Source organism: Rousettus aegyptiacus, unplaced genomic scaffold (genome assembly GCF_014176215.1).
Source record: "Rousettus aegyptiacus isolate mRouAeg1 unplaced genomic scaffold, mRouAeg1.p scaffold_m13_p_7, whole genome shotgun sequence".
In the NCBI taxonomy this organism is placed as follows: domain Eukaryota; kingdom Metazoa; phylum Chordata; class Mammalia; order Chiroptera; family Pteropodidae; genus Rousettus; species Rousettus aegyptiacus.
The window spans coordinates 67,116,403-67,185,898 of record NW_023416310.1 but is presented as its reverse complement, the minus strand read 5'-3'; the positions used below and the strand labels follow the sequence as shown (position 1 = coordinate 67,185,898).

At 48.9% G+C, this 69,496-nt stretch overlaps 3 protein-coding genes and 1 pseudogene across 5 annotated transcripts; 1 reads left to right on the top strand and 3 right to left on the bottom strand.

Moving 5' to 3' along the window:
• Positions 1 to 1,343: 1,343 nt before the first annotated feature.
• Positions 1,344 to 13,163, bottom strand: ZNF2 (zinc finger protein 2). 2 transcript variants are annotated; one of them, XM_016142895.2, is made up of 5 exons: positions 13,112 to 13,163; positions 8,020 to 8,091; positions 6,726 to 6,852; positions 4,751 to 4,864; positions 1,344 to 4,261 (listed from the first exon to the last, which is right to left on the bottom strand). In XM_016142895.2, exons 2-5 carry the CDS (start codon positions 8,050 to 8,052, stop codon positions 3,171 to 3,173), a joined length of 1,365 nt encoding a protein of 454 aa, XP_015998381.1. In that variant the 5' UTR covers positions 8,053 to 8,091; positions 13,112 to 13,163; the 3' UTR covers positions 1,344 to 3,170. The 2 variants fall into 2 exon arrangements, with proteins under 2 accessions (XP_015998381.1, XP_036080512.1); XM_036224619.1 differs by lacking the exon at positions 13,112 to 13,163 and adding an exon at positions 11,643 to 13,105.
• A 7,269-nt stretch (positions 13,164 to 20,432) lies between these two features.
• On the top strand, positions 20,433 to 37,996 carry MRPS5 (mitochondrial ribosomal protein S5). Of its 2 annotated transcripts, XM_016142884.2 has the most exons (13): positions 20,433 to 20,660; positions 22,493 to 22,573; positions 25,951 to 26,088; positions 26,500 to 26,625; positions 27,966 to 28,199; positions 29,717 to 29,751; positions 30,054 to 30,215; positions 30,921 to 31,011; positions 33,265 to 33,311; positions 34,049 to 34,106; positions 34,405 to 34,467; positions 35,148 to 35,284; positions 37,211 to 37,996. In XM_016142884.2, exons 1-13 carry the CDS (start codon positions 20,603 to 20,605, stop codon positions 37,433 to 37,435), a joined length of 1,455 nt encoding a protein of 484 aa, XP_015998370.1. In that variant the 5' UTR covers positions 20,433 to 20,602; the 3' UTR covers positions 37,436 to 37,996. The 2 variants fall into 2 exon arrangements, with proteins under 2 accessions (XP_015998370.1, XP_015998371.1); XM_016142885.2 differs by lacking the exon at positions 30,054 to 30,215 and having other exon boundaries at positions 20,441 to 20,660.
• LOC118605965 lies at positions 33,596 to 33,713 on the bottom strand (annotated as a pseudogene).
• An 8,574-nt stretch (positions 37,997 to 46,570) lies between the features above and the next one.
• MAL (mal, T cell differentiation protein) lies at positions 46,571 to 65,101 on the bottom strand. Its single transcript, XM_016142883.2, has 4 exons — positions 64,933 to 65,101; positions 51,642 to 51,809; positions 50,524 to 50,649; positions 46,571 to 46,783 (listed from the first exon to the last, which is right to left on the bottom strand). The coding sequence occupies exons 1-4, from the start codon at positions 65,023 to 65,025 to the stop codon at positions 46,709 to 46,711; spliced, it is 462 nt and encodes a 153-aa protein (XP_015998369.1). The 5' UTR covers positions 65,026 to 65,101; the 3' UTR covers positions 46,571 to 46,708.
• Between the last annotated feature and the right edge of the window lie 4,395 nt (positions 65,102 to 69,496).

Below are 69,496 nucleotides of genomic sequence, written 5' to 3'. Positions count from 1 at the left end.
TGTCTACTATGTAGTGTGGATAGGACAGTCAGCATTTTGGTTCCACAGGTACTGATGTCGAAGGCAAGAAGGTGGTCATGTCTAATAGGGCGTGGTGGCCTGACTTTTGGTCGCATCCTCATGTCTGCTGCTTGTACTAAAGGGTGACCACACGTGGATGAGCCAAGTCTGAGTTAGTCTTGCTTGGCGTTATCCTTCGAGATTAGACATAGCCCCGTCTCCCAGTTCATTGTGGCTGGCTTACTCAGCCTGGGCTCCTGCCCAGCGGCCATGGCTACAGCTGGCTGTTGCAACTGGAGTTCGAATGTTTTAGTATGAGTATTTTTCCCTTCGGCAGCTATGAGTGAATATGTGATAAGAAAAGGAAGGCAGTTTGGGGTATGCATGGAATGGCAGGGCCAGGCTAAGGAATCTGTCATTGATGAGATTAAAACAAACAAAAACCACCACCACCCTAGAAACAAGAATATCTGGGTGATAGGTTGGTCCACCAAAGCCCAGAGGTCAGGTTAGAAGGCAGAAGAGCCTCAGGTCAGGGAGCCCAGATCAGAGCTCTATGGAGCAGCAGGAAAAGTAGACGAAGAATAGCACAACAGTGAAGGAATTTGCAGTCTTCATTGAAGATTAGCTTGACGTTTATTTTCGTTGCTGAAGTTTCTAGTTCAGAAAGTGCATGTGATTTGGGACTCAAGTTCTCATTCATTCAGTGTGCAGATTTTCTCTACCACATTCATTTCAAAGCTCTCTAGCATTATAGATCTTTTCCTTTGAGAAGGTGATTTAGGTGTTTGTTAATTTCTGCAGTAAGTAGTATTCTTTTAAAATTTAGATAGGGCTTATTAAGTATCAGAGAGATTATTTCATTTCTTCGAAACTAATTTTAAAGTCTTAGACTAAATCACTATGAACACTACCAAGTCTTTCCACCTTCTGTCTCAATGCTAGTATACTTTCAACTTGATTAGTTTCTGATTCCAAGATTGGATCCCACTAAGGGCCATCAGACAAAGCTAAAACCTCACAATTTAAGGCCTCCACTACTGCATGCCCTATTGTGAGATGCCAAGCAAAAGGTAAAGGCCCTTTTTTTCCCTCAGAATTTTTAGCAGGATATGGAACAATATTTCACATTAAAAAAATATATTCTGGAGAATGCCAAATTTAAAACAAAGTTAGAACTATTTAATGTGTTTCCACTTTTTCAGTTATCTCTGTACTCAAGTCTGTTACGATTCTGAGTTTGTTCTAGTCTCATCTTGCTGACAATGCCAGAATATTTTAGGCAAATACTTGATCCTTGTTTTACAATTAACAAGGCAGTAATGAAAGATTCAGAACTCAGAGATGGTCTTCAGCCAAAAGGCTGCCAATAGTCTCTTTTATTTTCTACTTAACATTATTAAATGTCAGGTATTACCCACTCCAATAGATCCCGTACTGTTTTTCTTCAAGCTTCTTCAGAAGTCTACACATGAAGTCTTCCCTGCTGCTCATCTGCATAAAGGTGGGCCGAGATCAAAAGGGATGTTGGTAGGATGGGGAGGGTTGTTTGGCAATGCAGCTTCTTGAATCTGACCATAACTCCCAGAAGTAATGCATCTTGGCCCCCTGGGATCCATGCAGTGCTATCTGGGTAGCAGACAGCCTATCAGAATCAAGTCTTCTCTGGATTTCATCTTAAGCAGATTCCTGGAGTCAAAGTTGCCTGATGCCTGACCTTTAATAAAATAAAAATATTGGGCTGGGCCCAGAGAATAAGAGTTTAGAGAGTAAGGATTTAAAAATTCAGCAATGTGGGATAACATCAAGGCAAACCTAAGTATTCAGAGCTTTCACTAAATGAGGAGCAGTTTGGGGTTCTGAGGAAAATAAGGATGGACAGGGATGGGGTCATTTGGAAAGATGGGCCTAACAGTAATATGTAAAATGAAACCATGACAGAAGCTGTTGATGTTGACCAAATATTGAGGTGCTTTGTTTACTTTCCTAGCTTCTTGGTGCTGGGTTCTGGCTTGTGAGATGTGGACAGAAGTGATGGCCCTTAAAAATACCCCCACAGAATCTTCTAGCTTTCTCTCCCATGATGACCTTGCAGGGAATGTGTTCTGGATCATGAAGGAGTAAGGCAGGCAAACTCACCTCAGAGTTTCCCTGAAACGAACCTTTATTTGGGGGGTTTACATATTATGGAAGCATAGTTGAGCATATCGCTCTTCGATGACAAAGAGGGGAGAATTTGAATCAGAAAGTGACAACTGTAGCAGTGGGAGCCTGAGATGATTGAGGTATAGGCTAAACTGAGAATTCAGAAAAAAGGATTATTCTAAGAGGTGCTTTAAATAAAACGGTAAGAAGAAAAATCATTATTCTGATATTTATTGAGCTCCTATTATTTGTAAGGCACTGTGTGACATATAAAGACATAAGTCATGCCTCCCAAGTGCTTACGATCTAGTTGAGGAGATAATACATGTACATAAATTATAAAACAAACCTTACAGGATAATGGTAAAAGGAATAGATTTTGAAGGTAGACCTTTATTGAAGATCTGGCTTCATCTTGGGCAAGTTATTTAACCGCTCTAAACTCCACTTGCTCATCTATAAAGTGCAGGTATTAGCCATACCCACTTCACAGGGTCATCGAGGGGACGGACCAAGTCACCCTCTGCAGAACTCCGACTGAGTGCTTACCCTGTAATAAGCACTGAGTAAGTGCTAGCTATTTGTAGTAGCATATTAAGAGATCTAAAAGCTGGGACACAAATGAACAAAGTCAGTGCCCAAAAGTGCTCCTAGAGAGAAACTATTCTGGAAACACCAGTCCTGCTCTGATATCATTTCACCTTTCCCCTCCTGCTGTGGCCTCCAGTTATGTAAAGTGCAGTGAGACCTAGCGCCCCAGATAAGAAGTGTCTGAGGATCGCCTCTAACATTTATCCTGTCACCTGACAAACTTCTGCAAGAGTCGCACCCTGATTTTTGGCAACTCATTTCAATTCTAGAACACAGTAGGTAAAGAGAGTTTTTATTCAAGCACTATGGTAGCAGAGGCAGGAAAGGACAGTAGTAGCCAGAATAGGTAGAATGACTGAATAACAGGATTTGTTTAAGATAAGGAAGACCTATTTTAAGTTTTCACAAAGGTCTTTTGACTAATTTAACCCAACTCAGTCTATTCCCTGTTTGGCATACCGCCGTTGATGTTGAATAACTGATGACTTAGAACTAAAAACTTTCCCACACACACTGCATTCAAAGGGTTTCTCCCCTGTGTGAACCCTTTGATGCCGCGTGAGCCGGCTTCTCTGGCTAAAGGCTTTCCCACACTCACTGCACTCATAGGGCTTGTCTCCAGTGTGAATCTTCTGATGCTGCGTAAGCGATGAGCGGTCAAAAAACGCTTTCCCACACTCGCTGCACTGGTAGCGAGGCTCTCCAGCATGAGCTTTTTGATGTCTGTTTAGTGATGAGACACCATAAAAAGCTTTCCCACACTCGTTACATTCGTAAGGCTTCCTACCAGTGTGGATTAGCTGGTGTCGTGTAAGAATGCTTTTCTGGCTGAAGGCTTTCCCACACTGACTGCATTCATAAGGGCTTTCTCCAGTATGAATTCTCTGATGCCGAGTGAGGGATGAACGGTCGAAGAAGGCTTTCCCACACTCGCTGCATTTAAACGGCTTCTCCCCAGTGTGAATTCGCTGATGAACAGTCAGGGATGAACGGTCGAAAAAGGCTTTTCCACATGCACTGCACTCGTACGGGCTTTCCCCTGTGTGTGACATCAGATGTCTGCTGAGACTGCATCTGTGACTGAAGACTTTCCCACACTCGCCACACTTAAAGGGCTTCTCTCCAGTGTGAATTCGCTGATGTACAGTTAGGGACGAACGATTGAAAAAGGCTTTCCCACACTCATGACAGTCATAGGGCTTCTCTCCTGTGTGAGTCCTCTGATGGCGGATAAGGGATGAGTGGTCAAAAAAGGTCTTGCCACAGTTGCTGCATTCCTGGCCTCTGTCCTTAGCGAGAATTTTCTTAGGAGGGGTCAACCCTTGCCACAAGCTGTCCTCCTGGGAAAAGGGTTTCTTGCAAATCTTCACTCCACAGCCTTCCTTCTCTGTTTCCAGCCCACCTTCCAGGGCACAAACTTTAAATTTAGAACACAGAGGACTTATTCTTCCGAGCTTTTCTCTTGATGTGCCTTCTGATTTTTCATCTTCTGAAGTACCTTGAATTTCAGGCTTAGTCTCCCAGTCTGAAATAGACAGAAAACATAGATGCAGTGTCTTTCTTGCACTAGGCAATATTGCAGCAGAAAGCAGAAATACCATGATAAATCTGACGACTAATATAGTCACTGCATTGCTTGGTCCCACAAAGAGTCATATACTTTAATGGAAAGACCTAATTTTGAGAACGAAGAAGGCAGAGAACAGAACTGACAGTGGACATCTCAGGAAAGAGAATTCCCACTGGGAACATGGCAGGACAATTAGCAGAGTGTGTAAAGTGTCCAGCTGTGAATGCACAACATGCCAGGTTTGAGAAAATAGCCTTTGGTGAGTAAAGATGAATAATACTTTCAGGTGTGGAGAAAAAATGAAAGCTGGTGGGTGATATAGAACAGCGCTACAGCAGAAGATCTACATTTGTGTAAAAGGTGAGAGCTAACACTCTCACACACCCCCAAATAACAACCACAGAACAAAACAAACTCTGCTTTGCCCTGCTCATATGCAGTTACCTAGAGAAGCACCCCCTGGACAGCCTCTCTCCTCAGATCCACAAAGTTCAATAATCCAAGGTTTATCCGCTCTGTTCAACTGGAAAATCACATCAGGCTGAGGAACGGGAAGTCCTGCTCACGGAGAGAGAAACAAGCCAGACATGTGATGAAAATACATGACCACTCCAAAGCTTAATCTCAGCCTCTAGGACTTCTGGAGAGAAATGCACAAGCAGACCGTGGACGCGAGAATGCAGAGGACAAAGTAACAGAAGATTCAGGGACATCTGGGTGGAGGTCAACACTGAGGGTCTAACACAAAAAAAGGGGCACTTGGTCAAGATGCTGATAAAATCCCCTCAGGTGAAAGTGTCTGATTCCTCCTGGAGACAAATGGGACATTCCTGGCATTAGCGCTGATAGGATGGGGGGAATGGGTCCTTGGCTCAGGGAAGATAACAATGAAAAAAGCCCATCTTGAGTAAAAATGTATAATGAAAGTGCCTGTTTTTGTTCATCTGTTGACCCTTTCTTATTATGCTTTTATTTAAAGTGGGTCACGTCCATTGTAGAAAAATTAGAAGTATGTATAAGTCAAAAGAAAAATCACCTTTTGTACTTCATATCCATTTCTTTCTTTCTATTCATTTGGATACCAAAAGATACCTGTAGATACATTCTGTTAAAAACCAGGTAATGATATAATGTTTATTTGTAAACTTGTTTTTTCACATAATTAATTAAAAATATTTTATTTCAGTTATCACAGATCTACCTCACCATTTTAACGGCTACATATCTTTCTTTATGGGATAATTAATTTATTTACTCTTCTGCTGAGACATTTCAAGCTGTTTTTAATGTTTTGCTGTCAACAAACAATGACATGAGCTTGTGTACCACATGGGCAGCTAATCCTATTATTTCTTTGGGAAAAATTTTCGGGAGTGAACTTGTCCTTTTTTGATTACAGAAATAAACAGATCCCCCTCCTAGAAACAGTCTTGAGGTCTAAACTTCCCTTGTAGTGGACCCTACTTGGGAAGGAAAGGTAATTTCTTACTGGGCCCAGGGATCACCTATTTGGTGGCATGCTGATTCTCTGCTGACAAAGCAGCCACATCCATCGGCTCCCCTCGCCTGCCTGTCCCTGACCTGAGGACTTCTTTATTCTGGCCAAAGCTGGTGACAAAGGCCCGGCAGTCTCCCTCATACTCCGTAAACACTGTTTTCCAGAACTGGCCCATTTAAGCTAATCGGGGAGTGTTACACTTGATATTCTGACTTGTCTTGCATGAAAACTGCAATGTGATTCCTTTTACTGCCATGTGCTGCTTACTTTAAGCCTGTTTCTGAATCTATGCTCTCGTAGCCTCTTATTCTGGAAGCTCTTGAGAAGTCCTCAGTCCCACTCTATCTCTCATAAACACCTGACATTGGTAGTGGTTCTTGACTCTCCTTGGCGTGCAGGTCTCTAACTAAAAAGTGCCTTCTGTGGGCATCTAGGTGGCACTTAAGACTGATATTCAAAATCAGACACACGTCTGGTGACTCACTCTGAGGCACCACCTTGTAGCCCCCTCACAGCCCCTCTGTCAGAGGAGACACTCCTCCTTCCTCTGCTCCTCTGAGGAGGGATGTTCCCCGAGCAAGCTGGATCCCTGCCCACTGCTGTACTTGGGATGGAGCTGTGTTGGTCACTGGGCTGGTGAGTTGGGGGAAGAGCTGGACACATACAACTCAGCCTCTGGTGGCCCTGAGGGGGCCAACTCCCTAGCAGGCCTAGGCTGCTGAACAAGGGAGCCTGTGGCCATTGCCCCATGTACGGTTTGGGAGTAGGTAGACGGCTGTCACTCAAACCAAGGCTGCACCCTCCTGCTCTTCCCTCTGCTTCCCAGGGGTTCAAGGTCAGAAAGGAGGAGCGGTATCTGCTTACCAGCCCCTAACCCCACATCAGCCCAGCAGAGGCCACCTCAGAGGGTACTCTCCTTACCCAGGAACATGATGCTCTCATAGGTCTCCAGCATCACCTCCTTGTAGAGGTCCCTCTGAATGGGGACCAGATGCCTCCACTCTTCATCTGTGAAGATCACGGCCACATCCGCGAATGTCACTATGCTCTGGAAACAATAACACTCTCCCTTATTCATAACCCTTCTTTTTTACATGGACCAGACAAAACTGTCATAAAGATGATAGCCCTGGAGGATGTGTGTGTGTATGGGGAATGGTTCTGACAAGTGGGGCTCTGACACACTTGGGGAAAACAGCACAATGTCCTTAGTCCTAACCTCAGCGTCATGGCTGAGCCTCTGAGGACCAGGCTCTTTCTTCAGCCTTACAGAAAACTTGCATGAAAAGAACAGAGAGTCCCCATGGACCCATCACCCAGCCTCCCCCAACATTAACATTTTCCACATTTGCTTTACCTTCCTGTCTCTCTTCAGTACATAGCCATTCTCCTGTCTTCTTCCTGAACTTGAGAGTAACTTGCAAATATGATGTTCCTCTACTCATAAACATTTTAGTGTATATTTTGTAAAAACAAGATATTCTCTCGTATAATCACAGAATTATAAAAATCAAGAAAATAGCATTGATATTTTATTATTATCTAACCTACAACTTTATTTAAATTTCACCGATTGTCTTTGTTCACAAATCCTTAAAGTAAGGACGTTTATTAGACAGTCGCTGGGATCCCTCTCAATCCATTCTATGCTTTGAGATTTGGTAAGATTGCATCTCTCCCACCCTAAAACCCCAGATGAGTCTCCAGGGTGCCTGTGGAAGTTCTAAGCCAGAGCATGGCATTCCAGACTCTCTGCCTTGGGCGGGAATGGGCAGGAACCTGTCTGCCCACACCAAACTGTTCTCAGGACTTACGAAGTCCTGGAGGCACCGCCCAGCATGTGTCCTGCCCTGCAGCCTATACCTTGCTGGGGTATTAGGGCCCTGCCCTGAGTCTGTATGTGGATATACTAAGGGAGTCGGGATGAGAACCAGCCAACGGTCCCCAAACCTTCCAATCAGACCCATACCATCATGTTGAAGGCAAAATCACACAGTGAAGGCCACTGGGGCTATTGCCTAGTGACAGGCTAGTGAGCACATGTTCAAGAGAAGAAAAGGTCACTGAAGGACACCAGAAGCCAAAGGGGAAGGACACACTCCCTATGAACCTTTCATCTACCTGGCTGAGTCTGATCAAAGATGCTCCAGGACAGAGAAAGAAAAGTGTCATATCCTGGAGGTTAACAAGGTGCTTCAGAAACAGAGTGCCTCACCTGGTGCCCGGAGGTTGGGGCCACAGCAGCCATCCCCTCCTGTGTGCTCTCCTGGTAGCAAAGGGCAGAGTCCTGATGAGGCAAAGGTGTGGGATGAAAAAGGTCAGTAGTGTTTTGTAGTTTCCTGACCCAGGAAGCAAGAAATCTCCACATACCAGCAAGTTATATGCCTATCCTTAACTTGATAACTTACACAAAAGGGAGGGCAGTGGAGTACAGCAGGGGGCAAGCCCACCCCACCTCAGAACTAGGGTGGGAGGCACCTATTCCAAACACAACAAACACAATGTGTTGCTTGTGTTACCATGATCCCAGGTGCAGAACTCTGCCCCTGAGAGTCAAAAACATAGTGAGGCTCATTATGTATTTACGAATTCACATTCAGCATTGCTCTAAATGTTCCTGGGTAAAAAGTGTAAGAAGTTTTATGAATGACTACATGGATAACACATGGCATGTAAATACCCACAACCTCTTCAAAGGACAAGTGCCTCCCTCAAAGCCCCGTGTTAAAAGGAGCAGCCTGTGGGCAGCATGGTCTGTTCACTCCTGGAGCTGCAGGTGGGCAACGCACAGCTGAGTGGCAGACAGGTGTGGTCTGCCATGAAGAGGTGACATCCTTCCTCAGAAAGGTGAACTAAGAAATGTCAGGCCAAGTGGGTGATGAACTGAAAGGACATCATGAGGGATGAAAGTAGCCACAAGGACTGGGGGCGGGGGAGGGGGCAGAGATACCAAGAAGCAGAACCCATGAGCATGTGGGAGGTGGGACCAGACACTGGCAGGGGAAAACAACCTGGTCACACTGGTGGTGAAGCACTGAAGTGATGACTCTGGATTCCTGGCCCTGAAGTCCCTCAATTCACCTAGTCTCATCCCTGGGCTCCGATGTGCACAGAGACCAGCCTTCTTTAGTCTTATTTATTCTTGGATTTCCATGACTCTAACCCTCTTAGGCCAGGTGTAAATCCTTATCCCTGATCTCTCTTTGAGTTAGGGGACTATGTCTCAGTTTCTTGCAGTCAAGAGTCTAATTAAAACACAGTTAATCCAGCACTGCCAGGCTTCATGAGTGGACCAGGAGTGCTCCCGTGAGGAAGGAGAAAGGGGTGTCGCTCCTGGACTGCTCTCCTGTAGTTGAGGGAACACATTCATTGGTCATTATGTGTTCATGCATGTTCCAACCAACATTAATTCAGCACCAACTACTGTTCAGCGTAGAAAATTTTCAAATGGCCAACTTCTGCTTCTGTAAACCTGCTTGCTTGTTTAATGTGGCTTTAGGCTTTATAAGCTACCTCCTCTGGAAGCTCAGGACTGATCTCCTCTAACCCTGCGTGGCAGACAGTCAGTCACCAGCCAGGTAATAAAGGCTCACAATTCATCTCAGTTGGCTCTGTGGGTCTTAGATTGGATTGCACCACAACACTATATCAAGCCCTGAAATTGTATGACACTGTTCTTGTCCTCCAAAAGCTTCTAGCCTAGCACACAGGACAAACAAGTGACCGAAATATTTCACTGCAGGACAGGTAAGTGCCACAAAGGGAGATGTACAGCAAACTACGAGAGCACATTGGGAGCTCACCTAACCCAGTCAGGAGGGAGGAGGAACAGGGTAGGTTTCTGGGCAGAAGTGGGATCTAAAATAAGTTGTGATTTGGGGGAAGTGATGGAACATTCTAAGGAAAAACAAGTTTTCAAAAACAAGGAGGCAGGTCTTTATGTGGGAAGGATTAACTGCCATGACTGGTTTAGACTGGCAGATGTCTGGGCTGTGAGCAGGGCTGTGGGAGATGGCAAGGCTGGACAGGTAGGCAGAGCCAGCTAGATCCAGGGGAACTTGGTCCCTTTTCCATACATGGCATGGGGCTCACTGAAGGATTTAAGCATGGAAGTGTCACCATCGAATTTAGAAAGATCATAGCAATTTGTACCAGGGGCCTTGAAATGCACGTGTTCCTTGGCCCAGCAATTACCCCTAGGAGTTTATCCTAAGGAAATAAGTAAGAACATATACAAAGCTTTTTCTTAACCATGATTAACACTAACCTTTACTGGCGGCTATATGTGGAAGCCTCCTAAGCAGTTTGCATGTGTAATCTCATTTAATCTGTACACGAATATAGGAAAAATCTGAAGTATCCTAAGTTCCTAAATAGGAGACTTGATTAGCTTAGGACCCAGCCCATCCATACAATGGATCACTACTGAACATCGTAATAATAAGCATTTATCGAGCATTTGCATTTGTTATTGACCAGGCACTGTGCTATCTTTTCATGAAAATAAAGCATTATAGCATAGCAGTTAAAAACTGCTGGACAGACCTGGGTTTAAATTCTTTCTCAGCTCTCACTAAGCCTAAATTTCCTAAGATATAACACAGTATCCACCTTACTGATTTATGAGGATGGAATTAAACTATCCTTATGAAGAGTGCTTGGCACAGCACTACCCCTGGATCTCAGAGTGTTTCTGGAGAAAATACTCTTCAAATTCTTATTCTACCTTCAAATGAGCATGTGGCTAGAAAGCTTATACTGTTTCTGTCTTAGCTCTGTTGCTACTCAAATCTCAGGCTCCCATTCAATTTTACAGAACCCTGACTTTTCCTATACTGAGCCTCACAGTAGTGAGTTCCAAGGGCAGCAGGGTCCTGGGGTAGAAAGCATTCCATGCCTGGATTTAGCAGCCTGGGCAGATTGCTGAAGCTGCCAGTTGACCCCCAGATGTTTAACACCGACTTCACAGAGCAGTTGTACATAGTGAAACGATTAACGTAAAGCATTTCTCTTACAGCCTGTTCAATAAACAAAGCTCCTCTCCTTTCTTCTGCCCATCCCAAACCCATTAATCCTACCATTCAAATATTTCCGAATACCTGCTTCGCTAGGCAGCAGGGGATATGATATCAACAAATGTCTGTGTCCTCAGGGCTTTACCTTAGTGTCAGATCTGTGTTCTACTTTCTTCTCCACTACTGTTCCCTCATCCAAAACCTGCTCCCTGTATCACCCAGTCTTTGTCCAGCATTTCCCATCTCTCCAAAACCTTCTTCCCATACATTTTAACAGATACATCCTCCTCTATCTGAAACTACTTCACTGAATCCCAAAGCCTCTCTCTAACAAAATAGTTCTCATTTAGGTTCTCCTTTCATGACCAAACTACTAGGATGAGTAATATATACCTATCCAATCCATGTCCTCACCACTTACTCTTCTTGAATCTGTCATGCTGCTCTTGCCACTGCTCACACACCCTGAAACTACACACTTGAAAATTACCAATGCATTTCTGATGTCTAATTCCAATAGTCCTTTTCTCTCTACCTTTATGTCTCTGCAGCTTTTGACTGTTCTGACAAGTTTCTGCTTCTTCAAGTAGTTGCTGTGGCCGCTATGACACTGCATTAGCCTGACTTCCTTCCTCCCACCAACACTGTCACCTCCTATGACTGTTTTTCTCAGACTTGCCCTAGGAACAGATGTCGCCCAAGGTTCAGTCCTTGTACAATGTTCTTGCTATCCCTCTGAAAGTCCGCTCACACTTGGCACTCCATTTTCCAACTCTACAGAGATGGTTCCCTAGCCTAGTCCCAATTCCTCCTGTAAACTCACCTTGCATTCCCAAGTGACTGCAATTTGGAACGAGGCATTCTTCCAGCATCTCAAAACCATGTTCCCCTCTGCAACTTGCCACATCGACTCATCTCTCTGGTTTTTCATTTCTATCAGATGTTCTAGTGTTCTCTCAGGTGTGCCAAATTCGAAGTCCTACCTTGCTCACTTCCCCCCAAACCTACTTAGTCACCAGGTCCTTTTGACTCTTCTTTTGCAGTGTCACTTGTATCTTACCCTACCACTGACACCATAATAATGGAGGTCCATAACCTGCTTCAGGACTACTACCACTGCCAACCAACCTAACTGGTTCCCTACCACTAGTTCCTCCCTTTCTCTAGTCCTGGATGTGACCTCTAGAATAACTGTCCCCAAATAGTTTTATTCTGGTCAGTCCCCAGATTGGACCCATACAATCCATCCTGTCCGTGTCTTGTCCTGATCCTCTGTGCAACCTCTTCCATGAAGAACCCCTCCCCCCCCCCGCCATCATTTATGCTGAGGCCCAAGTCAAGGAGCTAAAGGAGACAACCTGAAGTAGTTTCTGAGAAAGGGGGTGAGACTGGAGAGGGCAGCGCCCTAGATTTAGCGTCGATTCCACTCACGCTTATTAAGCATCCATTATGGGAAGAAGGGACTGGAGGAGCAAAGTTAATATCATATCTTTGTGGCCAATTATCTGGACCTTCTTACAGTTTTAGTCTCTGGCTCTGCTTGAGTAACTAAGCAAGCAGCTTTGCAGTTTGAATTCTGTCTACATGACAAACTGCACACTCAGTTTTGTCTGTTAAATGATTACTTGTTTTACAAGTTTGTTTTACGAGCTCCAAGGGAAACCAAGGTAATGGTCCCTGTCTTGTGACATGCCCTGCTATCCATGTGGCATGACTCCTGACCCTACCTGTTGACCATGAATTAATGGAAGCTAGAAAGCTCGGTTGTTCTAAGTAACAGGAAAATGTATAACGTATACTTGTGGCTTTGCTTCCTGTACAGCCAATCTCCTCAAAGGTCCACTTCTTGTGGATTATGCCTTTTAGAGCTCTGCTCCAACTTCTCCGCGGTTTATCTCGGAGGCTCGGTCTCCTTGGCCTGCAAACCATTGCTGAACAACAAACGCTTTTCGTCTTTCAGAAAGCTCTCCTGGAATTTTTGTTGACAGGAGGGAGGCTCCAAACTTCCGACCTGAAAGCTGGGGTCTGACACACTAGCAGGTGCATCTGAAAGACCACTTGGAACAGTGCCCGCACCCACGGGACACACGCACACGCGGGGGTCGGGAGGGGGGTACAACTTTGCGTCTGCACCTCTCGGAGCAGGGACGTTGCCACATACACACACTGAGGCCGGCACCACCGCGTCACCCCGTTCTACTACAACAGCACCTCCCCCAAGTTCTCAGGGTCCCTTTCTCACAGCCGCTGCTCTCGCTCTGCATCTCGAAGACACAAACCCACAGCCCTCACCTCTGGCACAGTGAGCCCAGGACCCAGGAAGACGGCGCCTCTGCAGGTCAAGAAAGCTACGCGCCTGCGCAAAGGTATCTGACGCTTGTGCGTCCAATCAATGCTCGGCCTTCTCACGGACTGCATTTCCCAGAAGTCTCGACGGCCGTCGCGCTTTAATGATGTATAAAATCTGGGCAGGCGTGAACTTCTGAGAAGGGGCTACTGACCCTGAAGCCGGTGGGACCTGGATGGAGGTGCAGTCATCGCAGCCGGGAGATGGGACGGATGCGGGTACCTGGGAGGCTTTTGATCACCCTAGAAATACTGTCCACGTGTGATGTCACGTCCCTCCAGTCCTCCGGTGGGAGACGTGCCTTTCTGATCCTTAGGGCTGTCCCTACCGGGAAGACCGAGAACCACGAGTTTTCTGGAGCTGGAAAGGGGCGTGTTTCTGCTTTAGCTTCTCCACATTCAGGAATTTGGTTCTGAAATTCGGGCTAGAGAGACACAGGACTTGGTTCTGAGGATGAGGCTGAGCCTGAGGCAGCATATGTACACATTTTTGCCCCGGAAGAGAAGAGCCCAGGATGTATGTGTATTATAACCCGGTAGCTTCCCAGTTCCCATCAGCTTGAGCACACACCACCTTGCCTGCGGAGGTCTGCTGCAAGGGCCCTGGTTGGAGACATCGCAGGGGTTCTGAACTTTGGCTGCGTAGGAAGTCACCTGAGGAGCGGTGGACATATATATTGATGCCTGGGGCCCACCCAGGAGTGAGTCTGAAAAGATCCGCAGATGATTCTATGTGCAGCCAAAGCTGAGAATCACTGAGCCAGAGCTTTGGGGAAGGCTGGCGATCACACAAAGAATATATAATTTTCCTTCAGGAACAAGCCTACATTTTTTCTCAAATTCAAATAGAGATTAGCATAGTTCCATCTTTGGGGTGGGTTGGCGAGTGTGTACGTAAAAATAATCGCCGTTTTATTCTGTAGTGTGACCATGGCTTCTCATGCCAACTGCTCAAAGTCAGGCCAGATTCCACAGATTAAGGACACGTATCTAACCAGGCTGCTTTCATTTCAGAACAAGCCATAATTTGGGGTTTCTAGGCCACCTGACCAGCTGGCTACAAATGTGGGAGTACCCGCTACTCTCTCAGGTCTTTAGAACAGCTCTCAGAACTCAGGAAAACACTATAATTTTATTATAGCAAAAAGATAAAAATCAAACCAGCCTAAGGAAGAGACACACAGGGTAAGGGCTGGGAGCATCCCAAACATGAGGCTTCCATATTCCCTAGTAACACACAACTCTGCTGGCACACTGACATGTGGCACTGAAGAACTGACTGCTGTACTTGCTGTTGACAGTACCTGATAAGGTCTCATAACAATGAGGTTCAAGAGCAGTTTTTCTCTGATGTCTCTTCTAATAGACAAAACCTCATAGTTGAAGATCGCAGAGAGGTTGTGTAGGAGACGCTGTGGAAGGTGGCCTTGACCTGCTGATGACAGCTCTGGTTAAGGTACATGAATCTCTGGCAATATTTTGCATGTCTCCATGCAGTGGGGTAGAGTCCAGTCTCAAAAGTGAAATCAACCTCTAAATAAATGGGCCTTCCACTATTGGTTCTTAGGGAGATGACTGATTTATTAAGGGAGCGAACCATATGGCCATAAGGGCTTCTGGGAGTTAAAGTGTTTCATAAAGTTTTGCTAATTTTAAGTTAAGGATGCCATTGGTTCTTTCAACCTTTCCAGAATATCATGGGCAGTAGGGGCAACATAGTTTTTGAATAAGGGAAACTTGCCATATGTAGTTGTTATAATGGTTCCTAGGATGTGTGTGCTCAGGTTAGAAACACAAGTCAGGCAGCTTCTAGTGACTGCAAGGACTAGAGATTTCCACCAGTGAAATGCTTCCACCCTGCTTGAAAATAGACATGTAGTAACTGAAACATGCTCAAACCTCAGGAAAGGTGGAAACCAGACAAGATCCATCTGAAGGTGTCCAAGAACCCTTGAGCCTTTGGTTCCTGGCCATGTCTTACCTTTCCATTTTTTTCCAGGACTATGTTTACAGGAGAACATGACCTAGAAATAACCTGTTAAAAATCTGTCTTTTTAGTTTGTTTAGCAACGTTAGTTTAAAATAGGAACGGATTTGGAACATGATAGGTAGTTGCTGGAAAATTTAGCCAATATCCATTTGCAATCATCTGGCGCCACCCAGCGGCCACCTTGGGAGCACCAGCAATGACCTGAGTGAAAGGTCCGATGACTCGCATTTTTGTTTCAGAATTGAGGGCTAACCGCTGACACCTTATGATGGCCTCTTTGAATCCTTCCAGTTGAGGACCTCGCCTTGGTTAAGGCTGCTTGCTTGGCATAAGGATATACCAGGGCATTGCCTTCACTCCCTTCTTGCCTCTTTTGCGCGAGCCTCTGCCCTTATAACACCTCCCTCACAAGCAGAGTGAGTCTGTGAGTTCCTTAGCTTGTAGTTCGTTTTACAGTCTGTGTGCATCCCTGGTCTCTGGCTAGTTGACAAACTATATATAGTAAGAGCAGTAAGCTCTGCCATCTGGGCTGATTTTATCTCAGCTAGAGGACTATATTCTAAAGAGAACTTAAATTAGTAATAGCAGATCCTGCTTGATGGCCTTCAGTTTCATTCTGAGATATGATTCATTGACAAAAAAAAAAAAATTAGTTCAGAGTTTCTAATTGGAGCCTCTAATAAACCTGAGCTTGGTATGGAAAGTTCCCTGATGGAGGTGAGACAGCCATGAGGTCCTTCTGCTGGGATCAGGTGCGCGGCAGGGTTTGGGATGCAGAAGCAGAAATGAGAGTGGGAGAAAGTTAACAGAGTATCATTAGATGTTAATTAGCCGGGTGAAAGTGTACAGCCATCTCTATTCACAGATTACATGATCTTGTATGCAGAAAATCCTAAAGATACAATGAAAATCTATAAGAACAAGTGAGTTCAGCAAAGTTTTTGGATACAATCAGGTCAATATGCAAATATCAGTAACATTTCTATACATAAAAAATAATCAACAAATTTGACTTCATTGAAGTTAAAAACTTTTGTTTGGTGAAAGACCCTATTAAAACAATGAAAAAATAAGTTACAGACTGGGAGGAAATATCTGCACACAACCTACCTGAAAATGTACTCACATCTTTAATATATAAAGAACTCTCAAAACAGTGAAAGAAAGCAACAAATTAGCTAGAGTCTGAGCAACTGTTTCATCAAAGAGGATACGCAGGCGGTAAACAGGCACATGAAAAGAAGTGCAACATCATCAGCTTTTAAGGAAAGGCGAATTGCAACCATGATGAGATAGCATTACACTACTATTAGAATAGCTAGAAAAATTTTAAGTGACAACACCAAGTGCTGGTGAGGATAGAGAGGAAACAACCTCTCACACATAGCTGGTGGGAATATAAAACAGTATGGTCACTTTAAAAAAGACTTTGGCAGTTTCTTAACATACTAAACATACACTTACCATACAGCCTAGCAATCTCACTTCCTGGCTTTCATCCCAGAGAAATTAGAGCATTTGCACATGCAAAACATGTACACAATGGGTGTGTACCCTGAAGTATTGAAAGCAGGGACTCAAAAAGATGTTTGTATCCCCACATTCATAGCAGCATCATTCATAATTGCCAAAAGGTCTATTGGCAGATGAATAGACAATAATGTGTATACAGATATGACAGAACATCAGCCAGCCTTAGAAAAGGACATTCTGACATAGGCTATGACATTGATGAAGCTTGAGGACATGATGCTGAAATAAGCCAGACACAACAGATAAACACTGCACTGGAACCTTGAGTCGTCAAATTCACAGAAAGAGAGGGGAGGGTGGTGGATGCAAGAACAGAGAAAGGAAGGGGAGCTGCTGTTTAACAGGTGCAGATCTGCAGTTCTGCCAGATGAAAAGAGGTCTGCAGGTGGGTGATGGTGATGGATGCAGAATGACATGAAGGTTCATAACACCTCTCTGTGCTGTAGACCTAAAAGTGGTAAAGATGCTAAATGTTATGTGCACTTGATCACAACTGAAAAAAATTTAAATGTCAAAAAATGTACATTTGTTCATAATGGCTTTGTTTGAAATAGCCAAAACTTGGAAATGAAGTAAATATCTTCCAGTGGTGAAACAAATAGGAAGAAACAACTGATGTTCACAACCTTGGGATGGACACCAGGCATTAGATGAGTGAAGAAGCCAGTCTCCAAAGGTCACGCACTGTGCAATCCCACTTATATGACATTCTCAAAATGGCAGAATTAGAGATGGAGAACAGATCAGTGGTTGTCAAAGGTTAAGGACGGAGGGGAAGAGAGAGAAGACGGACAAATGTGATGATAAAGGCAAAGCAGGAGGGGTGTTTGTGGTGACAGAGCAGCTCTGTATCTTGGTGGTTACAGAATCTACACGTGATAAAATTGTTGAGAACTACATGCACACACACAAATGCATGTGAAACAGACAAAATCTAAATAAACTGTGGACTGTACCAATGTCCACGCCCTGGTTTTGGTATCGTCCCATGGTTATATGTTACCATTGGGACAACTGGGTGAAGGGTGCATGGGACCCTTCTGTACTATTTCTGTAACGTGCTAGGAATCTCTTTCGAAATAAAAAAAGTTAAAAACAAATAACAAAACCAACTAAAACCTAAGGCTTGAACGTCGTCGGCCGGCAAGCTCTCATGTGAGCTGGGCTGTCTGTCCATCGTGAACCAGCTGCTGCCTGCCCACCAGGCCATGAGGCTGGGTGCGCAGCAGTACCCCACCATCAAGTGGAAGCGGTATATATGGGGTTGGATGCAAGCAGACCCTGAAAGCACAGGTGACTGTGTGACTTCCTCATGACTGTGACCGCCACTCCTGCTACACTATCTTCCCCCACCCACAGCTCCATGGGAAGTTCCTGTGACCAGGTGCCTGAAGAAGAAAACACTTGGGCTCTGCTTGATATGCAAGTGCCCCTGAAAGTAGACAGCTGTTCCCTCTTAGTGGAACAGCTTTTTGAAGACTGGGTCATGGTGCTGGGTCGATAGCGACATCTTGTGTGCTGGGGGAGTATCCTCCAGGATATGGTGTTATCTCCATTCCAAATCAGCATCCTGTATGGGCTGTTTTCCCCATAGCTAGGATTTATGGGGTGTTATCAACACCTTGAGACGGGAGCAGCTCCTCTCAGTTACCTCTAGTGATCAGCTGGCAAAATTTTTGCTTCCTGTCCCTGTGACTTTAGACTGTGCTTATCTAGAGATCTAAGTTCCAGTAGGAAGAATGCTTCTGTCAGGTGACACAACAATGACTCCATTCAATTGGAAGTTGATACTGCCACTTGGCCACTTTTGACTCCTCATGCCACAGAAACAATAAAGGAAGAGTTTCTGGTTGGGGCGATTGGTCCTATCCAGGGGAAATTGGGTTGCTGCAATAGTGAGGAAGAAGTGTGTGGGGGGCGCAAGAGGTCCCCAGGACATTGCTCAGTACTCCCAAGTCCTGTGACCGGAGTTGCGGGGAAACTACAACCCAGTTCAGGCATGACTTACAATGATCCATACCCTTCAGGAAGGACAGTTTGAGTCAACCCACCAGTAAGGAGCCATTACCAGTTGAGGTGCTTACTGAAGGCAAGGGGAACATGCAATGGATAGAAGAGATGGGAACTAGCTGTGATCACGTGACCAGTCATAGAACTGAGACTGATAGTTATAAGTATTTCCTCCTTATTTTGATGTTTCCATAAAATCAACAAAATATTTTACTTTCCCTCTCTTATCCCCTTAACATACAATATACTGTTGATAGTTAATTTTGTCTCGGTATTTAAATTATAGCATCTAATAGGGGAGTATGAATCAACTAGGGTAAGAATCATCACGCAAGAACAAAAAAGTCCTTGTATCCTCTTTTTGGGAAAAGGTTTTTGTTTTTGACTGGCCGCAGGATAGTTTTATCGGGTTTAGCAGAAGCATGACTCTTCTTTACTTGGAGACTAAGTACAGTTTAAGGAAGTGTATATGGGTGCTAAATTGACATAAGGTAAACTGTGATGGCTGAAATACGTCAATTTGGCTAGGTGAACTACATGCCTTTACACGGGGGCTAGATACCAAGAAATGAAAGTGGAAGCTGCTAGTCGTCTTTAAGCCTTGGCCAGATGTCCCCAAACACCACTTCTTTCCAATGCAGTCTTCATTTTTTTGCCCCCTTTCCCTCCCTCTTCACCTTCTGAAACTCTCTTTACTTGTATGTTGGAATGCCTGACATCATTGTCCCACAGGCCTTTGAGGCTCTTAAGTCTTTCTTCAACATTTTTTCTCTGTTCTTTGGGTAATTTATCTTCAAAGTAACTGGTTTTCTCTTCTAACTCCTCATGTGATGAGGCCTTCCACCACTTTCAGTGATCAAAGCAGATGACAGGCCAGCCCATAATCATGGGAAGGGAAATAAGTAATACTAGATGGAAGGAGTGACATGCAAGTACAGGAAGAGAAGGAACCGTTGAGGGTCATCTTTGCAGGCGCCCTACCACACATGAAACATTTAATTATGCAGCAATCCTCCCTCCCCAACCACCGTGTGAGTGCCTGTTACTTAGACCCCAGCCAGCACTGGGTGTGATCAATCTCTTTCCTTTTAACCGAAACCGTTTAATATATGAAGTCTATTTTAAATGAGATGCATCATGAAACAGACAAGAATGAAACGGGTTTACTTCAGCAAGGAAAAAGAGGGACAGAGGAAGCAACTATATCAATCTTGATCATCTTTGATTCGTTTGTCACTATTTTTGCTTTTCTGTACGTTTGAACATTTTTATACGAAGTTTGAAAACTGGAGGTGTGTCTGAGAAGGATTCCTAGCTCCCCTACTAGACGTCCGCTTCTGTGCCCCCCTGTGCGTACTTGGGTCGCCCCGGCAGGCCCAGATGAAACCAAGCTCGGGTGAGTAAAAATGTAACATGGGGCACAGGTGTGCAGCCAAAGGACCCTCAGAGCGCTACCGGAGAGGGTGTGAACTCCTCCCATACTCCCTGTCTGCCTTACTCACTCCATGAACCTTCACTCACACCCTCCCCGCGGCGACTGTACCTCGCCCACCTGGACCGAGGGACCCCGGACACAGCACCGAAAGGCACCAGAAGATACCAGGCCTGCGCCCACCGCTCAGGAGGCCCAACTAGTTCCGACCGCTCTCGCGACAGGAAGCCTTGCGCGAGCCCTAGCCCCGCCTTCGGGTCCTCACGCGAGGACCCCGCGGGGTTGTCCGCAGCTGCACCGATCTTATTCCGCTCTGTTGCTTGTCCGCGCAATCTCCCACCTCCGGCTGCGCTGCGGCGCGGTCGTGTGGCCTTGGGAATCCAGCTGCGGGGCGAGGCTTTCGTGCGACGAAGGGCAATCGCTGCAGGCGGTGGGGAGGGCTGCCCAGACGAGAGGCTCTAGGGGCTCCACCATGGCGGTGGCGGTGCGCGCGGCGGGTTACCTACCTGCGCTGTGTGGCGCGCCCTCTGGTGAGAGCCGGGACGCGGGGCGGGGGTTGAGAGTGGGGTCGGGGCGGAGACAGGGGGTTCGGCCGGGCAGAGTGAAGCGGGGCCCCTCGCGCCGGCCTCCATCCCGCCCAGACCCTCCGTGTGACCTTGCTCGCTTCCGCGCTCTCTCTGGGTCGCAAGCTAGCGTCGCCCTCCTGTCGGGTCGCTCACAGTTCATTCGGTGATATTCAGGCGAGGTTCGAGGTGGAGGGCGGCCAGCGAAGCTTAAGGGAGAGAGGTCGTCCAGCAGCTCGAGTACATAGGGTTAGCAGTCGTGTTAGTCTGGGCTGGTCAGTGCCATTACGAAAAAGAGGGATGGTTCGAATGTCGATTTTGCTATCATGATCCTCGCTTGGCTGTTTGCAGCTGGAGGAAGCAGTCTGCTCTGATCCAGCAGTGAGTACATGAGGGTTCTTATTTCTCTCCACATAGTCTCCAGGGTTTGTTGTCTGTCCTTTTGATCTTAGTCATCCTAGTGGGTGTGAAGTGGCATCACTCTGCGGTTTTAATTTGCGTTTCTCTGATGGCTCATGAGCATCTTATTCCTTATCGGTCACTTGTATATGTCCTCTGGAGAAGTGTCTGTTTAAATCTTTGCCCATTTTTAAATCGGGCTGCCTTTTTATTAATGAATTGTAGGAGTTCTTTATATTTTCTAGATGTGAGTTCCTGGTCAGATACATGATTTGCAAAACATTTTTCCCATTGTGTTGTCTTTTCACATCATAGAGCCCTTTGAAGCACAAGTTTTAAATTTTGATGAAGTCTGATTTACCTACTTTTTGTTTTTGTTGCTTACGCTATTAAGTGTCATATCTAAGAAACCATAGCCAAATCCAAAGTCGGAAAGATTTACCCTTACGTTTTTTTCCTAAGAGTTTTGTAATTTTTGCTGTTACTTTTAGGTTTCCGATCCATTTTGAGTTAATTTTTATGTATGACGTGAAGTAGGGCTGCGACTTCATTCTTTTGCATGTAGATATTCTGTTGTCCCAGCACTGTTTGTTGGAAAGATTCTCTCTGCATTGATTTGTCTTGGTACTCTTTTCAGAGGTCACATGCCGGCAAGTGCTGTCAGCTTGTTGTGAAGCACGGTGCTATGTGGAGTAGTACATGGTACAGTGGTGGCCTGTTGCTGTGGGGGCTCCAGAGAGGAGGGGAGCACAGTGCTGAGGGGGCACTGCAGGAATTGGGGGCTTCACCCAGAGGTACTGTTTCAGACAAACCGGAGAACATGTCAGAGACACAGGATGCAAGAGCAGAGTGTTTTCAAAACTAAGAGCCTGGCGTGACCAGAAGGAGGGTGGAGGGAGGTAAGGCTGATGTGGGAGGTTGGGACCAGGGTGCTGGCCTGGAGGCTCTGCTCAAGGGTTTTGACTTTGTTTTGCAGGCCGTAGGGAGCCAAAGAATGATATATCAGGGCTGTAACATGACCAGATCTGTTATTTTAGAAATAGCAAGTGGTAAATGAGAGGGAGGAAATCAGAGGCAGTGAGACCTGGAAGGAGACTGTTGTTACCATGTGGCTGAGAGATGATGAGGCCTGAACAAAGGAGAGGCAGTGAGACTATAGGACATAGCTGGCAGGTGCATCGATTTTTGAGAATTTATAGGGCTTGGTAGCTGGTTAGATGTGATAGTGAAGGAGACGTGATGTGATATCTCTTGGTCAATTGGTCATGGAGCCCAAAAATCACTCAAGTACTTGTCTTGGTTCTTTTATTCTACAGATATTAATTTTAGTGTGGGTGTTACTGTTTTAAAAGTTCTTTTTCATGTAGAGTTGTATATTTAATTTTTTTTTTACTTTACAGGTCATTTATGGTCCCGACAGCTTTACCTACACGCCTCCACAGCAGCTTCCACTTTGGTGCTGAAGACTGTTCTTAGCAATGGTGAGATCGATTCATTTATCTGTCTTTTCTTATAAGACCTAATGTTACTCTGTGTAGTTTTTAGAAATGTAAATGAATTAAACTTCTTCTTGATGATGGAAGTGAATAGGATCTAAAGAGTACTTTTCAAATTTTTTATGATTGTAGTTGTAGAAATTGAAGGCTTTAAAAATAGCTAATTTATTGAGTGATTACTGTGTGTCAGACTTGGAGCATGTTACCTTGGGTAATGATCATACCATGTTAATGAGGGGGCTGTTATTCCTATTTTACAGATGGCAAAGTGAGTCTCAGAGGCTGGGTGACTTGCTCAAAGTCACACAGGCAGTAAATGGCAAGGACTAGGTCCTGAGTCCTTGGTACTATGACACCTCCTCCTGACAGTCTTTGTGGAGGCCTGTGCTCTGACACCAGCAAGGGGCAGGGCCTTCTCCTTGGTCACTCTCCAGAAAGGGAGGGGACCATCCCTTGCTGAGCCTGTGGCCATTTAAATCCTGCCTTTTCCACATGGACTCTGCTTCAGGCAGACTCGAACTCTCATTGTGTCCTTGAGTTTCTGGAACTCTGCGTGTGAGCCTCACTCTTAGTGTTGGCCCCTGTCACTGTTGGCCCCACCTGCAAGATGCTGGAACACTTGGCTGGAGAGGTCCAGCAGGGGGTCTAGTGGCCTGGGGCCTGCCCTTTACTTGTTTATTTGTTGATTAGTGACTCATTCATTCATAAACTATTTACTCTACCCTTTACTACAAGGTGTCCCCGGCCTGCGCTAGTGTAGGCAGGGCCAGGGAGGAGCACTCTTAGCTGAGGGGTTGGCCCTGCGGAAAGGCCTGGGTCAGGGCATACTGGCTGGCCCAGTGACTACACAGTTCTCAGCTCCACCACGTCCTGTCTTTGCAACCATGGGCAAATGTCACCCCTCAGACCCTCAGTTTCCTAGTCTATAAAATGAGGACAGTAGTATCTGCTTTGAAGATAGATGTACTGTTTTTTTAAAATATTGTGCTTCCACAGAACCCTAAAAAGTTTATGTCTTGAAACCAGGTCCCTTTCCTACCCCTTCCCATCTTCCAGTGACACTCTCAATTCTCTCAGCTTTCTTTTGCTTATGTTTCTAAGTAGATAGTGTATATTGTTTTGCCTGTTACCTTTGTTATGCTGATTAGAGAGCTACTCTTACACCACATGCCCTGCTTTTTCCCACATAGGGGACAGCACAGTTTGATGGACACTGTGGGCAGTGTTTTAATCATAAAGGTTATGTGTCTGTCATTCACAGCCGAGCTAGGTGGTATTGTCATTACATTTCCTCTACAATGTTTTCTTTCTTCTGCAGTTAAAAATTGCCTCGTTTTTAAAAAGTTGCTCTGTTTTCTTTGCACCCAGTGCTATATTTTTCTAAATGCTGCAACAAATTGATCAGAAATATTGCAATAATTTTTCTAAAATCTCTCAAATATCACTAGTTAACCAGTTTGATTTAATAGAAAAGACTTAAATTAGAAGGAAGAAATTTTTCCTGGTGAGAACTGTCAGACACTAAAGTGAGACCTTCAGGCACAGGCTGTGTCTTTGAAGAGGTCCACTCTCTCAGGCTCCTGGGCTTGGCCCCCTGTGAACTCCATGGCGACTGTTTCCTGAGACTGGGTGTCATAGGCTGAAGTAATAAGAATTCAAAAGGATCAGGGCAAAAGTGACCACTGATGGTGGTGGGTAATCTTTGACAGCTTCAGCATGTGACTTATCATGAGTTTCTGCCATTTCTTGTTTTAAAATCACAGCACAATTAAAGTAAACTCAGTTGTAGCAACAGTGTATTAGAAGAGATGATTTCTAAACTGAAGTCCATTTCTTTTTATTTTTGACAAGTGGACCTTTTAGGCTAAATACATTATTAGCTATGAATAGTATTTTGGTCTTTTGAAAAAGATTACAGAATTCCAAATCTGATGGTAGTGATTTTTATATTCTTGAAGTTTATCAAAGATTGCAATATAGTACAAGATAAAAATTCATGTGTACTTGAAATTTTGTTGAAGACCGAGGGTTACAGGAAAAGCTGAAATGTGTTCAACAGCATGGGGTTTGGAATGATCATTGAAGCCCCAAATTTATTTAAAATGAAAAGCTAGTATCTTCTGTTTACTATTTATTGAATAATTCTCTAAGTGAGCTACCTCACTGTGGCATCTGGGCCAGTCTCCACCTACATCCATATCGGTTAGTAAGTCACTGAACTGGAATTGGTATTTAAACTTCATCTACTGACTAGTGTTGTGACTTTTGACAAGTCCCTAACTTTGTAGGCCCAAGACTCTTGTGAAACAAAGGGATTGGATTAAATGATCTCCCTTTTCCATGTCTATATACCGTGGGGATATTTTAATAGCTATCATAACCATTTAGAATCAGTTTGTTCCTTATGCTCAACTAGATTCTTTCTTGTTGCTGCTACTTAAGATCTTCTGGTGCTTGGCCCTCTGTGGCGATGAAGCCATTGTCACCATATTCTTCTTCAGACTTTCTCAGAGACCAGAGGATAGCTGCTGTCATTCTTCGGCTTCCTGTCTGTCAAGCCCAGAACCCTTAACCAACCCTTTTTCTCTCGAGGGGTTTTAACCCCCTCCTCGCCTCTCTTGGCAGTCACTAGATTCTCCGCCTAAAGGCAAAGCTCGAGCATGTGTAGTCTGTTTCTCTAATCAGGGTTTTCTTTCTCACAAGGCCAATGATCCCTTATAGGACTCCCCATCCAGGGCAAGGATAAACTAGCTGCCTCTAAGACATGAGTCTTTGAAAACTCTTTTTAAAGAGATACATACGGCTAAAAAAAATTTCCCCCAAACCCACAAAAAAGCAAATCTGTCAAATCCAACCTCAGATGCATCTGTCTTCCCCAGAGGCGACAACCATTGCCAGTTCTGGCATGTGTTTCTGGAGTTAGTCTGTATAGTGTATTTGGACTGTACAAGGGCAGTGCACCCCATGCTTCTGGCTAGGTCGTGGGCAGGTCTGCTTTCCACCGGTCTTCCCACTGCTTGGTAGCTCACAGTAGAGGCTGTGTGGCCTAGAGGAGCCGGGGGCATGAAGTCCTGTCCTACAGCACGGTGGCCCCGGTGTGGACAGGTCCACCTCCTTTGTTAGACAGCGTCACCCATCGTGTGGATGAACTGCATCTTCTCTACCTGGAATGGCCACTTAGGTTATCAGTCCAAAGTTTTGTTTTCATTTTAAAAGAAATACTGTCCTCAAAACCTGATTCTTAAAAGTTCAGTAACTTAGTGACTTAATTTTTTTCAGGAACGATTAATTATTTGATGCTGGCAGTGTTTCTGCACAGCCATGGAGCAAATAACTCAAGGTTTTGTTCCATCTCCCTCCAGGCCCTTTGTCATCTCCAGGAACCACTGACACTCGCCATTTTAGCAGCTTGACCCGTGTGCAGCAGACACAGAGCTGGGATGCTTTGCTCAGCAATTCAGTGGACCAATGGTACAGACCCTACAGTTTCTTCACTAAATGTACGTAGACTGGCCACCAGCTTCTTGTTTCATGATGTAAGAGAATAAACGGTGCTTTGTATCTTCATTGTTCTTCTTTTTCCTTAATTAAATTAATTTTAACACTCAAGTGATTACTTGTGATATACTAGTAAAGTAAAAGTGTTCTTTCATGTGGCTTGTAGAGTTAACTCATGTGCTATCAGCCATATTTGTTTGTACTTTGGGGACCACTAGTTTGCTTTAGTCCTAACCACCATTTGGGGCACCTGAGGGCTATAATCATGTGATATATGCAAAGAAGAATTTAATTTTGCTTTCATTGCTGCAATGGTACGAGTGAAGCCAATGTCTTCTGTACTTTTTTATTTAATGGATCATAGATCATTGCTTGAAAGTTAAAAAAAAAAACAACATTCTGTTTCATTACAGTGACAGCAGCTGAGCTGTGGAAAGGTGCTTTGGCAGAGACTGGTGCTGGAGCAAGGAAAGGAAGAGGCAAGAGAACGAAGAAAAAGAGAAGAAAGGATTTGAACAGGGGTCAGATCATTGGTGAAGGTAAACTTATTAAAACAGCTAATGTGCTCTTTAGGTTTTATTTTCCAAATTTTATAGGTATTTTCACAATCTAGAAGCATCAAAACATTTCTCTTGAAGGGCGCTGGGGTCTACAGCTTACTTATGGCCCCAGGATTCTGGGAGAGGAAAATTCCATGGAAAGGAATTCATTCATTTAGTCAGTCGGTCAGTCAATAAGCCTCTGTGCCTGTTGTGATACCTCTGTGACAGTCCCTGCCCTCAATAAGCTACGAGACAGTGATAGATGATAATTAGAGGACTGGCAACTCTCTGCAGTGGTTCCAGCTTTGTGAGCCATGCAGTTTGGTTACAATCATTCAACTGTTTTGTGTTGTTGGGGCACAAAAACAGTCATAGACAATACATAATCAAATTGATGTAGCTTGTTCAATAAAACTTTATTTACAGAAATAAGTGGTGGGCTGGATTTGGCTCATGGCCCTTAATTTGCCAACCCCGGGAACACGTTGTTTATGCTTGTGTTTTTGAAGAATAGAAATTGTATGGTGTCTTCAACTTGACACTGTGTTGTGGTTGCTGACAGAATGTTTGTTGGTAGTAATAGCCTTTCGGGTGTGAAGAAAATACCTTGACTGTCCTGCTTACCGTGTGTGCCTGGATGTTTTTCTCTGTTCCCTACCTTGTATTTTATTTTACTTTTTAACATTTAGAGAAAACATAATAATCACATATGTATACCGCTCAGTAACAAATTCAGACTGTAGGAGAAACGTGAGCTCTCGCGATGCCCTTTTCATCTCCCCTACCCCAGCTGCCACCTCCAATGAAACCGCTCATCTCATTCTGGTGTGTTGTTGCCTTCTGACATTTTTAAAATGCTTTTATCTACATAAAAACCGTAAAAGAAATATATTTTTTCTTCTTTTTAAAAATAATTTAGATTATATGGTACATACTGTCTTATCATGTACCTTTTCCACTCGATAATAGGTCTTGGAAATTGTTCCATGTCAGCACATATAATGCTGCCTCGTTCCTTGAGTTCAGTGTGGACGTTTTCATAGGTTGGACATACCATGGTTTCTTGAGGCGCTCCGGTGGGCGTCCTTGTCCATGCACATATACGCCTCGTACCTGTGCAGGAGTGTTTCTGTGGGTAGCACATGAAGTAGAATTAGTAGCCGTTAGGGGAGGTGCATTGAAAGTTTTCATGGACATGCCATGGCCTGCCAGGTGACTTGTGTGAGTTTACACTCCTGTTAGCAGTGCCATCTGTATACCCATTGCCTGGCATTTTATCACTCAAGAAATGAATGACTTTTAAAAATTCTTCTTCATGTGTGTTCTTAAACCTTCAGGGCGTAGTGGCTTCCTCTGGCCTGGCCTGAACGTCCCTCTCATGAGAGATGGAGCTGTGCAGGCCATCGCCCAGAGAAGCAAGGAGGAGCAGGAGAAAGTGGAGGCCGACATGATCCAGCAGAGGGACGAGTGGGACCGGAAGAAGAAGATGAAGGTTAAACGGGAGCGTGGCTGGAGTGGAAACACGTGGGGTGGTGTCAGTCTTGGCCCCCCCGACCCCGGCCCCAATGGAGGTAGCAGAGTCCCGCTTTGCTGGCCTTTGTGACAGTGGGACCCTTTGTGCCAGATTCCTCATTGTGATCTTACCTGTTCAGGCTGCTTTTCTCCAAAGAATGATTTGGGCATCACTGAAGTGACTTCACATAGTTATTTATCCAAGTGTATTTTATAGGGCATGAGAGGCCTATAGCCAAGAGGCACTTCAGTGCCAATCCTGGGTTCTGGTGCCGTCATTATGCAGCTTCTCAGCTGTGCTGGCATGTCAGCAGTCTGTCTGCACAAGCAGCTACACAAACGGGTCTTGAATGCCTGTGGGGGCATGGTGTGCGCTGCTGGTTCCATCATAGTGCAAAGCAGGTAGTGACCATCAGCCTTGTGGGAGTGTGCGTGGAAGAAAAATGGTGGTACTTAGTAGGTCAAATTAGAAAACAAAGTTCTCTGCCCCCTCAGCCCCCCGAGTGTGTAGGGGAGTGAAAATCATCCAGAAAATTCCTTCTTGAGGAGGTGGGGAAGAAATAGACAAGGGTTGGGCAGCTTTCTTAAGTTTGGCTAAAAGAGAAGGGCGGGGGCTGAGATGGAGAGACCCAGGCAGACCTGCTTAATACTGAACAAGACCCTTCAGTAGGAGGAGGGAGAGGCAGGAGGGAGAGGCAGGAGGGAGGGGAACCGACTTGCCAAGGCCCTAGTGGGGGCCAAGTTCTAGAGTGTAGATGAAAGGATTAGCTGGTGACAGATTCAGATGAGCCTGTGATGTTGGCAGTGAAAGTGTAGGGGGCAGGCATGTGAGTGGCATCTGCCTGGTGCCTTCAGCTAGTCTGGAGGAGAAGGGGGCGGTCATCTGCTGAAGGAGGATGAGGTAGTGGTAAGCATGGCCACCAGAATATTTTGATAGGCAATGGAGTATTGCACTGTCTTTGCATTATCCAATGGACTGGACTGGGGAGCTTAGAGGGGAGAGACTGGCCATGAGTTGATAGTTTTTGAAACTGGCTAATGGGCACATTAGCTGTCATTCTGCTGTTTTCTATGTGATGGAAATTTTCTATCGTTAAATGTTAATAAAAGAGCACATGTTTAAAGTGGTACTGTGGTGAGTAGAAAGAGGCCTGACTAAAAAGACATAAAGACTGACAGGCAGCGGGGAGTACGCAATTGAGTTGGAGCCCATGGATGTTTGTTGACCCTTGTGTGAACTGTGCTTTGCATCTCCTGTAGTGCCTAGCTGGCCAGGCGTCGCCAGATGGCTGCATTTGCTCAGGTCTGGGCACTGGTGGAGAGAAGAGGGTGAGGGAGCTGAGGATATTCCTAGGATTTGGTGCGGACAGCAGACTCGTGTCTTGGAGTGGGCAGGCTGTGCAGACCAGATCCGTTTGGTGACGGAGACGGACCAGGGCATGGCCTGGGAGGTGGCAGAAGACAATGCAAGGTTTTTTCTCACTTGGATGTCACTGACAGTGCCTGTTGAAAACACTTTTGTGCACTAACCGTGTAGACACACTTGTCTGTACGCCTGTTTCTTTTCTCTCTACAGAAACCTATGATGACTTTGACACCAGGATACTCGAGGTAGGCATGTGGCTTCAGTGCCGAGTTCAACCTTTGGGGAAGTGGGGAGTTGGAGTGAGTGGCATGGGGCTAGGCAAGAGGGACTGTGAGGGGTGAGGGAAAGCCTTGATGCCTCACTTTTCTGAGACACAGAGCTGATTTGGGTAAGAAAAGAATGAAACTTGAATTTCAGTCACTTGATAGCGGCTCCCCTGACTGCCGCCCTTCTGGGAAGCTACGCGTTGAGTTCTTGAGACAAGGCAGCTTTGGTGGTATTGACGATAACAGAAATTGGTGATTACGTCTCGATTTCCTCCTTCTAGACACTGAAGCAGCACCAGCGATCTGTCCTTGAATTACAAACCAGCCATATCTACATCAGTGCAGGGAGCAACCTGGCAGGGCCAAGGGGCAGGGGCAGAAGGCCGGAGCTGCTTCTCCAGGGGAAATCACGCAGCAGGCCCGGATATAGAAACCTGTATCAGGTCAATTTCAGGCACTTTCCAGGGCTTTCCCTAAAATAGTCATCTTTCCGTGGAGCACTGCGTGCTTCTTCAGCCTTAACTACCGTATGGAGTAACCATTTATCGAGTCCTTGACTAGATGTACATATTTCTTCTTACCAATTGCATTATATAATTTAAAACACGTTCAAAGTGGTGTATGTCATTGGGTCCCAGTGCATACCTTCTGGGTGTCAGTCCCCTTGAAGAATCCTCACGTGTGGGCAGTTTCCTGTGAGATGGTTCCCAGAGTGGGCCGCAACTCCCTTTTCCTTAACCTCATTAGGGTGCCGCCATGTGAGCAGTTTAATGAAGTTTCATGGTTTCTGGGCTTTTAAACATGCCTCCCGCCCCACATGCAGATTTTCTTGTCATTCACAATGAGCAGGGGTTTCCAGATTTTCTGTTCTCAGGTGAGCCTAATCCTTAATATGGAGATCCAGTCCTATGCTGTTTCTATATACTGTGTTTCATCATTTCTGAGATGCACATTTACATTTATATTTATTCACTTTTTAATCTCTCTGTTTTTGAGATATATCTTCTAGCCAGTCAGTTATAAACTGTGTCAAAGTTTAATCAGCAACATTTTTCCTTTTTGCACCGCATGCGGGTACAGAGACTACTCTAGTCCCTACTTCAGAATTTTCTTAAGGTGTCATATTTATGAAACATTCTGTCTTTTAGGTAAGAAATGTTTTCAATATGACAGCAAAAGAGGGAAGAAAGAGATCAGTCCGTGTTCTGGTCGCCGTGGGGAATGGCAAAGGAGCCGCAGGTGAATGACATGGGCAGTGCTGGTGTTGGAGGTGGGGTGGGACAGGTGTGGCCTGGGTTCCACTCTGGAATCTGTGGATTTGTGCTGCTGGCCAGACTTTCAACTGATGAAACTTTTTGTGGTTTGAGCTCACAAACCTTGTGGTCAACCCATAAAATTCCCTAGGGAGAAAAGAAAGTAGATCTTTTTACATCTGCCTTTTCCTGAGGTCAGCAGACCTTTTAAAAGGCTTATTATGTTGTGTAGAGTAGTGAAAAATTAGGGGGAACCACTAAATGTTGACAGTAGGGACGCAGTTACAAAAGAATATAGCCATACATTGTAAAATCTATTGCCACTCAAGGATTATGGAAACCTACTCGCAAAATAATGCTAAGTGAGAAAACAACTTCATATAAGCCTATATAATATAATCTCATTTTTTCTTTAAAAAGATATGTTTTTATACACAAAGTAAAGACTGGAAGGATATACACTGAAAGATTTATAATGTTTACTCTAATTCATAGGCTTGCCACTCATTTAAAATTTATTCTTTATACTATTCTGTAAAGCTTCCATAGCGAACATCTGTTTTGAAATGTGTACCTAAATGTGTCAGGGAAAGAAAAGTGCCTGTTTAACCCACACTGACACTCCAAACAGGTGTACATATGGTGCCAGGGGAAGCCAATCCTAACATTTATTTTTGTATCTTTCCAGAAATTCTGTATTCACATATCTTTTTAAAAAATTTTGGGGAGCATTCAAGATCTTGTTCCCTGGCACATGTCATCAGTTTGGCTCAAAATAAACTCTTACAAAAATTAAAGAAAAAAAAGAATACAGAAAGTCACAATGAATCCTGGTTTCTCGCTCAGCTGCGCCCCTAGGTTCTGGCTTCCACTTTGAGCTGTGTGGTGTCCTGTGTGGGTAGTGTAGGTTGTGTTACCTTTTCCTTATTGCAGAATGTTTACATTGTTTCCATACGTTTCCAGTTTTGCAGTAATTGTACATGTAATTTGTTACACCTTTGCAAGATTATCAATAGGGGAATTTCCTGCAGTGTAAATCCCTGCCTCAGCTTGGGCTGCATTTGGGATGTTAATGGGTGTTACCAGAGCCCTCAGTTTCTATTCGGCTGTTTCCTCCCACCCTTGCCTGCCCCGAATACGATCAGACTTTACTGATCATTGGTATCACAGTGAAACACACCTCTCAGTTTGGGTTTATGTGTCTTTAATCGTGAGAGTTTGGACACCATTGCACGTGTTTGTCAGCCATTGTCATTCCCTCCAGCTCTGTGAGTTCACATGCTTTGTGCATTTTTCTGTTGGGTGATGGCTCTTCTCAATAGTATAAGCTCTTTGTAAGTTGAGGACATTGTCCCTTTGTCTGTCATGTATTTTGATTTAGTTTTTTATTTTTTCCCTGTGAAAGTTTTAAATCTACAGAAGTTTTAAACTTTTATATAGCAGGTTTATCAGTTTTTTTTTAACTTCTGGTTTTCTGGTTTTGTGCTTGGAAAACCTTCATTTGAAGATCATAAACGTGTTTACTCACAGTTTTGTCTAGGGCTTGTGTGGTTTAATTTGTTGTGTTTAAACTAGAAACTGGACTCTGTTAGTCCCAGGTTCTCAGATGTCTTATATATCTCATGGAGCAGTGTTGTCTTATGTTATCTTCCTGTGTGTCATTTAAAAATAAAATACATTCTTCAAAATAAATAATTCACAGTAACGGCAAAGAGTGGAGACATTTCCATTGACTTGTGATTAAACCTCATCTCACTGGTTTAAGCATTCACAAACTCAAGAACCCTTGATTTTATTTCCTAGTTCATTGAAATCTGAATTGCGTTTGAGGGTTCCAGTGAAATCATGGTTTTACTCTATAGCAGTATGTTTTTCCCAACCTTCTGGCTTTTGTAATCTATTTTCAAAAATGTGCAAAACCACATACCTTACTGATTTAGGGCTTGGTTGGTTTTATTTTTAATAGAGTATGTTTAGGTTTAACTAGAGATTTATAAAAGGTAATGTTATGGATTTCCATAGATACTTAAAATGTACTGTTTCCAAAATTGCCCTCAAACAGGTAAGCAAATCTTTGCAACCTCACACTTTGTCATTTGTTTTGGGTAGCACGTTTCCTGTAGGCAGAAGAAAAATGGAGCGCTATGAAATATTGTAGGAGCTGAAACTTGAAATGTGGTGAAAGACATTATGTGCCAAATTTATGCCCCTTTTCATAGTTTGGCTTTTCCTTTTAAAGGTTTTGCTGTTGGGAAAGCCACTGAGCGGATGGATGCTTTCAGAAAAGTACGTACATTTTTCCTTCGTCAACAGTAAGAAATCAACAAGCTATGGATAGACATCATAGGACACCACAAAGCCTATAGAATGAAAAGACCCCTCCCCTGAGGCATCCTGTCCAAGTTCCTGAACCTCAGAGCAATTTCTTTCTTTCTTTCTTCCTTCCTTCCTTCCTTCCTTCCTTCCTTCCTTCCTTCCTTCCTTCTTTTTTTAGGCGAGGCAGCCCTTGGTTTACTTCACAGATTGCAAAGACCTTGCCAGTTTACAATCCCTTATTTTTAATTTTTTTATGCCTACAGCACCTGGTCTTCCTAGGTGGTCTCCCATCCAAGTACTAAACAGGCCCGACCCTGCTTAGCTTCTGAGATAGACAGGATCAGGCTTGTTCAGGGTGGCATGGCCATAGACGACAAAGCAGTTTCTGAAGGACCTGTGCCCTTTTGCATCATTTTCACCAGACTCGTGATTGTTGCCAAAATTGTGAGACAACTAGGAGAGTGTGTCACATGACAGGATGTTCAGGACAATCAGGAATTATTAATTTTTTGAGGGGTGATAGCGATATTGTGGTTATGATTTTTAAATTTAATTCTTAGCTTTTAGAAGTACATACTGAAATTGTTGTGTACAAGTTTGAAATTCTCCATAGTAAAATATTTTATGAAAGACATTTTTTGAAATCTCTTGAAAAATGTAAATTCCAACAGTAGATTTAAGAAAAGTATTTTCCTTTGTTCTTTCAGGCCAAGAACAGAGCAGTTCATTATTTGCATTATGTGGAACGATATGAAGGCCATACAAGTGAGTGTTAATCTTTTCTTTTACAATTTGCAGGGTGACATTTATTTGTTACATATGGCAGTATATCTCTATGACGGTATCTTTGTTTTCTCTGTTGCTGCGTTCTTACGATAAAAATATAAAATGTGGAAACAAACATTCTTGGAAAGGAGAGTGAAGGCAGACCTTGTCGCTCATCCCTGGCCACCGTGTGCTGGCTGCGTAGTCAGGGCCTTATTGCAATGTTGCTCTGCGATGTCCGCAGGGGCATTAAAGCCGCACACCTAACCCTGCTCATCTTCATGTTCTCGCCCTCCAGTATTCCATGACATCTCTTTAACGTTTAAGAGGACACACATCAAGATGAAGAAACAACCCAGAGGTAACTAAAAAACAATTATAATTTGTTGGCAGTAAAGCACAGCGGTTATAGCAGTTCCATCCTGTCCTCTGCCTTTGCTTACCTTCACTTGAACTCATTCTGAAAATGCCCAACAGAGACGCCTCAGTCAGATTTGAGAAGCTGAGGCCCGGGGTTCCGTGAGCACAGCCTGCTGCAAGAGTGAGTCTGGTGGGAAGAGCACATTAGCAAAAGCAAATAGCAGCTGAGTCAGTAGTTGGATTTGCACAAGTGGAGACAGTAGTTCCCCAAGAGAATTCATTGACGCTTTTAAATGGTCTGTCCTTGTGGCTTATTCAGTTCCAGTTGCTCGTTGTCATCACCAGTAATAATGACATCTGAATACAGTCGGCTTTGGGATGCAGGGACAGGCCTTCTCCCTCTTCGGGGCTGAGTCCCAAGAAGAGCTTTCAGGCAGCTCGGTTAATTTTCTCAACAGCCCTGTTTTATCACCCAGGTGTTTGAAGAATTTTTATGTTATTTCTTTAATCTGAATAAGATTTCATTTAAATAAGTGTCATCATTGAAGTTAAGCAAGTTGTCAAGAGTCGCTCAGCTAGGAAGTGAAGATTTCCAGACTGCAAACCAGGCTCTCCCAAGCCCAGAGCCTGGAGCTGTGTGGAAGCAACAGGGTGACTGAGTCCAAGTTCTCCCTTCTCTAGGCTATGGCCTCCGCTGCCACCGGGCCATCATCACCATCTGCCGTCTCATTGGCATCAAAGACATGTACGCCAGGGTCTCTGGGTCCCTCAACATGCTCAACCTCACGCGGGGCCTCTTCCATGGGCTTGCGCACCAGGTAATGCTGCCCTGGGTCTGAAACAGAAATTCCTACCTGTGTTTTGGGTGCCAGTATCAAGACCGCCATGTACCGAGGGCACCCCGGAGTTGCCATCTTGGGGCCGCCCAAGGATGTGGGTCTTCTGTGCTCTTCAGTCAGGTGGTCCAACAAGAGACTTAATTCTCAGGGGTTACCCTTTAAAAAATACTTCCTGGGTGTTTTGAACTTTTAAAATTAAGTATTTTGAAAAGCTAGTTAGTATAATTTTTGTCTTATGAAAAGCAGAGATTTGTTCAAAAGCTTCAACAACGTAGAATTTAAAGTAAAAAAAAAAGTCTGTTTCCTGATGTAGTCCTTTTCTTAGCGATGGCCCTGTCGCTCACGGGAGCCATCTGAGCAGGAGCGCGTCAGGTCACACGGACCGCATAGGCAGCTCAGCCCGGCTAAGCTAGGTGGGACTGGGTGCTGATGGGCCAGGTCCTTTCTCCACAGCCCAGAGGCTGATGGTCACCTGCACAGCAGAGAGGAAGGATCAACTGTCCCTTGAAGGGATGGGTAGCTCTTAGCAGAACAGCCAGACAGGCCGAGAGACTCCATTTGTTGAGGACTTTGATGGGCTTTCAGACACTGAGTTTGATGGCTGCTTTTGAATAGAATGATCCTTGGAAAATTGCAGATGTCTCTGTTTAAAAAGGAAAATTGATCAAAGAAAAAGCTTTGTTTAAAAGATCTTTTTTGAACAGCTGAGTGTGCACGTATGCTTGCAGTATCCAAAACACCCTTCAAAAGCACTTCTAAATGTAAACTTGTTAGAAGTTGACTTCATTGAAGTAACACATTGGTTGTGGGCAGGTCATAGTCATGGTCAGAACACTTGCTCACTTACATAACATTTCTATTTTACATTAGTACTTTGAATATTCTGATGTAATTACTATGTATCTCCCTCCTCTTATATGCTCTCAGCTGTAAGAAACTTGGATTATTTTAATGTGTTACACAAGAGAAAAAAATGCCACCAATTTTAGTAACGTAAAAAAAATAATTGATTGTAAGAAACACCGACTTAATTTTGTTTTTATGAAATGGCTCATCTCTTCTAATTTCAAATATGTGTAGAATTAGGATAGTACATGTGGGCATAGAGTGTGCAAACGTGAAATTGAACACATCAGTACCTATTTTGATGTACCATCAGTAAACCATCTACTAGATTTATTTGCCTCTTTCCAGACTTTGACAGAACCTTTGCCACAGATCCCCGTGGTACTGACATCCAGTGTCCATGGGGAGCAGCTTGTGGCCGCTTGTTTCTCTGTGCCAGCCCCACCCAGCCCAGTTATTTTGAACCAAATCTCAAGACATCATTTTAGTTTAGTATGTATCTCTAAAAGATATAGATTTGAAAGTACCCCGGCATAATATTATCTTACCTAAAACAATTCACAGATTTAGTATCATCATACATTTCATCAGTGCTCCTAGAAATGTCTGCTTGTCAGATTAAAAAATTTTTTACACAGTTTGTTTGAATCAGATTACAGATAGGTCAATACAGTATAAGTTCTGCCATGTCTTTTAAGTCACTTTAATGGTGTAGGGTCCCTCTTTCTTCATGTGTTCTGCTGAAGAAATCAGGTCGTGTCCTATGGTTTCCGTCTGGTGCCAACTGCACGTCTGTAGGTTCTTCGCATCCCTTCCCCTCTTGTGTCCTGTGGATTGGGAACTGGGGTTTGATGAGACCCAGACTGATGGAGTGCATTGTGGTTCATGATTGGGTGGGCTGAGATGATTCCATCTGCAACACGTCCCCCAGAAGCACCTACAAGGGCATTCAGCAGTGGCATGGTGCCCTCACTGCTGGCTCCCTGCTGGCCAAGGCAGTGACGCCCAGGGTCACGGTGCGCCTTGCAGACCTAACTGCTGTCTCCTCTGGTCTCACAGGAAACCCACCAGCAGCTGGCCAACAAGAAGGGTCTTCACGTCGTGGAGTTCCGGGAGGAGTGCGGCCCACTGCCCATTGTGGTGGCCTCACCCCGGGGGGCCCTGAGGAAAGACCCGGAGCCTGAGGACGAGGTTCCAGATTGCATACTGGACTGGGGCGAGGTGAAGGCCACGCAGGGAGTGAAGCGCTCTGTGTGGTCAGGCCTAAAGCGAGCGGCTGCCTGAGCTGCCTCTGCCTTGTCCCCCATGGAGCCAGCTGTGTGCAACACCTGTGGCTCGATCTTCATGTCCCGGGCAGTGGCGTTTGTAAAGGAAAGGCTGACCTTAATTTCTTTATTTACGAATGATAAATAAGCAGAGCTGTAACCCACTGAGTACATGCAGTGTACCAGTCACCATGATGGGAGTTTTCACCCAGTTCTCAGCTTGGGGCCGCTTTATGTGTGCACGTAAACCAGTGGAAAAGACAAGCCACTTAATTGGAAAGGGCATGTGGGCCAGGTACAGTTACTTGCCTAGTCACGCAGCTAGAAGGTAGAGGAAAGTGGGCCAGCTTTGTTCTTTCTGACTCCCATGAAGCCTCTTGGCATGGGTGTTTTAGCGACTGCTCTATGCTCACGTGGCACTCACCCCTCGTTGCAGTCTGTGGTGTGGCTTCACCTGTCTTGGCAGTGTTTTAACGTTTCCTCTGCTGCACTGAGAACCACGTTAGACAGTGTTATCCTTTCTGCTTCAACAGTCAAAGTAACAGAAAACTCAAGAACAAAAGCCCATTGTATTTACCCACTTTCATAGTCTTTCTGTTGCTTGAGCGTCTTCTGATACCCCAGATGTCCTCCTCACATCATTCTGAGTAGGAAGAGCCCAGGCCCCTGCTTCCTCCTTTACTCTCATGACTTCCACATGCTCATTTCTGACACCAGATATGGGAGTTCACCCCCATGAAGCAGTTCTCTCTGACACCAGCTGTGTGTCTACAGTTGCCTCAGTTCTGACACTGTTTGACTGGAGATGGCAACAGACCCCCCAGATTCAGCATCAATCCTGTAAGTCACCTTTGTTTCTGACTAGCTGGCTCTAAATCAGAGGCTGCCCACAAACTCCTGCATTGGGTTCCGTTAACTTGCTGGAACAACTTACAGAACTCGGGAAAACAGTCCACTTAACGTTTACAGTTTGTTATAAGAGGATGCGTTGAAGGATGCAGGCGAACAGCAGAGGGGACAGAGGCAGGGGTGTGAGGGGAGGCATTTGCAGGGGGCAGAGCTTTCAGGTTTCTGGCACCCCCTCCCCAGCCTTTCTGGGCATCAAGCTAGAAGCTCTCCAAGCCCGTCTATCCAGGATTTTATGGAGGCTTCCTCATCCTCGGCTGGAATGGGGGTGCTGACCCACTTCAATCAAATGGGAATGGAGGTCCAGGTGCCCTCAGGCTTCACTTCTGCCTGGAAGCAGGAGGGGCAGTCCAGTGACACTGTGGGATGGGACAAAGTCACATCAGGCAGGGTGGTGCTTGGCCTGTGACACCACACGAGGATGGGGCTGCATTTTTCTCTGTGACATTGGCTTGAGTAAGGAAGGTAGTTATCATCTAGATATTTTCTGTCTTGCTGGGTTATCCTCTCTCCTTACATAGCTAAGACATCAAGACATCCAACTTCAGGCGACAAAGGACAGTAAACTCTTAGAGGTAGGAAATAAATGAAATTGTCCCCCGTTGCCACCTGGAGAAAGTCCACAGAGGAACCTCTCAGGACCTTGTGGTCTCCCTGGGTTGAGAAGATGGGGTTGGGGGTCCAGGGCTATCCAGGTGGCCAGAGTCCACAGGGAGTGGGGAGCTGTCCACGACCATGGAGAGACCACCCAAAAAGGCCAAAGGGAACAGCGTTTGGAATGGAAACCTGTAACCCATGCTGCCTTCAAGGAGCAGTAAGACGTCTCGCCTTGAGGGTAGGAGCAGTAATCCTGCACAAAACCCAGCTCTGCTTCCATTTCAGACCTTAGGAGCAAGATCCAACTGTGACAACTGTTTCCGCATGATAAAACTCATGAATATTGATAAGAGTACAAATGTGTCTAGTGAGGTGCGGTTTACAGTGCTGGCCTCTGATAAAAATCACCAAGAATGCAAAGGTGCATGAAAATAAAACTGGGAGAAAGCCAACCAATTGAAAGGATCCCAAAATAACGACAACCTAGTAGATAAAGACATTGAAACAAATAAGTGAACAAGGACTCTGTTCCATATTTCAAAAAACTAAACATGTTCAGAGGCAAAATATGCAAATAAAACTTTGAGAGATGAAAAATATCTTGATGTAGTTAAGAGCAGGTGGGACACTGAGGAAGAGATGAATGAACTTGAAGACTGCAACAAAAACACCCAAAATTGAACTGAAGCACTGAGGAAGGACAGGTCTCTAGTGTCCACCCTCTGGGTGGGGGCAGGAGAGATGTCCAGCACATCGCCTTAGTCCTCCTGCTGACATGGAGACTCCAAGGGACCAAGCCCACATGTGCCTATGTACTCATGCCCAAGAAAGGAGGAGCCTCCTTATACCACCTTTGTCCTGTGCATCTCTCCTGGTCACCTGGCCACTCACAGATCCTGACAGCTTCTGCAGCCACATCTGTCCTTTCTCACAGATATTCTGCCTGGAAAACAAGTTATCTGGGCCCAGAGAGCACAGAGTTGGACTACTTACTGCTCAGGATTGGGGGTGGTTCTGCCACTCCACCAGGAATTCTCACCAAGAGAAAAGCTTTGGGACAGGGAAGAGTGGGGCCTCATTTTGGAAACACCACTGTTAAGGCCTTCCTCGCAGATTTCGAAGTGTCCTGTGCAAAGGCAGCTATCGTCAGAGCAGCAGCTCTTCAGACCTCAAAGGCGAGCAGGACAGCTGAGAGCCAGCATTCAGCCAGGGCTAGGGCAGAAGACACTGTGCTCAAAGAGATAGGCATGGGGGAGGCCCTCATTCCTGGGACACTTCCACAGGACGGCTCTGTTCCTGCCTGGGCTTCAAGTCTGCCTCAGGTTGGAGCAGGGCCTCAGTGAGTGTGACTCAGTGTCAAAGGACCTGCTTCCTTGTCTGCACAGTGGAAATGACAATAGCACCCACCCAGGAGGGCTGTTGTGAGGTGGCAGCAAAGAATATGTGGGGAGCTCAGCTTCAGTCACAGGGAAGGATGCCATTGTAACACAGGAGGGAATAAAGCTGAGCTGTCATGGGCCAGATGTTGACCATATGGCAGCTGTCTATCACCCTTCCAGCACCCCTCTTTCCCCACCTTCCTGCCTGGTGAGGCCAGGAGCCCTTACCCCTTCTATCGCTGCATGGGGGCCTTGCCAGGGCAAGATGGGCACCCTGAGAGGAGACCCCCTGAAAGGGTTGAGCACATTTGTCTGCTTGCACTAGGGGACCGAAAAGTGGCTGACTCGAGGTGGGTGAAGGGCAGGGCAGCCCTATCAGACCATCTGGCTACCCAGCCGGCTCGCCAGGCATGCTGTTTGGGCATGCATGCCTGTCACTGTTTGCCCAAGGCAGGGCACAGGCCAGGACTGGAGGTCCCAGCCTCACTCTCAGAAGTGAGAGATCTGTGGAAATAGGCTCTGCACCCCTACACCCTGCTGCTTGCCATCTCTTCCTGCCCTGGGTGATAGGAGCCGGTCATAGGGGGAGCCCAAAGGGGCCAATTCCCTTCCTCCTCCCACTGCCACTTCCCATCCTGGGAGCTGCTGAGAGCCCCTCTCCTTCTGGCCTTGCTCTGTCCTTTTGGAGGTGGGGATGGGTGAGCATGAGAAGGCAGCTGGTCAGGGCATCTGCCTGGGAGGTGGTGGGGTCAGGGTGAGGTCTGAACAGCCTGGGGCCAGAAGAGGACCCGGTTGGGGATGGAAGAATGTGCTGGGTGACCAGTGTGTGGTGCTCAGGACAGCTGTGCCCCTCACTCTGGCCGCTGGTGGATGTGTGTCCCTTGCAATCCACAAGATCATTGTGAGTTCTAACCTCAGAAACCAAAAGCCTTTTGGGGGCCACAGAGCCTGGACACTGTCCGCACCCTCACAGGGGCGGAGCAGCTTTCTATCTCCTGCCATGTCAGTGCAGATTGCTCTGTCCTGCCTCGGTGACAATGGCAGAAGGTGGCAGGGTATCTTAGAGGAGAACATGTGCCTCTAGATCCATCCTTGCTGTTGCAAATGGCAGGATGTCCTTTGCGGCTGAATAGTATTCCACCGTATATGTGTACCAGGTTCTTCCATCAATAGTCCCTTAGTTGTACCCATGTCATGGCCACTGGGGATGATGCTGCTGTGAACATGGGGTCCAGAGGTCTCTGTGGGACAGGGACTTAATTACATTGTGTGAGGCAAGTCAGAGACAAACACCGTGATCTCATGTGGAATCCAAGAGACCCCACACACATAAAAACTGACCAAATTTGTTTCCAGAGTGGGGGTAGGTGAAATGGAGTAAGGGGTCAAAAGGCATGAGAGTCTGGTTATGATTAAGTCTTGGAGTGTGATGCACAGCAGGGTGGCCATAGTTAATAATGCTCAATTGTATAATTAAAAGTTGTTAAGAAAGTAAATCTTAAAAAGTTCTCATCATGAGGAAAAACCTGTAACTGTACGGTGACAGTTATCAACTGGATTCGCCATGGTGACAGTTCCAGAGTGTGAACAAATACCAAATGTGTCCCCCGCTTGAACCGTGTGCAATGTTACATGACAGTTACGTCTCGGTAAAATAGGGGAAGGAAGAGGAAGGCAGGAAGACTGAGGGCACTGGCCGGACAGGGCTTTGGGCCTCTGAGGCTGGGAGCTCTGGGTGCCTCTCAGGACTCCTGTGGGGGCAGGCTGCTCAAGCCTGGGAGACCGAGGGAACTGACTGGTCTGGTCGGGTGACTCTGACCTCCTCAGGCCCTTGCTTACTGGTGAGAAGGCTCTGTGGACGTGGCCTCCTTCCCAAGGAATTGAAGCTCGGGTCATGAGGTTTTGAACTATGCCACGGCTGAATAAATATCCTGTTCTGTGGGGAGATGCAGAAACACCAAATCCATGACAATGCCAGGAACTTGGCTGATGAACAATCATCATCTCCCAAGGCTAAAACTACAGGATGTTCTAGACACTTCTCTCGTTCATTCCCATAATTCCTCAGCCTTCTTCTATCCCAGGGGCTTTCCTGAGCCAAGTCCTAGATCCTTCCAGCAACCTACAAATACTCCCACTCCTCAGGCAAGGGCGCTGGGGCCAAGAGCGCAACTACACCTTAGGCTGTCTCAGAGGTCTGGGCTCTCAGCCACTCCTGTCCACTGCCTTTCTGTCCCCGCTCTCAGCCAGTCTGTCACCCCACTGCCACTGCCCAGATCCTCAGCATTTCTCACTTGGACATCTGCTACTCCAACAGGTGTTCCCTGCAGGTGCCCCTTGGGTACAAGACAGGCTGCAGTGACCCCCTTTGGGGGCACCCCGAGCCCTCACAACCTTCTGAGACCCCCCTCACCTGGCTGGATCACTGCCCCCCCTCCACCCTCCTGGGAAAGCCCTCTCTCCCTCTTTGCCTGAGAGTCCCCTCACCTCAGACACACACCCCCAGGTTGGTTGGGCTCTGGCTAGGTGCCCCTGACACTTCACATGCCATTTGTAACCTTCAACATCACAGGGCAGTATGGTGGACTTACTGGGCATGTCCCCAGAGGGACAGGAACCTGTCTGGTTAGATGTGGCATATGACAGGTAACGTGGGGACTCTGGAGACAGACCCTTGGAACTTGGATCACACCTATTTGCTGTGTGACCTTGCATGAATCACTTAACCTCTCTGTGCTCAGAGGCCCCCTCTCAAGTGCATGCACCACACAGAGTGGTCACAAAGATTAAGTGAAGAAGCAAAGCCTTCCAGTAGCCTGGGCACCCAGTGTCACTGAGTCTCGTCCCCTTTGTGCCCTGTTGTCTGACTCCTGGAGGCTCTTGTTGACCATGTGTTGGCTGAAAAAAAGTCCTGTAAGCTGAGCGTGCATGTGCCAAACCTCCCTGTGTGCCTTCTATAGAGCTTAACACTGTGACTGTCCCCATGTTAACAGGGAAGAAAGAGGCCACAGGAGGAGCCCTAGCATCTGCCTCTAGAGACCCAGCTCTGAGAGGCGGCCGCTCCAGGGTTGACAGAGGCACAACAGCCTTTGAGTCACACAGGGAGTGGGGTCCGCTATAAATCTGTTTCTCCAAGTTGTGCCGTTTTCAGTGCGCTGGGTGATGCTCATGTGTGCTGGGACTGGGCCAGAGGCATCGTGTCCCCTGAAAGGCTCTGGGTGACCCCAGGACAACGGGCCCTGTGCAGGCTTGGCCTATGGCTGGCAGTGCGCTCCTGTGTCCTCTCCAGGAGAGGGCAGATCTGGTGGGGACCATATGAGCAGAGGTGGAGGCCAGACATCTGTCCCAGATGACTGAGTGCAGATGAAGCTCCTGCCAGGCCACCCCACCCCACAAATGAAGGCCCCCAGGAGGTACTCCCAGGGTCCCATCAAGCAAGGGGCCGTGGCCACCAAAGCCGCAGGCAAGAGGCTCCACCTCACCTGCTGGACTTGACCCACAGCCGCCTCTCGTGGCCGGCCCTCCATGATGGCCATGGTGACTGCGATGTGTTCTGCCTGATGGGCTTTGGCACTGGGTCTTATCGCAGACCCCAGCTCAGTCACCTTCTTTACAAAGCTTTGGCTGGGCTTGGTGGGCCTTTGACTTTGCAGGAGTGTGAAGTGGACCTCGGTAGCTGCCTGAACTGGCCCTGTCATGACTTTGCATCCCAGAGCAGCCAGCCCCTTTCAGTAAGACAAGTCCAGGCCCTGGCATGTGGCCTGCCCACACTGCTAGTGGTCGAGGGCTGTCCTGAACTCCCCATTTCATCTCCTGCTCACCAGCACCAGGCCCACTGCAAGGTCTCAGCTCACCGTCATTACTTGAAGGCTGGAGGACAGACCTACATGGGGACAGGTCTGGGCCCTGGGGGGCTCTAGGGACAGAAGGAGCAGGCCTTGAGCGCAACTCCTGTTCTTACCAGCTGAGTCTGTTTCCTCACCTGTAAAGTGACAGTATTGGCTACCTCCTGCAGCCACTGGGAGGATGACAGGACTCCATAGATATGCAAAGTGCATATGCAGTGCCTGGCCCAAGTTGAGAGCTCCAAATGGCAGCAAGATAGTCACACCTGTGCTGGTGTGGGTCCCTTGGGTAGTTGTGTGCAGGTGGTGCAACCTGTCCTTTGGTCCAAGTCAGGACCACTGAACAGGCAACATCTTAGGAATGCCCCATCTGCCCTCGGGGTGGTACCAGATTTGTCGGGCCCCAAAAGGAGGTTCCCTTCTGCCCAAGACCAGAGGCAGAGAGGGGAGGCATGGCGGCCATAAGAAGCTTTGGGGGTTGACACCATCCCACACCTTGAGGGACCAGTGGTCCCAGCACATGATAGGTGCCCAGTGAATGCTTATTTTTTGCAGAGGCCTGCCCACCAACCAGCACATGGACCTTCAGACTTCAGAAACAGCTGGTTGGACATGGAACTGACAATGAGATGCTTGGGGTGGGGGGTGTGACGGGGGAAGGGGTGAGGCCAGGAGAGGGCATTTTTGAGGCTGCCCATCCTGCCATGGTTCCAGTGTGAGCTGGATGCAAATCAAATGCCAAATGAAAACCGCAGATTGCTAACTTGACTTGGATGGAGAGGAAAGAGAAAGTCGTGGGCAAATTCCCTGCAAAACCTTGGGCTAGTAAGTGTTCTGTAGTGGGACCTGCTTGCAACAGAGAAAGACCATGTCAAAGCTTCTTTAAAGAGAAGGATTAAATTTTTAAAACCTTGGGAAACAGCTAAGCCTTCTGCTTCTCTGTTCTGATGGGAGTGAAAAGTGGGGCTCCATTAGCATCGTGGTGTCATGCCACTGGTAGTTCCGTAGAAAAATGTACTTTCCTCATCATTTGATTGCAGATGTTACACACGTGACAAACTTCCTCCCATGTCTTAGTTTGTACTTTAACTTTTAAGGATAAAGCCCCAATCAAACGTTGTGCTCCTAATTCACTATGAAGTTTACTTAACATTTTGTGTTAAGTGGACTCACTAAAAGTGCCCCTGGGATAACAAAGGGACAGCCTGGAAATACCACTGAGACCCAACTGAGCCACGGGGTCCCCAAGTCAGAAGGGACATAAAGTGTCTACTAGTCAAACCTCTGCCCAAGGCTTCCATCTGGGTCCCACATGGCCACTAGTAAGAGGTCATCCAGCCTCTGCCTGAGCACCTGCTGGCTGGGCGGTGATTGGTCTCTGAGGCACCTGTTCTTGTGTCCCAGGTCTAGAACAGCCTTAAGTTCTTTGGGTGAAAGGACGACGTAAGCTGGGCTTTCAGGAGTCCTGAGTGCCCTCCTTTCTGACTGCCTCCTGTCCCTTCAGCCAAGACAGCTCATACCCAAAACGTGGCACTCACCACTTGCCCCTGAGTATCCTTTCTCTCTGGAGCCCAGTCCCTGTTCTCATTTATGGAGTGGCCCAAGAGAATTCTAAAACCTGTTTACCATCCACATCCCAAACTAGAACAGAACTCAGCACATAGCCTGGAGCACTGCGACCAGCTGCACAGAGAGCGAGGACTTATGCGCCTCATTTTCTTTGGCTAGAGAATCCTCTAATGGAGCACAGATCCCTTTGTATTGTAGGAAAAAGAAGGGGACCCTCATGCTGGTACTTGGCAGGTTTCTAGAGAGGGTGAGGCTGTCCTGGCTGATGCCCTGGTAGCTTGGGATGCTGGGATGCTCAGTGCCAGACTCTGAGTTGACAGGGCGATGACCCAGCATACACAGCTGCCAAGTGAACTGCCCTTTGATGCTGCCTCTAGAGAGTCAATCTGAGCCAAGGATTCTTCAGACAGAGCTGACATGATGACGGTCCTGTTCCTGGAGTAACAAAACGCAAAACACACCCAACCAAGGGACTGAATATAAAGGCACTTTATGGGGTATTTCAGAGGTGTGGCATCTTCCTCCGGACATCTACAAATATTTGTCGGGCAGGTTTTACTCCCCGTGAAGACTTAGAAACGCGCTGAGATGGGTGCTCAGAGAGACAGGGAAAATCTCAGGGGAGAGTCCTCGGGACCCACCCAGGGGTCAGCAGGGAGTCTCATTTTGCCCTCTCTCAGATCACAGCCCCCGTGTACCTCTGTCCCCCTCATGAACAGAGAATGAATGACCCAAGAAAGTCATCAGAGGTGAAGCTCCCCCAACCCTGATATGAAGTTATATGGGAGAGTAAACATAACACTCACAAGAAACAGAGTGTTGCTTTTTTTTTTTTTTCTTTTTTTTTGCGGGGTGGGGGGTGGGTGGGAGGGATGGGGTGGGGGTTGGTTTCTTTTTTCCACCATGGAGAGCATTTCTGCATTCTACAAAGTTACACTGGAAGACGAACTGATCAGGTAACACCGTCCGAGTTTCAGCTGAAGATCTTCGGTGGCTTTATGAAGACTTCCATCGGATTAGAGAAAACACTGCATGGACCACATACAGCAGAGTGGCTACGTAGGAAAACACCTGCAACCCAGATAAGTGACCATTAGTGGTCGTATGTGGGGACAGGGATGGCATGGGTGTCCGCACTGCACAGGACACTCGCCTGGCCCTCGGGATGACAGGCCTGCCACCACTTCCCACACTCATGCAGCATCCTTCCTTGCTGATCCCAGATGTGGCCCCACAATGCTTTTGGCACAGAGTGCCAGGTGATCGGACGATCCACTGGACTTGTGTGCTAGGCCAACCATCTGACATCTCACGATCATGTAGGTGCCACCTAATCGGAAAGGGGACCTCAGATGCAGGAGAGTGCCAACCACTCTCCACAGAAAACATCCCTCCTCCACAATAGTCAGACTAGAGCCCAGCAGGTGTGACCCAGCAGCCCCCGTTAAGGGGTCACAAGCATGTGGGTTTGGTGGCTCCAGTTAAGGTCTCAATACTCCCCGGATATCCTTAGATTCTATTAGAATTTCATTCTCTGATTCTTAACATTGTGAGCCTGGCGATGGGAGATGGGAAGTAAAGGACAGGGGCACGGAGGAAGGATTTTAAATTTTGCAAAAAAGAAAGGGGCTTACTGAAAAAGCTGCTAAGAAGACCCAATTAGCTGCTTTAGCACTGGAACAAAGGCCCTGGAACTGCAGCAAATGGTCACTTGGTGGCTGTCGTGTCCCCAACTCACTGTGTTCACTGGGCGCCATCTCTTCCTATCCCCATACTTCGGCATCTTGCCTCTCTAACGGCCTATCGGCCCCTGAGCCAACTACTTGCACCTGGTTTTATGACCTTGGGCACAGGTCAGGAGTTCCCAAGCCAGGCATGGCATTCCAGTGGCCACGCTTCCATGACTTTGGAAAATGCCCGTAAATAGCAATGGCACTGGGTTGCTCCCTCCCCACCTCCACACATGGGTGAACCCTTCAACTTTGGCCATTGGCCAGGGGTCATAAGTAAGCTGAGTTATTTAATAACAAGTGAGAGAAAACACATCTGGGGACTGTAAGTACTAAAAGGAGCAGTCATGTAGATGTATGAATGAGCAGCTCCCCAAAACTCTCCCCCATAGGCAGGGAGTGGTTCACCACCTGGGTAGTCAGAACCCTCAGTAGAGGCACCTCAGAAGTCCCTACAGGAACAGGAAACAGAGACTTAATTTTCAAATGAGGTTAAAAAATGACATATCAGGAGCACTAAAGCCAGGGACATGAAGGGACTTTAAGCTTTCAAAACCCCCTCTCCCTTAACACCTGCCATGAGTGCCTAATACGGGTCCAGGAACCTGCAGATGTCTATAGAAATTTCCAGCTACATTCAGACAAGTCCACCAATCCCAGGATCCCAAAGGCCAGAGACACGGGAAGAGGTCCCCAGCTACCTCCCCACACCCGGTTTGGTCGCCCCCAGGCCTTCCAAAAGGCAGGGTCTGGGGCTAAATCCCGTGTAATAGTGACTCCTTTCTTGCACATTGATGCAGTTGATGCTTGGAATAGAAGGCATGACTTTACATGGAACTGAGCTCCCATCTCCCTTTGGGGTTTCGATCCAAGGCATCCAAGGCAGAGGGAGTTTTGATCTTGTTTCTGGCATTGCTGACTCTGCCTGGGCATGCTCATGGTTCTCCAGCTCAACTAATGAAAATGTGGGGACATGGTCGGTTGTGGTGTGGATGGGCAGATATTGGTGTGGTGCTCCATGGAACGCTACTCAGCAGTGAGAACAAACACCGTGCTCTCACCTGGCCACATGCGTGGGCCCACAAGCCTGAGGTTGAGAGAGAGAAGCCAGACATCACAGAGCACACAGGGCACAGCCCCGTCTCCATGGACTTCAAAAGCAGGCGACATTGAACCCGGCAGCTAGAAGTCGGGCAGGGGTTGTCCTTGGCGTGGGTGCCCCGTGATGGCGGCAGGACAGGAGTAGGACTCTGGGAGCCATTCATTCTGTTGTTTCATGATCAGGATGCTTGTTACACAGAGGGGTCCACTTTATGAAGATTCATCGAGCTGCACAGTTGCATCCTGCTCACTTCTCTGATGTGTGTTGCATTTTGATGAAAAGTAAGCAAGTTGGAACATGGTCGAGTCCAGTGGGTCTCCATTAGAGACCTGTCCGTCTGGGTTGCCCGCAGCAGTTTTATAGAAATGATTGTCAAGTGCCTTGCTTATGTCTGCTTGGGGAGAAGCCTAAGTTGGGATGGGGAGTTATGAGGCTCTCGAGGTGAGGGGAAGATGACGGAGTCATTTGAAGGATGACCCCTCCTCCCGGAAGGAAGGTCCACCAAGGTGCTGCTGGCTGTGCTTCTGTCTATAAATGCACCTGCCCAGGAGATGAGCCCACATGGGACCATTCTACACTGTGGGACAGTGAGGGGTGCCAGGGACCATGAGGTGGCCATGTTTATGGAACTGGGGAGGAGGCTTGGAGCTTAAGGGGAGAGTGTGGCTTCCCCAGGGCAGGGGACGGGCCCCTAGGGACTAGCAACAAGGCTTCAAGGAACTTCCTTAGGCCCCTTGCCAAAGTCCAATGCCGCCCCTCCCCATCCCATGGTGTCTTCTTGCCTCTGCTCCACCATTTCCAAAAAGGAGGGCTGGACGAACTTTGGCATCTGTAACTGCCATCTTGTGACCTATCACCACACCTGACTTCAGGGCTTGCTTGATTTGTAGGCTGATCTCCAGAGTCTGAGAAGTGCTCCTTCTGAGCTGTTGTCCTATTTTTTAAATTCCCACCTTGACGCCGTGAGTCAAAATACTGGTTGGCGCAGGCCCATGCACACACAGCTCTGGGAAAATCTTTCTGAAACCCCCCGTCCTTGTTACCCCATCACTATGACCTTTCCGTTAAAGAGAAAACCCAGTTCACAGTGGTCTGGCCCCACCACTGGACAGCATTCTTCTTAGAGCACAGAGACTTGACCCCGTCACAGGCAGCTAGCACCCCCACCTATCCTGCAGAAGGGCCGAGTGGGGTGCAGGCTCATGTCCCACCCACTGCCCACTGGGAGGAAGTCTCTGACCATCCCCGTGGTCCTCAGGGGACCGGACAGGAAGGACACCCCATCTCATAGATGAACACGCTGAGGCCCGGAGGCTGCCAGGGACCTGCACAAGGAGTGGAGGATAGGTGACTCGGGCCCCTCCAGCAGGACAGCGTCGTGAAGGCCTTCCAAGGAGCCAGCACCCACAGCCGGGGTGCCTGGACATGCTGGGCCTCGAAGGGCCTCCCCAGCCCCAGCCCCAGAGCCAGGGCCTGGCCAGACACCGGCCTCTCGGCTCTGCACCCCTGGCACCAGTGCTCCCTGGCACTGACTGCGTATCCACGGCAGAGCAACCAGCCAGCTAGAGCCAGGAGACCCAAGGGGCCAGACTCACTGCCCCGTGCCAGTGCTGAGTGTGGATGACAGAGCTCTGGGTCAGGACACCTGGTACCCTGCCCTATGGTCTCAGGCCCTGGTCCTCCCTCTGCGAAGTGGGTGTAATGACCACCCCCTCCTAGGGCCGCTGTGAGGGTGAAGTGAGACGGGTTGCAGGAGCTCAGAATGCCGCAGTGGCCCTGCACCCTCACACATCCGCCCTCTGCACACCCCAGGCCCACGTATACAGCCCGGACCGATGACCCGGGCGCTTTGGGCATGTCACTCCCTTCTCTGGGGTCTTCCTCTTCATAAATGAGGGAAAGATTTACATCCTTCCAAAGCCAAGGAACTAGAGAACAGAGGGGCTGGGCAGCCTGGGGCTCAGTAGGCAAGGACTCACCACAGCGGAGATGTTCTCGTGGTACTGCTTGTAGGTGTAGCCGTCGTACATCTCAATGGTGGCCAGGGCTTCCAGGACAGAGGCGCTGAGGTAAAACAGGGCTGCGGTGCAGTGGTAGGCTGCATCCTGCAGGGGCAGGAAGGGCCTCAGAGGGACGGGCACCCGGAGTGCAGGCAAGAACCGCTGGGGTCCCCCGGCATGGCTCAGGTTTGTCCCCACATCCCCCCAGCACCGAGCCCCTCCCCTGAGGCTGTGTAACCAGCAGTCTCCCTGGTTTGGGGACTGGAGGAAGGACTTCGATGGAGGTGGGATGCTGGTTCTCCTTAAGGTGGGATCAAGAGGATGTGGATGTGGGGCAGAAAGGGCAGCTCAAGATTTAATCAGTAAAAATTGGTTCTGGACCTCAGAAGGGTCACTGGTGGTCACAGTCCAGGTTCAGATATGGCCTCAGAGGCCAGTGCAGGATGAGAGAGGTCCGGCCATTTCCATTGTTGTTTTGTTTTCTCTTTTATGGGGGACAGGAGGGGAGAGGGGGTGGGGCTGGGCACCCGGATATGTTTAAAAGCAAACAAGGAGTTCTGAGAAGCTGTAATGTGGACGTGATTTCAAAGCCTCAGCAGGAGGCCTTTTGAGAACAGGAGGCCCAGCCAAATGCCCCCTGCTTTCCAGGGAACATGATGACAGGTGTCTGTGTGTGTTTTACCCTCTTCCTGGGCCCCAGGCGGAATCTATACAGGATGGACCACAGGTCACCCCTCACCCCCCTGCAGTCCTTCTCTGGTGCCTCCACTTTAGAAGGCATAACTGGGAGCCAAGCAGTAAGCATGGCCTCACTGGGCAGCAAAGGCCAGTCCGGCGGACCAGATGGAAACCAGCCCTCCTGGAAGAAGGGCTGGGGGCTGAGCTGTTGGTTACTGTGAGGAGGGCAGTCACGCAGGAGAAAGTGGAGCAGGCCCAGCAAGAGCTCGGCAGTGGCCATCAGCTTCCTCCTGACCCCCTGACCCTCTGGCTGCTTGGACCGCTCGGCCTTGGAACATGGGTGGGCGACGTCTATGGGCAGCCCCCCAGGAGAGAGGGTCCAACACTGCTCTTCCCTCAGACATCTGGATGGTACTCACCAGGGTGACCCAGGAGGCCTCTCCTCCATGGGTGCCAATTAGGTACAGGACGAGCAGGGCAGTGGTGGCCACGAAACAGAACACAGACACGAACATCACCCAGCCCTGGACTAGGGGCACAGGCACCAGCGACGAGGCGACCAGGATCCACACCAGGCCCCCAAAAACCTGCAGAGGGCGGTGGCAGGGGTGAGTGCTGGCCAGGAAGGACCAGAAACAACCCCCACCCCCAGCGCTGCAGCCTGAACTCCCACCCTAGCCCATCCATCCCCAGCTTGCTTGTCATTTTTCGTTTAAAGAAAATAAATAAAATTTTTGTTGAATAAATGCTTGCACCACCTTTATCTGCCAGGCACTGTCCTAAGTGCTTTAACTAACTGAGGTAATTAATTCTCACAGCTTCACTAGCGAGGTGATGATCACTGTGTCAGAGGGGGACTGAGGCGTGTGGCAGTGAGGCAGCTGTCACCGCAAAGAAAGACTTGTGCATCCAGCACTATCATCAGAAGGGTTGTGCTTTGTCCTGAGGCAACACCCTCCCTCCCTAGTATTTGGTGGGAAACCCCCTTTTCATCATATAAGGGTGGTGGCCAGCTGATGGGTTGGCTGCACTGCGTCATTAGCATTTCTTTTTCTGAAGTGTGGTGCCTGAAATCCCAAGTCCAGGCGGGCCCAGGTCAACCTGGCCTCCCCTGCAGCCTGGGACAGGCCTGAGGGAAGCGCTTTCTATGGTGATCTAGAAGACAACCCCGTTGCTGTGCACAGGGGCTGTGAGCCCCATCTTCAAAGAGGAGCATGGGGTCAGCAGCGTCCCCCAACACCGCAGCCCCGCTGCCCCACAGACATGCGCATACCAACTCACGCTGGGATTTTCCGTACACACTTCCCCTCCCTTTGTCACCCTTCATCTCAGTGAAATCATAGCCTCACCCTCCACCGCCACCCAGATAAGGGTGTGCTCGAGGCTGGACATAGGTGAACACGACTTTGCAGTCAGAGGTCCCAAGGTACTGTGGTATGTGCATGCCACCATCCTCCTGAGTATCGAAGGACCTCCATTCTCTGTGGTATGAAGGTGGGCACACCACCTGCTGGGCGAGAGCCCACTGTCCTCACAGGTGATTTCGGAGCCTCTTGGCTGGGAAGCATCAGGAGAGAATCATATTTGGGTATCAAAGTCAGTGTGGTGGGGAAGCTGGGCTTGGCATAACCAAGCTGGGCCTGATGGATCACATGCGGGCTTCTCTGTGCAGAAAACTTTCCTACTGGCGAATCTGAGGCTGCCTGAAGGCACCTGACAGGGTCACCAACTGGGAGCAGAACAGGTAGGGGACAGGAAGCTGAGGCCAGGAGGGACTCTCTTTCCAAGGGCCCTGGCCAGACTTCGTGGCTGTGAGAACTGCAGTGCAGATGTGAGTCGGAGCTACCACCGCTGTGAGGGCCCCGCCCCCTGTGCCGGCACCCTCGGTGCCCACCAGTTAGCACCCTGAAACCTCTTGACAAGTATTTGGCCAGTGGGGTTTAGCGCCTGAGCCAGGCACAGAGTTTGCATGTGGGCCCTGAAATGGCACAGGTGCAGCCCACCGAGGAGGCTGTAGCATGCCATCCCATCTCCTTGCCCCGGTTCCTCGTCTACAGCTTGCAATTTGTGGCTGATGCCCCACTTTGCTGTGGGTGTGAGTTGGCTGAACCACAGATGTGAGCAGATGCCTCGGGCACTGGGCGCAGTACTACCCCACAGCTGGGGTGGCCCAGTGGAGAGGTTGCAGGGTGCTAATTGGCCCCGAGGAGACTGAGGCAGGGCTCCAATCATGTCTTGAAGGGAGAGAAGATTAGGTGGTTCACTAGGCCAAAGGTCAAAAAGTAGCTTTGGGGGGGGGGGTGGAGATGAAAGAGGACACCTCAAGCCTGGAGGGCACCGGAGCGGCAGTGAAGGTGGCAGAAGGCTGGGGAGCTGTGCACTGGGTAGGGGGCAAAGAGAGGCGGGAGATGGGGCTTGAGGGAGGAGATCCTTAAGGCAGAACCGACTACTGGGCCAGCGGGAAGGCCTCCCAGGTGGGCTCAGTGCAGAACTGAGGTTCGGCCTGAATCATGGGGCCAAGCCGCCCTCCACCCACAGAGTTCAAACCCAGCAAACAGAGAGCCGAGGTGCCGCACCCACATCTCGCAGATAAGGCACCGGGCAGGGAGCAGTCACTGCAGCCCAGCCTGGCTCAGGCGCTAAACCCCATGGCCAAATATTTGTCAAGAGCAAGGGGTAGGTGAGGGTTCAGCATGTCCCTCTGGAAAGAATACTCAACGTGCCTCCCAGCTTCCCGGAGGCATGTGTTCAGAGGCCATCACCTTGAAATTGTCACTCGCTCAGGTGGAACCTGGCCATTTCCTTTCATGTCTGTCTACAGGGGTGACAGATTTCTACCCACCTCTGCCTGCACCCAGGGCACCCCTGCCATGACAGAGATGGTGCGGCTGCTATGGTGGTCTCAGACAAGATCTCTAAACCCCCTGTGTGGAGCCCTCCACTGGGCCCCAGGTCCCCAAGCTGGACAAGTGGGGTCGGCCCTGGGCTGGCTATCACTCTGTGGTTCTTAGCCCTCGCTCTTCACTAGAATCGCCGAGACTCCTTGAATAAACAACGTCCAGGGTTGGACCTGCCTGAAGAAAAGTAGTTATAGGACAAGAAATGTACATCCAGGCTCAAGAAATGGACATCCAGGCTCTTGCCAGAGGCCTTGGACCATGTTTCCATCACACGGGCTGTGGAGGACGTCCTGGGATCGCCTGTCTTCAGAGCCCCACCTGCTGTCCAGTGATGCCAGCTGAGACACCGCTGCAGTTCCTTCCTGGGTTCTGGCTGCAACATTCCCTCTCCTTTCCTTAGCTTCTGTCTTACCTTAATCCTGAGGTCATCCTTGGGTGTCCTCTGGTCACCAGGACACAGCCTCAGTGTCTGTGACTGGGGCCTGAGCTGGCACGACGGGCTCCTCGCCACCCTAGCATTTTGGGACTGGACAGTTGTCTTTAAATTCAGACTGACTTGGATGCCGAGCAGAGCAGAGGCTCCCAGAACCAACAATAATGCACAAAATGAGACAAAAATTCCTCAAGACGTAAACGAGCGCATGTCTGTGGTCTACTCAATCAAATGGTTTTTGTGAAAAACATTTCTCCAGGAGAAAGTCTTGGAGGGAGCTCTCATGCAAACTCAGAGAAAGTTCTCTCTTTTTCTATCTGAATTAATCCACGGTGGGTAGGTGAGGGTGGTTCAGGGTGTAGACTTTAGGAGAAGACTTCGAATCCCAGCTCTGCCACTTACTAGCTGGGTGGCCTGCTGTTCCTTGGGCAAGTTACTTAACCTCTCTGTCCCCTATCTCAAAAACAGTGGTGATAAGAGCACCCACCCATGAGGTAGGGGTACAATGACTTTATGCCTGTAGACGCCCAGCACATGGTGAGCTGTCACAACTGTTACATGATGAGGCAACACCTCACCTGTAACCATGTGAGACTCCCAGGAGGTCTAGGTTCATACGTGCACAATTACCCACTCCAAACCTTGTCGGAACCCAGAATTTAAAAATAACTTCAAAAGCATCAAAAGGAGAAAAACCTTTGATCTCCCAGAAACCAAAAGAGGAAAAAAATGTGTCTGCCTCCACGGGAACAAACACAAAGGACATAAAAGTATGAGAAAGCCGTCCTTCGAACAAAAGGCCTTAGTTATGAAGCGGGAAAGAAATTTTCGGGAACATTCTTGAGAGACGCAGGGCTGACTGGCTGGGCATCCATAGTCACCCACCATCTCTGTCACAGGGCTGGAGAATTGAGCTCAGTGCTGAGGAATTGCTCACATTCTCTGGATATTTTCTGGGGCCTCATTGTGCTCAGCCAGGGTCTCCACCAGCAGACACGCTTCCAGTGACATGTCTAGGCGTGAACCACGGAGGCTCCCCATGCAGGCCTTTCCACAGACACGCCTGGCAGTGTGGCCCCTGCAGCTCCGAGTGCCTGGTGTGTGTCCTGGAGGCTAGTGTGGACAGGACATGGGCTGTGCTCCCAGCACTGAGCCATCCTGCCACTTTGGTCAGGTCTCCCCAGGGAGAGAAGAAAAAGACAGCCACAGCAGAGGAGACTTGTCCCGAGCCCCTCGGTGCTCTCTGAAGGTCACCAGCCCCAATCTGTGATGCTGGAAATGTCTGTGCTCGCTGAAGCGTCTAGGACTTGGGGGCACTGAAACAGCAGGAGGGCTCGGTTGAGGGGGATTTGACTAGCACAGGACATGAGCACCAGGCAGCAGGAGGATGACACAGATGGAGGTCAGAGGGTGAAGACGCAGGACCCCCAAACCCTGAAGGCTTCCCTGGGTCCCCTTGGCTCTTCCCTTCAGGAAACAGGTCTGAGAGGGAGAACGGGGACTCCCTTGTCTGAGGCAGGGAGTGGACACAGAGGGTCTCATGCCAACTGCTCTGGTTCTTGCATGAGCCCCACTGCCCTTGTCTGGAGGAACTGAGGTCCCAGCAAGTCCAAAGAGATGCTTCCTTCACTCACCCACTTATGCGTTTAGCAGATGCTGAGGTTGGCCACGAGCACGGTCAGCATTGAGGGCAGCTGCACGCAGGAGACAGGCCTTATCCAAAAACACACTGCTGAACAGAGCCCCTTTCCTGGCCCAGGCAGCCAGGCCCACTGGAGCAGCTCCAGATCCACCAAAATCAGAGTCAGGTCTTGCTGAAAGGACCCAGGCTCGTCCCTGAGTGGGGACGGCCAGCCAAACCCCTCTGCCCAGGACAGGGATGAAGCCCAGAAGTATGCTCAGCATGCCTGGCTCTGACTCACAGGGAGGTGTCTGGGGAAGGTCAGAAGACCGTGTGGGGACTCCCTCCCCCTCTTGTTGGCAGTCTGACTGTGGAGGCTCTCCCACGGTGGACACTGGGAGTGGCACCGAGGCCCCTGGCTCAGTTACATGTACCAGATGCTCAGCCCCCCTGGCCACTTCATCAGCAGGCTCCTTCCTCCCAGGGGAACTCATCGTGCCATTGTCCCTCCCAACACGGGCTTAGATCGTGTCCTTCTACCTAACCTGAAGGCAAGCCCGGGACTCGGCGCATGGAGTCCATTTGCGAAGACTTGGGATTTAAAGAGATAGGGACAAGTTCACATGCATAGTTATGTTACCAGGGCACGTGTGGCCTGGGGGGCTCTGCTCAGGCCTGCACCCCACTTCCTTCAAGTGGCAGGGGGTTCTTCTGTCCCATCGCACCCCCTACACTTCTGCGCCATAGCACTGGCCACCGCATGATGATTGATGTGACCCCCTGACCAGGCAAACCTGGCCGCCATTCCTGGGGTCTTTCCTCAGGCATATCTTTAGTTGGATGGAAAATTTTACCAACCATGCGGCACCCACTGGCCCTAACCAGCAGGACAAACAGAAGCAGGAGGTTCTGTGACAAATCCGGATAAACCACCTTGAAAGACAGAATCATGCTAGACAAGGCAGGAGTGGCTTCTGTGCAAAATTTAAAAAAATGCAAAAGGCAGTGATAGGAGTCACCAAGTCAGCTGGCATTGTGAGCAAACAAAACAGGTGTGTACCTGCAAGCTGCCCATACGGGACCTGGCATGTCTCTCGAGGGTCCCGTGGGACCTCCTGAGAATTGGTGGTGACTGTCAGTTTCACCTTCCGTCTGCCCGTGGTGTTAAGCACTCTTCTGTGATACATAAACACTAGCCAGGCAGGAGACCAGACACCAGGCCCTGTCCCATGCTGAGAACACACAAATATTGCACAGCACATGGGTCTGTGCTGAGATGTGGACATGTTCTCTGTACGGGTGGGAGACAGACCCCAGCAGGGCCTGCGGCACAGCAGGCCAGCAAGGGGGTACTCTCAGGGCGGGCTTCCAGGTGAAGGTGTTGGAGAAGCCCAGGCAGGAGGATGGAGAATTCAGCCCTGTCATGCCACGTGCATCAAAGGAGTGCCATGAACGGAGACCGGTAAAGGCTACGGGGGTGCTTCCAGAAAATACCCTAAGACAGAAAGCTGGGGTACTCCCCTCCCACCAGCCCCCCAGTCCAACTTCTCCTGATTAGAGGCAAGAAGCATAGGGCAGGGTGGAGGCTGGGGAAGTAGGGCTTGCCCTTCCAGATGGTGATGCACTGACGTTGACAATGACAAATTGTTTCTGAAAGCTTTAATCCGGGACTCACTGGTAATCGGTTTCCTCGCCTTCGGGCAGATGCAGCAATTTTCATCACACTCAGAATTCACAAAGCTCTCCCCACCTGCCCTGGCACCAGGCTGGAAGCAGAGAGGCTCGAGAAGTCCACCAGTCCCAAGGCAGAGAAAGGGCAGGACTGCCAGGGCCTGGCTGGCCAAGCACAGCTCAGAGCCCATGAGCCATTGGGAGAGCCGCAGAGGGTGGTGTCTGCAATGTTTGGGGACTCTGGGGACAAGCCATGTGTGCCATCCACAGCCCCATACACTCCCAAACCTGACTCGCCCTCTGCCTCGCACACCCTGCTGAGTAGGGTGTCCCAGGCAAAAGCGGGTGCGGGATTTGCCTCATGGCCCCCTGTTAGCATGGATTGGCCAGCTGGTCTCAGAGCAGATGTTATTAGTGAATTGATAATGATTGCTGCTAATAGCTAGAGAGCAGTAACAATGAGAACCCCACTGCTGCCAGAGCCCAGTGCCTGTCACACGTGTTCATTCCTCACAGGGATCCTGACATGAATGCTATTATGTCTCCCCCCTGCTGATGCAGAATGCAAAGCTCCAAGGTCCCAGACCCAGGAACAAGGTGGCCCTGCAGGTGAGCCCACTGGCCCTCGCCCTGCTCCCACTGCCTCATCTTTCAGACGAAAAGAAGAGCAAGGTTGTGTTTAAGGACAAAGACCAAGGCTCTAAGGGACAGCACCCCCTCTTTGGCAGGCACAGGCTTCAGTCCCCATCCCAGGCCTATCACTGGACCTTAGTCACCACCCACCCCTCACTGACAGGGGTGGTGGTGCAGCTTCACTGACTGGTCTTTTCCTGGAGTGCCCCGCCCCCAAGCCTGCACCTTTGTCCCTCTAAGGGCCTCCTTCAAGGTGGATCCAGTAGTTTTTGGGGTCCTCACCTCCCCTGCTCTTCCCCTCTCACCCAAATGCATTCTAAGAGGATGAGGGCGCTGGCCTGGAATTTCAGTCAGCTGGTCCGCCCCTTCCTTCCTCCCATGCGTATCAATATGCCATGGCTGGTGATGCTTTTCTTTTAGTTCCTACTATTTTCCTCAGACTGTATGGCCTTGGTGCGTTAAAGCTGGGGTTGTTTTGCCCTAAGGTGGGCAGAACAGGATCTGTGCACAAGGTGGCAGTGGTAGACAGCCTACGGCTAAAGGCGCAGCAGACCCATGCCCAGACGTTACCCTGGTGCCTGAGCTGCTGGGAACCAATCCCGCCCTCCCAGCAGAATGCAGAGAGCAGGTCGGGCCCAGGATGCTGGAAAACCAGGACGTGATCCATGCTCCAGGGAACAACCAGGCACCTGTGAGGAGTCAGCCTACCATCCCTGTGGCTTTCGTGCTTCAGGGACAAGGGCTGCCACTCACCCACTGTCCTCACATCCATCGGCATGAACTGGAACACCTTCTGGGGGATCTTATTGGTGCCTACCTCTTTGGAACAAACACCATGTGGAAGCCACCACTGGGCATGTGTTGGGGGAAGCCGGGCTCTGGGCCAAATCCAGAGTCAGTCCCCCCTCCTCCACCCAGACCTGGACAAATTGGACACAAGCAGCCCAGTCCCCACCCCCAGCCCTTTCTTCACACAATGCGCTGAGTCCAGAGCAAAGCCAATCCATTCCTAAGGCTTCAGAACCGGCCTCAGCTGGCTAGCAGCACAGCACACTGGCCCACTCCCTGGGCACAGTGAGTATGGGTGTAGGCGCAAATAGTCAGCCTTTGTCCCTGGTCTGAGCTGTCCTGCAGTGGCATTTGGAATGCTCCTACTCAGAAAGAGGGTGCCTGGGACCAGGCTGGCTGACCCCTCATGGAGTCAGGAGGGACTCAGGGTGAGCTAAGTAAGAGTGTTTTTCCAATGAGCTTGGTTGTGATGGCAAGTGTGCCACCTTCCAGGAGCTGAGTCCAGTTATCACACTTAGCCCTTTTCAGAGAACAGCTCAAATCTCTGACTCCCGATCAAAGCAGGCCTCTGGTTCTTGAAAAACCGGAAAAGTCACTTCTGGACTCCAAGAACCACCCCTGAAAGACCTCTACCTGGAATCCTTTCCTCCCTTTAGGGAGTAGAAACTGGGCAGTGCCCTTCCCCCTCCAAATAGCAAGGAGAAGGGCCCACAGCACAAGACAGGACAAGGCTAAGAGTCCAAGGACACAGTCATGAAAGGCTACACTCAGCCACTGTCCTGCACTGGCCAGCAAAGCCAGCCCCATGCTCTGGTGACTGGAGAATAGGTGTCTGGCTGGGGCAGCAAGAAGTTTTCCTAGGAACAGAAAGGGTGCATCTAACCGAGCGCTGTCCCCGCTATTCTGTGTCCCATAAAAACATTGAGGGGTAGGCTGGCCTGTCGATGACCATGGAGGTCTGTGCCTTGCTTATCAAATGCAGATTCTTGGACCTGCCAGTGGACCTAGTGCCTCAGACCCTCCAGTGTGTTTTTGACAAGCACATGCAGGCGGGTGTGAGCTCCCCAGTGGCTATGAGCTATCCTTTCATTCCTGGGGCAGGGGACGAGAAGAGAGCCAGGCCAGCCCAGGGCTGCCAGGTGGGCAGGACCACCTTGACATGATTTTGCTGCAGGCAAAAGTGCATCGTAGGTGTCTGAGGAAATTCGGAAACCTGGGTGCGACTTGGTGTCACTGCAGGAAGTGCCACCCAGATCTTAGGAGTCCAAATGCTGCCTTCTCAGTGGAGCCAGAACATGGACCACTCGCCATGTCATCTTGCCCACATGACCCTCAGGACCCCCCCTGGCAATTGATCACTTAGGGCAAGTCCCAGGATTTGTCTAGTCACTCTCAAATAGAAATTGTCTCATCGTCCAGTTCACTGCAGAATGATCTCAGGTGGCTCTCCCATTCCACCCACACCCAAAGTGCACCCTACAAGTGTTGCCTCTCACCACGCATGGGGAGGGCTGGGTGGCACCCCTAGCACACTCTTTTCAAAGCAATGTGCTTTTAGCTGCTCCGCCTCTTTTAAAGGCAGGCAGGAGGGTGCGGGTTAGTAATTTCGTAGGCCCATTTTCAGGTACTTCCTTTACAAGTTCTAGAAGTGTGTGTGTGTTGGGGGTAGGGGGCGGGGATGGTCACTTCTGGCACTTTGTGGGAGATTTCCTCTTGGGGCTCTGGCCAGAGCCTAGATGAAAAGCATCCCATGTCAGCATCTTGTCCTGTAATGGTGGCCTGAGTGTCGCAAAGGCCTTGACTTAGAAAGAAGAAGAAGAGACAAAGATTATGGTTTCAAAAGGAAAAGTTCTCCTTGACAGGGGTGGGGGGCAGGGACAGGACAGAAGCAGAGTCCTAGGATGAGGTGTTGGGGCTTGGGAGACACTGAACATTTTACCCAGGCGCATGGGGTATGCCAGTGTGGGTCTGGGGTGCTCACTTCTCATCAGAGGTCAGGAACTCGGGGAGCAGGGCTGAAGGCCAGGGTGAGGCTGCCATGCCCCATCCAGAGCCACCTCCCTCCCCTGCTCTGGGGAGCAGTTTCCTTGCCTTGAGAGGGGAGTGAGTGTTGCCCTGATGACCCTGGAGGGTTGACATCTGGACCTCTCAGGCTCCTGGGAGGTCAGGTATGGGAACGTGAACTGTGTGTGATCAGCAACTTGCTGGACTATACAGATCTAAAAATAATCAAGCATTTCACACCCTTCGAACAAGCAGAAAATAATGAAGGCTGACGCTACTAAGTGTGGCCAGGATGAAGGACAATAGTGGCTTTCATAGCCTGCTGGTCAGAGTCGGCAAGGTCCAGATTTAGCCTGAAGCTTATTCAATTTGGGGATCTTCTTTATAAGAGGGTACAAAATGGGGCAGGATCTGGGAAGGGGCTGAGCCAGTGAGAGTCCTGAGTTTAAATAAGCTTCACAGGCCTCCTAGCACCCACATCAGAATACCCATGTGCACGCATGTAAATGCGTGTAAACCCCAGAGGACGCTGCAGGAAAGCATGTTGCAGAAGAAGAGGTACAGAAGGACACTCTTTTTACAAAGCATGGGAACATGCAAAGCGGGCCCTGTGCAGTTCATCACATTTAGCCTAGGGGTGGTCCTGAGCCTGCAGCAAAGAGAACAAGAGAACAGCAGAGTGTCCAGTGGCCTTCGAGGGCACCTGAAAAGCTTTGTTTCCTTAACACTAAAAATAATGAGGCAAATACTAAGATCTGACGAAGTTGAGTATTATTACCTGGGTGCCTATTAAATTATTATATATACTCTTCTGTAATATTTGAAATATTAAAAAATTTTTCAAGCAACATAGACCAAACCATTTAAAAATGACCAATTCAATGGCATTTAATATAGTCACAATGCTGTGCACCCACCACCTCTAATTCTAAAACATCACCCCAAAAGGAAATCATACTCATGAAGCAATTGCTTCCCATTCCCTCTCCTCTGAGTCTCTGGCAACCACCAGTTTGTGTTTTGTTTCCACAGATTTACCAACTCTGGATATTTTATATAAATGGATCAGACAATAGGTGATCCTTTCTGTCTGGCTTCCTTTACTTGGCATAGTGTTTTCAAGGTTTATCAACTCTGTAGTATGTGTTTGTATTTGATTCCTTTTTATGGCTGAAAAATGTGCCATCATATGGATGTATGACAATTGTTTATCCGTTCACCAGCTGATGGACAGCAGGCTATTTCCACTGGCTGGTCACTGTGAGTGGTGCTGCTCTGAACACACATCTCTGTGTACCTAGTCGGGCCCCTGCCGGCAAGTCTTTTGGTTTCTAGCCTGGGCATGGAATTGCTAGGCTCCACCAAACTGTTAAATGCAAAGAACCCATTCGACATCCTCACCGTTAATGTATGAAGGTCCCAGTGTCTCCACATCCTGGACAGCACTTTTTGTCATTTTACTTTTTTTTTGATAATAGTCATCCTAATTTCGTGTGAAGTGTCACCTTATTTGGTTTCGATGTCATTTTCCTAATGACTAATGATGCTGAGCCCCTTTTCATATGCTTATTGGCCATTTGCACATCTTTGGAGGAAAGTCTGAGCCTTTTGCCTGTTTTTTGATTGGGTTGTTTATGGTTCTGTTGCTGAGTTGTAATAGTCCATAACATTAAAAAAATCCTCCCAGGGTGGAGGCGTCTCCTTGGCCTTTCCACCCTCTACTGTTCCCACGCATCCAGACAGGAGGAACCACAAGATGGTGTCTGCTTTCCCCAGGCCCCCTGTGAACCCCCCCCCCACCCAGAGAGGAATAAAGGAAGGAAGTGGGGTGTGGGGAGGAGGGAGCAGGGGCCAAAGTGGAGGACAAAAACATCCTTCTAAGACAGCTGACAGGGAGGGAAAGGGAGAACTACTTCTTCTGGAAGTCCCTGCTGTCACAGGTCACCACCCCCCCCCCAAGGGGTACTAAGTTTCACTAACGCCTGCCTCTCATTACATGTCCACGCCCATTCTCTCCTTTCACTGGGAGGGGTGGGGCGGGGGTCCTGTCCCCTCCTCCGTAGGTCACCCTGCCTCACTGGGCTGTTCCTACCCTCAGGGGCCATGGCAGGAGGTGGTCTGTCCTGTGAAGCCAACCCCCGCCCCCCACCTGCTGCTACCTGAGCCAGCTGAAGGCAAGAGAAGGAGGGCGCACCAGAATACTTTGCATGAAACCCAACGACCATACAGCGACACAGTGACACAGGCAGAGGGAGCCACGCATTAGCCCAACTTAAGAGATACTAGGAAGACCCTTCATTGTTTTAAAATGTCTCAGCCCCAAGCACCTCAGCATTAGCCATGAAACTCTGCTTTGGTAAAAGCACAGTGGCCCCTGAAGGACTGCCCATTCCCCCTCCCCAGGCCGTGGGCACTGCATGTTCCATTTCAGAAATCCGGCCTCCAGCCAGCACAGACTGAATGCCCAACAGAACCATGAATGAGCCTCTTGCTGAAAGAATATTCCAGTGGATGCAAGCCCCCCACCCCCGGGGGGGGGGGTTTGTCCCTATCTAAAAGGTGGGGCTGGGCTTAGTAGTGTCCCGGGCTTCTTTTAGAGGTCACTTCCTTGATTCTGGCTCACCCCAATTTTGAAGTCCCCCTGGATACACCCTGGTGTTCTACTCAGCTTTCACAAGTTCAGAGATCGGGTGCCATCAGGCAATCTGTCTCCTGTCCCCGCCCTCTCAAGCCCTCCCTGGATCACAGAACCTGCTCCCTTTGGTGGTTACTCTTCTGCCCCCATCAGGCAGTAAGAAGCTGGGGATCCATTTTTAAAGTCTGGTTTGGTCATTTTTCTTTCCCAGCCAACTCCCCAGGCAGCCATCTCTGTAGTGGGGGTACAGAACAGGAATCTCTAGTTGGGATGCTGGGCACCCACAGAATAAACTCAGCAGGCCCCCTCCCGGGTGAGGGCCTGTGGTCTCTGGGAAGCATCTCATCACCTCGCAGCTGTGGGTGGAGCTGTGCTCCGGGGTAAGGAGGGACCAACTGCAGGCGCAGAGGCCTTGCTGCTCAAGGTCAGCTCGGACCTAGATCACTCTGCCAGCCCCGCCCCCCCCTCCTCCGGGGGTCAGAATGACCGGGGACAGAATGACTGTGGCAGCAAACCATGGCCTGTTTTATTATTTATTTCCAGGTCAAAGTTGTCAAATATGGTCACTCCCCAGAAACTTTCAAAGGCCAGGAGAGAATGATTGGATTCAGTTCCTCCTAGGACACCAGCCCAATCTCCAAGCCTCCCTGGTGTTGCTCAGATTTCTTTTGCTGATTTTAATAAATGAAATCTTAACCCTGGAGAGAGCTAGGTACCCCTACTCGAATGTCCCTCTCGGAGAAAAACTTCCTCAGCTGGTGGGCACGCGCACAGCTTTGGGACTGGGCCCCTGGACGGCTTCCCACATCTGACTCAGGCTACGCATGTGTTTCCCCCCTAAGTCATGGAGACTGTGTCCCTCACTGTTGTTGGTCTAGAAGGGGCCAAACGACTAGAGAGGCAGAGGGGGAGGGGGCAGATCCCCTTCACCTAGCTCCGCCACTCGGCTGCTGCTGTACCTGCGTAGCTTGTGGACCTGGTGCTGATGGCCCATCCCTCCCCGGGCGGCGCGCGAGCCACTCACAAATTCGAAGATGAAGAGCAGGTCCGGGAAGGTGATGAAGACCGCGAAGCCGCTGGGGAGGGAGCTGCCCCCCGACGCCGCTGCGGGGGCCATGCCGGCGGGCTGCGTCGGCCGGGGGATGGGACGCGCGGCTCTACCTCCGCGGTGACCGATCTCTGGCTCGGTGGAGCGCAGTGGCCAGGCGCCCCCGCGCGCGGGTTAAGAGCAGGGGGAGGGAGGAGCCCCGGCCGCCGCCCGCCCCGCCCGCGCTGCCGCCGGGCGCGCCCCAGGGGACTGGGCAGGAGGGCGATCTGCGAGCGCTGCCAAGCCCAACTCCGAGGGCGCCCTGCGGGCGTTCCGAGAGAGGGTGAGGGCTTAGCCCGGCGTCGCACACAGTGCCACCTCCCGCGGGGAGCAGGACGAAGCCGCTTAGGTTGTGCACTCTTCACAGGTGATCACCATCCCTTAGGAATGACAACCATCAATACCTCGGCTTCCCAGACTCCCGACCGGACCGCGGCGCCCCTTGAGTCACCACTGGTAACTGTTAAGTTAGGTCCGTTCACCTTTCAGCGGCGTGCGTTAATTTGTGTGATCTCTACACCCAGGTTTACGGTGGGGGCGAATTCCTAGTCCTGTCCCCTTGGAGTTTTCAGGGACGGTGCCGAGACCAGCTCTGGCCACCCAGCCCTTTTCCCAGGGTGCCTGTGAGCCTCTCCATCTGCAGGCAGGAGTGGCTTGCAGTGCTTACAGCCCCAGGGGAGGTGCTGTGGGAGATCTATGTTGAACCCCAAAACAGGGGACCCCCCTGGAGCTGATTTATCCCTTTCACTGAGTGGGGACAGACGGAGCCTCTGCCAGTGGAGGACTCTTTCCCATGTCATTTGACTGCTCAGTTAACAGTGGGCCTTTTTTTTTTTTTTTTTCCTGGACCATGATTCTTTTTTTCTATTTGGCTTTATCTTTAAACAAGTATCACACTGGAGTAGCTGACTTTTAATTTAGGCACTATCACCAGGATGAGCCCCAGATCATCCTGGGCGCTTCTGTGGCTAGGCTCTTGGTTAGGTGCCCAGGACATGGCATACTAGGGAAGGAGACAAGGCTGATGGACCTAGCGGGGCCAGTAGCAGGGCACCCCACTTGCCTCTCTCCAGGGACCCTCACGCTTCCCTCTACACAGCGCACAGCGCTTTCCTCCCCAGGCCTTCTGGAAGGAAACAGAAATTCTTGCCAATGAGCTGTCCGTTTTGATCCCTTTGGGAGCTGGACCAGGCATTAGAGGTGAGAAATCCCACTGTGTCTCTGTGAGCTCCCTCAGGGCTGCTGGCCTTGGTGGCCTGAGACCAGGAGGGCCATTGTGTCAGGAGGATCTGTTGGCCCCTGCCAGGTTCCCAGGGCAGGACTTCTCTGCCTGGATGAGGCCTCATGGGCACACAGCTGTGAGATTGTCAGGGGCCTCCCCACAGATCCTCACTCACCCAGACATCTTACATAGTGCCATTTGGGGCTGCTGGCCTTGGGAAGACATCTTCTTCCTTCCGATGGGACTTTAATGGGACAAGCTTCAAAGCAAAGCCACAAGAAGTAAGATAGCCCTCAAGCAGATCCAGCAGTAGCTACTTGGCAATTGCTCTGTCGCTACTCACTAATTAAAAAAACACACAAAGGTTATATCAGCTCTTAATAATTTCTTTGTCTGGCCTTGAGGTTTTCTGGGGGGTTTTTGGTGTGTTTATTTTTTGTTTTGTTTTGTTTTTGCTAGCCATTTCAAACCTTTGTTGCTAAGGTCTTCAACTATAGGCCTGTGACTTGGAGAAAGGTTCCCTTGTATCCCTCAACAAAGCTGATTGACTCCAGTCCTCCCTGATAAGGTCTAAAAGGCTACAGGGGATTAGGAAGCAACCTGGTCAAGGTCAAGGGGGCTTGTCCCTTTCTCTGTGAACCCCTCTTCTCCCTGTAGTCGTCTGCTTGACTGGCATCTTCCCGACCTTCTGCAGGGCACCTCCGCCCCATCCATCAGCCTGTCTCTTTCCCTGTTATGTCATATCCTTGGCACCTAACCATGAACCCAGCCCATGGTAGGTGTTCAGTGAGTGTCAGTCCAATGCCAGGACAATCCAGCCTTGCCTGTGCTTGACCACAGAGGAGGAAGTGGAGTGCCTCTGTTTGGACATAAAGAGTATCAGGAAGCAGAGATGGGTCTGTCTTCATGTCACGACAGAGCCTCCCTGGGGTGGGGGAGTGGGGGCTCTGCTGATGGTTCATATTTATAAGAAGCCCAGGACCACTCTTGGATTTCCAGCAGGATATGAAAACACAACCCCAGCCAATAGTAAGCCATTGCAGTGTCCTCAGTCTTCTTAGTGGCATTGTGGGTGAGAGCGTGGGCATCGGTCTGGGCTGAATCTGGGACTTCTGTCAAAATAATAACACAATCTTGGGTGAGTTTCCACAAAGTAGAAAGTGACATTGCTACGGCAGCCCTAGGGCAGAAAGGGTTGCCTCCTGCCTATGTGTCGGTGGAAGGGGTTGGGGGAGAGGGATGTGTGTTTTGGGAAGGATCCACAGGACAGAAATTGTCAGTAAAGAATGGCAGGTGATTTGCTTTTGAGCCTGTAGCATGATGGCTATTTGAGTGACAGGGCAATGAAGGCTCAGAAAGGTTAAGTTGCTGCTGAGGCCACACAGCTGGCGGGGGTAGAGCTCAGCTTCCATCCTGAGTGATGCCATGCCTCCAAAGCTATAACCACTTAAAACCGTGCTTAATGTGGGCAACTGCCAATCAAGTGCTGTGCCCCACGCAGATGGCTCATCGGCAGCCACTCAAATCTAGTCTTGGTGGTCATCTCAGGAATAACATTGCATCTGCATTCTGTGGCACTCTGCCCAACTGGCAGGGCTCTGGGCCCTAACAGGGGATGTCGCCCCTGTGTATGGCTGGGGGAGCAGGGTGAAGGCCCTGGCCAGGATCTACCCAAGGGAACTTATTTGTTTCTGAGGCACCACAGCTCCGGCTCTCCACCCACGGCCTGACACCACGAGGGCCTGCTGAACTGGTGGGTAACGCTGTCACAGCTGCCTTGGCCCTGGACCACTAAGTGCCCAGCTGCCAAGACACTTTGCTCACAGGACCTCATTTAATCCCACAGAGTCTTTCTGGTAGATGTCACCCCACTGTACAGGCTCAGAGTGGGGAGGGGACATGCCCAGGCCACAGGGAGGGCAACTGGACCCCTGGACTCTGGAAAGCAGATCGCCCCCACTGTAAAATCTAGGGGTGGGGCTCCCCAGAGAGCATCCCTTGATGGCCAGTGGGGAGCAGAAGCCCTGCTGCCTCCAGTAACAATGAGCTACCAGCTACCATATGTGATCGTTTTCTCTTGTTCCCAACCTCTCTTAGGCTTATGTTTCCTCATGCCAGGGTGTCTGAGTACTCCCCCATCACCTGAGAGTCGTCATCGAGCTCCAGGGTTCGGGGTATGCAGCGGGGGCTAGTGTAGTCAGGGTACCTCAGGGACAGGGACATAGGGGAGAGGGTCTGCTCCATAGGTGAGTTCCATCCAAAAGGGACATGTCATGCATGGTCAGTAGACACCTGTGCTGGGCCTGCACTGGGTGCCTTCCCACCTCTGCAAATGCTGATGGGTGGCACATGTGACAGGCACTCTACAACAAGGTTGGGGTGGGAACAGGTTCCATTTCTGAGCACCTCTTGGGAGCACCGAAGATGTAATAGTAATGGAGGCCCCTGCCCTCAGTCCCTGCATAGTACCAGCTCAGTAAGCCCCAGCTGACAGAGAAAGCAGAGAACAGAGAGGACATGATGCTTGCCTTTTTGAAACTTCTCGTGGGGTGGAGGGGACAGGCATCAACCAAACACCCATACGATAAGTGTGCCATAAAGTTTGGTGCTGGAAGGAGAGAGCAGGGAGCCCCAAAAGCACCCATGGGAGGGAGTGACTCTGGGGTGTGAGCAGTGGTTAATGGGAAGGAACAGAGTGTGTCTGGCCCCTGGAGGAGCGTTAGGCCTGCTCCACACACCATGAGGGCTGCAAGTGCAAGCAACGGAATCCACACTAGGAGTCAGAGGCGCTTGGATGGCCAGCGTCCAGGGCAGAAGGAAACGACACAGACTGTGAGTTCTGGAAGGAGACAGGGCTGATGGTGACAGTGGAGGAGGACCTGTGCCGAGAAGAGGGAGTCCTGGTGGATGGAAAGCTTTTGGTCTCTGTGGATAGCAGGGTGGCTCCTGGGACAGAGCTGGGAAGGCCTAGGGCAGGCTGGACTCAGGAGAAGAGAGGCAACATTCATGGGATGTAAAGCATGCCTCAAGCTTAGTTACTGTTCCTGTTCAGCCCTGAGAGTAATTGGGACCCTTCTGTCTGTCCCAGAGAGGGCGAACCTCATACTACACATGAGCCCTGGACCTGCCCAGTGAGTTACACCGGAATTTGGCCCAGGTTGCCCGAAACTTCAGAAAACATCAGAGGCACAGAGCAGGGCTGGGCCTGTGGGTCCTTGGAATGTGGCCTCAGCAGGTTTGGGGCTGGGCCGGCTGGTACCCATGTGCAGCACCTTCCTT

Bases quoted from the DNA above. Each gene is read 5' to 3' on its own strand.
- ZNF2 (XM_036224619.1), bottom strand. From the start codon at position 11,750: ATGAAAAACCAGAGAGATGAGTCGATGTGGCAAGTTGCAGAGGGGAAC. The intron at 8,092-11,642 runs GTGAGTTTACAG...TTGCCTCATCAG, and splicing joins CAGTCACTTGGGAATGCAAG to GACTCTGCCCTTTGCTACCA. The intron at 6,853-8,019 runs GTGAGGCACTCT...TATTGTTTCCAG, and splicing joins CCCCAACCTCCGGGCACCAG to AGCATAGTGACATTCGCGGA.
- MRPS5 (XM_016142884.2), top strand. From the start codon at position 20,603: ATGGCGGTGGCGGTGCGCGCGGCGGGTTACCTACCTGCGCTGTGTGGC. The intron at 30,216-30,920 runs GTCAATTTCAGG...TCTGTCTTTTAG, and splicing joins GATATAGAAACCTGTATCAG to GTAAGAAATGTTTTCAATAT. The intron at 31,012-33,264 runs GTGAATGACATG...TTCCTTTTAAAG, and splicing joins GAATGGCAAAGGAGCCGCAG to GTTTTGCTGTTGGGAAAGCC.
- MAL (XM_016142883.2), bottom strand. From the start codon at position 65,025: ATGGCCCCCGCAGCGGCGTCGGGGGGCAGCTCCCTCCCCAGCGGCTTC. The intron at 51,810-64,932 runs GTGAGTGGCTCG...CGCCCTCTGCAG, and splicing joins TGCTCTTCATCTTCGAATTT to GTTTTTGGGGGCCTGGTGTG. The intron at 46,784-50,523 runs GTGAGTCCTTGC...TCTGGGTTGCAG, and splicing joins ACGAGAACATCTCCGCTGTG to GTGTTTTCCTACGTAGCCAC.